Genomic DNA, 59,742 nt, shown 5'->3' with positions numbered 1-59,742 from the left:
AATATTAATGAAGTATAATGCCTTTCTTTTGAGGTGCTGAGAAAAGTTAAGAACTTTGAACGGGAGTAAATGCCAAGACTCATTCGAAAAACTCGAGAAATACCTAGCAAAACTCCCCTTGCTTGTCAAATCTTTCCAAGGAGATATCTATATCTATATATATATATATATATATATACAACTTCTCATGTAAATAGGAGTAGGACGCGTAAATATATATATGAGTAGGAGCGGCGGACGTGTAAATATTATGTCAGTAAAGTATTCAATGGAGCAGTAGGACCATACACCACTATCGAGAAATTGGCGTTCACCCTAGTTGCCGCAACGTGAAGGTTGGCCATACTTTCTCCTACCCCGTGGGGTTAAGGATCAATCATCTGTTAAAACAAACTCACGGCAACCCTAGCACTTTTGGACCATTGAATTAAGCGGATATGACATGTTCTATCTACCCAAAACGGCTATTAAAGCCCAAGTTTTGGGCAATTTTGTTTCAGAAATGACCACCCATCCTAAGAGGGAAGTGTGGCTGCTAACATAGATGGATCAACACTCTCAAGGGGGATTGGGTTGGGACAATAATCACTTTCCTTGAGGATTCGCTATAAAATTCAACTTTAGAAGCTTTAAACAATGAAGTTGAATATAAAGCTTTAGTGCTAGGCATGGTGATGACCTGGGAAACAGGAGCTAGGCACCTTAAAACATACTCAGACTCTCAACTCATAGTGAAACAAATTGAAGAGACATAAGAGGTCAAGGAGGATAGCACGATTCAGTATTTACGACGAATTGAGTTAAAATCTGGATTGAGAGCTTTCAACTCATTCACATCCCACGAGAAGAAAACTCTAAGGCTGAATACGTGTCTAAGTTAGCTAGTGCAATGGAAGATTGCAAAACTAGGCAAATCACCAATACACCACCTCTCTAGCCCTAAAGCCCCATTAAAAGTCCAAGTTGGGGGGAATAGCGGTAAGCTATCCTGGAATGGTTGTGAGAGGGATTCTCTCAACTGATCGACAGGAGACCGCACCTTCTCCTGAGGTACCCGTCCCGAAAGGAAGGATTATATATCCTAAAGAGAATTCATTGTGGATGTTGTGGAGCTCATGTAGGGGCCTTAATATGGTAGGAAAAACTTTATGGTAGGATTGGTCTACTATGAAGTACGATGCAAGTAATTAATTCGTAGCTATGACTGATGCCAAAAGCACTCTTCCCTCTTTCATCAGCCAACAGAACCTCTGACCATTTTTTATCTCCCTATTCTTTCTCTCATTAGGGGATAAACATTGCAGGCCTTTTCACTTAGCCTCGTGTTAGAGAAAGTTCTTGTTGGTAGCAATTGACTGCTACACCAAGTGAGTGGAAGCAGAACCCTTCTATCGAATCATTGAGGGAGAAGTCATGAAATTCATATGGAGAAACATAATCGGTCATTTTGGCCTCCCTCGAGAAATTATCTCAAGCAATGACCGATAATACAAGACTGTTGTTAGGGTTTGCAAAACAAGCAAAGACTCAAGCTAAAAGCTAACCCCCAGGCTAATGACCAAGTGGAGGTCACTAATATAGGGGATCAAGAGAAGATTAGAACGAGTCGGAGGAAACTGGGTTAAGGAGCTGACCAGTGTCCTCTGGGCTTATCGGACTACTCCGTAAAACTATATGGGAAAAAGCCCTTGCACATTACTATATGGGACGGATGCTATCATCATGGTCAAAGTAGGAATTAACTCACATTCCGGGGAAGACTACACCCGTTTCCTCAAGGAGAGCTTAGATATCATTGAAAAACTTTGGGAGTAGGCCTTCCTCTGCATGCAGCATTACAAGGCATGATAAATAATGCCCATGATAAGCGGGTAAGACCACGGGACTGCCAAGTAATGGACCTTATTCTCTACTGATTAGATATTAACTAGCTGATAAACTAGACTCGAGTTGGGAATGACTTTACTAAAACATGAAGGCATGGAGCATACGAACTAAAAGACACCGAAGGTCGACCCCTATTGCGGTTGTGGAATGTCCATAATCTTAAAAGATTCTACTATTGAATTAGGTAGGTGTTATCTCAAAATAAGCCATGCTGCCAAGCAGACACCTTCAGAAAATAATCATGCTTCCAGGCATGCACCCTCTCAAAATAAGCACTGCTCTTAAACAAGCACCTTCTCAAAATAAGCTTGTTGCCAGATAAACACCCTCTTAAAAGAAGTCGTGCTTCCAAGCAGACACGTTTTTAAACAAGTCCTGCTCCCAAGCAGACACCCGTTCAAAACAAGCCCTACTCCTAAGGGAATGGGAGGCACAACATGCTTTGCTAGTGATTAGGGGAAAGGCTCCTTAGGGGCATCCACCTCCACAACAATAGGCTCACTAGCAGCTGGGGAAGGGGGGGGGGGGGGGCTGCACCTCCAACATTACTGTCCCCAAGATATTTTTTAAGTTCTCATTTGGAAAGAACTTCTCAGCTATATCATTAAGCAACTTGAAAATTCAGTAACATCGATAAGAGGCGGGTAGCTTTCAAAGGCAGGTTGAGGAAGGGCTACCATAAAAAAATTACGAACATCCTCCAAGACTGCCTCAGGGTCAAGGAAGGAGATCTCATCCCAGCCAAGGGATACCCCTGCATGCAAAACTACTTCTAGCAAACAACAAAGGCATGCATAAAGAATGGCCCCCACTTTGATAGCCACCTCGCTCTGGAAGTTTGACTTTCTATATTAGGGTAGTCAGCTTTGACAGTAGGACTCCTGGACGCGCTAACTCTCCTCAAAATAAAGGAACCCCAAGTGAGCAGCCGGTCGCCTTTTGCAGAGCCCTAGCCTGGTTCTTGGTAGATCCAATAACTATTCATTCAGCTTCATAGTCTCCTTTGCCTATTAGCATTTCCCATAACCTCTTTTTTTGCCTCCTTAAGCTTGGCCACCTCAGCAAACAACTGTTGACTTTCTAAGTAATGAGGAGGTGGAGTCGGGGCGTGATAAGATCTCTCCCATCGCTATGCCTGGAAAACACAAAATCCTTAAATTAATTAATTGGGGACCGTAAATCAAGCATGGTGCAATACTAAAAGTTTAATTACTTTACAAAAATGACTGGACAAAGCGCTAACCAACTCTTCTTTGGAGGAAGAAAATATGAGTTGCTTGCCCCCAGTATTAGCATCCCTTGAAAAAGTTTGGAGGACAAGTAAAAATCCCCATCCCTCTCCGTTAGGAGAGAGTGATGCGTATATAGCCCCCACTCGGGGACGGAACGTTGGCTCTAGGTAGACTACCCCCTGCTTCCATAGGAAGAGACAGGGAGGAGAGAGGATGTGTGGCTGTCAAACAAGTAACCACTTGCAGGGGCACCATTACTTTAGGATGGTTAGAGGAGCTTCCCTTAGCCCTCCTTGGAGGCCCCTCGGGAGGCACTAGCTAACCTCTTCCTTCTGGAGTCATTGGAGGCAGGTGTCCTGTTGGATGCGCTCATAGAGGGGGGTGGAGTCGGCTGATAATCCCTAGTGTTGCCTTGAAACACTCGCCTTGAGATACTTAACATGATTTGACGTATGCAAAAATACATCAAAATCAGACATGATAGTCAAGAAAGAAATCTATTTTACTAATTTCATCCGACCAGGGGGATGTGTGGATTTCGACCCCGATCTTATTTATTATAATTATTAATTAATAATTATAATTTAAATATTTTACTAATTATCATCGATAATAAATTTATTATTCTATTAATTAAAAAAGTATAATCAATTATTATAAATATTACGAAAATTGCAAATGATCAAAATCACAGTCCTCCCACATTTGTGTTGGTGGCCATGGCCCCAAGGTCTTCATATTTTCTCACCCACATTCAGCGTTGGTTCGTTTCATTCATTATCGTCATCATCGACATTAATATACAATCGGCTTGATGATTTTGCAAAAAAAAAAAAAAAAAGAAGGATAAGGAGACCCACTGCTGAAAACCAAATTTTTTCGTCATTAATTACAACGGAGGAAAGTAAAATTTATGGTAGAAGTAATTATCCACCACTACACAACAGATATTAATCGTTCTTTTAGCAGGCGATAGTCAAATATTAATCATAACTAAATCAAAATTATTATAGTTTTTATTAATAATTGTCACAAATATTTTCATCAGAGTTGAGATTTAAAAGAATGTTAATTAATCAAGATAAAATTTCAATTTTCATATTAACTTTTTTTTAATTATAATTTATAGTATTAATTTATTAATATTAAGTCGTACTTATTTGTAAGGATAAATTACAACGACCTCCCCTGAGGTTTGGTATAATTACGAATACCTCCTCATTGTCTGAAAAATTACAAATACCCCCCTCATGTTTGATGAAATTCTGTAATTCTTGGATGGATGTATGAAATTGTTAATTTTTCCCTATCTTTTTTTTTTAAATTTAAAACTTATTAAAAAGATCGAACGGGATGGATGGGACAATTCTAAAAATTATGAAAAAATTATCCACTTAGTCCATAAAAAAATAAATAAAATTATAATTTTTAATCCACAAAATATTTTAGTCAGTTTACCATAAAAAATTGATGAAAATCCAACGGATTGAGCTAATTGTTAGATGATCATTAAATTTAAGAGATATTAGTAATTTTTAGATAACGAAAAAGTATTCGTAATTATGTCAAACCTAAATAAAGATAGTTGTAATTTACCCTATTTGTAATTCAGGGAAAAGTCAATCTTTTTGGCACTCCCTTTAACTTTAGGCTAGAGATGGGACATCTTCTTTCTTATTTTTTTTAATTTTATTTAATTTTTTCAATAATTAAAACTACATTCTACTTAATTTCTTAATTGATCTAATTCGCTCTTAAATATTATAATGGCTCCAATTTACTTGGTTCCAAATTCAATCTATAATTTATTTATAATTAAATTTAATTTTTTTTAATAATTATCAATTATTTGACCAATTGTATATAAAATTCTATTGACACCACAAAAAATATAATATTTATTTTCATATTTTTAATTGGTTCATTGACTTGTATAAATTGTTTCAGTCTTTATTTATTTATATTTTTTGTGAATCAATTGTAATAGAGTCAGACATAACCAAAAGTCTATATATAAAAGAAAACTTGAAATTATGAAACTAATAATTTGCTTAAATTGAAAGAATTATATATATATATATATGTAGTTGGGGGTGCATTTATTTTGCAAGCATGCATGATATTGGGCAAAAAACTTGAAAATCTTATACTGTGTTTGTTTTCATTTTCAAGTTATTTTCGGGACAAGTCAAAATATACCCAATGTTTGCCATCATTCAAAAACACCTTATCTAGGTGTTTTAAACTGTTTTAGCATAAATACATACATATATATATACACAAACATGTACATAAATATATATAAAAAAGGCATGATTTGACAATAAATAGTAATTTTTGTCTCCCAAATAACAATATTAAACATACAATAATTATTTTAAACTATCTCCAAAAATAAATCCAAACATACATACTATCTCGAACACACACTTATTTATCTTTGTTTTTCTCTCTCTATCTCCATAAATCACAACAAAACACTTAGAAAACAAATCCAAATATTATGTTAGGGATTGATGGTTCTTTATTATTTGTTGCAATTTGTAATAAACTAAGTGCAATTTTATTATTTATTATTTTCAAGAATTAGTGATTTTTGTTTTATATAAAATTCTTTAAACATTGAAATTCCCAATAAAAAGTGTAAGATGTGGTGCTAAGTGTCTTCTGAATTAAGGAAAGAAGAAACTGCGTTTGCCGGGAGTCGAACCCGGGTCTATTGCTTGGAAGGCAATTATCCTAACCGTTGGACTACAAACGCTTTGTTGTACGTTGTTTCTAACTTCAAAAGAACAAAGGACTACTAAGTTAATATATATAATTTAGATACACAACAAATATAATACCCCAACAACTCATATATACTTTTGAAAAGAAATTTATAATATATGCTTAACCAAAAATTTAGAAACTTTTAGGGGAAAAAATAAAAATATATTTGTTCATAATTTTTAAAAAAATATATTTGAAAAATACTATTCATTTTTATCTAAAAAAATAAATCATTAATAACTTAATTTTATTACCAAATTAATAAATGTTTTTATATGAAGGTTTTTGTGTGTTTATTGTGCTAAAGGATTAATTAATTTTGAGTATGTAAAATAGTTCAAATTAAAAAATAAACGAGTATATAAATACACAAAAAATTTCATGTAAAAGATTTTTTTGTTGGGATTTATATTTACTGTATATATTAACTTATTACTCTACTTTTAATTTAAATTCTTCACTTATTAAAAATTTTTTATAGTTAGAAAATATATTGATGATGATTTAATACGCAAAATACTAAAATATATACTAAAAATAGTATACTTGTTTACGGTATGTGGAGCAATTTTGTTCAATCAGCAGAATAAGTATTATATTTATTAGTTTAGGAGTAAAAATTACATCAATAGTAGTTTAAAGGGCAAAGTGTATTTAGCCCTTAATATAAACGTACCGACCAATATCACAAAACACAAACTTTACACGAAAACTTAGTAATTTAGCTAATAGGTAAATTACAATAGACTACCCTGAAGTTTTGCAAAATTATAAATATTTTTTTATTATTTCAAAAAACTAATATCGCTTGATGTCTGATGAAAGTATGAAATCCTTGGAAAATGCCTAAAATTGTCAATTTTGCCCTTGCAATATCTTTTTCTTAAAAAAAATAAAAAATTATAACAACATCAGACGAAAACGGATAGAAAAATTTTAAAAATTATAAGAAAAAATTATCCACTTAGTCTATAAGAAAAATTATTTTTTTAAAAAAGTAGTAAATTATAATTCATAATTCACAAGGGTATTTTGGTTAATTCACTACAAAATGTATGAAAATCTAATGAAAATTAATGGATCGACTAGTATTAGATGGATGTTAAAATAAAAAGATATTAGTAATTTTTCAAAAAAACAAAATTTTTGTTATAATTTTATCAAATCTCATAGTAGCTGGTTGTGCTTAATTATTTAAAAAGATTGGCAAACATAAACTCAAGCTGGTAGAACACATTAATTGAGAGAGAGGAAGGGAAACATATAGCTTAATTACAGAGCTCTCGAGCAATTCCCAAACGAGAGTTCACAGTGTCGAACAGTATCCTGAGATTCTGCTGCTGCAAATTGGCTATCACATTCAGCATTGAGTTCACGTTGTTCGGGGCAGCTGCCATTGCCAGGCAGGCCAACGACCCCGAGCTGCTGTGAATCAAGCTGTTCTCCATCGGCAACTTCAAATCCAATCCTGTAAAGTGGAATGTGATGGCTGGCGCCACTGCTTCGTTTGTGGCTGCAAAGCAAGTATCAAATGCCCCCAAGGAGCTAAACGGGCCGGCAACTTGTTTCCTGAATTCGTCCCTGATTGCGGTGTAAACAGGTTGGATGAACCGGGTTATGACCGTGCCCGAGTCGATGATGGTACCTGCTCCGGTGTTGGGGTCGAATGCTAGGAGCTCCGGGGCTATTGGGACATTGACCCGGCCTACGCTTACGCCGGTGAGGTTTACGTAGTATAGTGATGGGCGGTGGGGGTTCTTGAGGAGTGGTGTGGTTTTGATGTTCTTGGGTTGGCCTAAGGGCCCGAGTTTGAGTGAGCCAGAGAAGTAGTATGATTTGAAGCTGGGTAAACAGTATGAGAATACACCCGAGTAGAGCGACCCGGATTGTGAGAGCAGTGACATGGAGCCCCGACCCAAGCCTAGTAACCCTTGGGGTGGGATTGACCCTCCGGACACGGCGTTGATGCATCCGAATGCGTAGTTGGGGATGGCGTCATTGCCTAGCGTGAGGGTGTCACGTGACAGTGTGGCGGAAAATGAGGAGTCCCCACCGTAGGATCGGTTAAAGAGGCAAGAACTGGATCCGACCGTCGGGCACGAGAGTCCACTGACTTGAGTGCATTCAGGTACAGAGCAATCCAACGACCCGTAAGTGGAGGATGTGTTTGGCGCAAAAGCGTTGGACGAGCAGCCAATGCACCCACTGCATGGGACCCATGCAGCATCATTGCTAGTGTCGAGGACCATAAACATGAGTTGGCCCGGAGTCCCGATCTTGGCTCGCAGTACATAGTTGCCAACGTTGATTACTTGACCTGGGGCAATCGGGACTGAGGTGGGCTTCCGTGCCACCAGACTTGACAAGTATGTGACACGTTTCGGGTCACCAGAGGCCATGTCGAGAACCGTGTTAACCCACGAAGAGGCGGGCTCAGGCGAGTTGAACGGCGAGCATTTGCCATAAATGGGGATTACGGATAGATCCGAACCCGATTTGGCGGAACATGGGTCAAAAGCAGCATTGCATGCTGTGGAGAGGCAAATGAAGAGGAATATGACAAGAATGAGTGAGTGCTCCATAGGGCTTGTTTGGATAAGTAATGATGGCTGTCTGAAGATAGGGTGAGAGGGTATTTATAGGTGGGGAGGAAGGCAATCAATTCAGCTTGTGAAGGTTAATTATAGTGATTTTAGAACTACAGCTGGTTTTCATACGACAAGAGTTGGCATTTGGCAATGCATGTGAAGGACCTAAGTCCTATTCATGACAAGGAAATGTGCATGGCCCAAAGCATCAATATATAATTTTTTTTTGTTTTATTTAATTTGTACATTGGAAGTTTTAATTGAATGTTTACAAGTAGTACCACTGCAGAACAATGAATTATTCCATTCACGATAATTAACGATTACGGCTAAAAATCATGGTGAAATAAAATTATTTACCACGGTCAAACAAAACAAAATATGATAATTCATTACCATGGTTAATCACTTGTGACCAAAAGATTTGCTGCAGTTTTAGTTAGATCTAATGTTTTTACCTCTCCGACGTAAACAACACCGAATAGTCGTCGAGCAACTGTAGTTAATTAGTATTAATCTCGATTTTAAATCTTTTGATTGAGGTAATTCTTCTAGTGACTGACAAAGTATTTAATTGATAAATTGAATTATTATAAATCGGTGTTATTTTTCGTATTTTATTTTACATATATATACATATATGTGTGCAAGTTTTTCAAAAAGTATACGACGAATCATGATGTGAATTTTAATTATATCTATAATTAATTAAAATACATAAATAAATGGAATTCATAATATATACTAATTAAATATTCAAGGAAAGATTTATGTTATATATAGTCTCCATTTGAATTAATTATGTGACTATGCATGGAATTTTGTGTAATATGAAATATTGGAAGTTTCCAAATTAATAATCAAATGGTTAATTAATTATGACCTCTCTTCCTCTACTATTTTGTTTGGTACGTATTGGTTAAAAAAGAAACGGTATATTATTTTATTTGTATTAAATTTGATCAATTTTTTGCATATTTTACTAGTATGTGGACCATTTTTTACTATTATTGATATTGATTTAATATAATTAATTCTTGTTCTTTCTCTTCAATTATTGATAATTTTATTTTAAATTTTGGCTCATTGATTTGCTACCATGCATCTCCCTCTCATCATTCACTTGGATAAAATGACATTATTTCAAAGAAGTAAATTTTAGTTGGAATAGGGTTCGGCCACATTTAATTATATTACGGGTTAATTATATTATTAATGTATAAATTAAAAAATAAAAAATTATATGATAAATATAATACTTTTTTGTTGTATTTTAATGGTCAAAAGTTTATTTAAATAAAAATTCACGAGGAAATAGACATGCAATGTACATAAATCCCTAGTTAAAAATTATGACAACGCACCTTGGTAATTTGTGTTAAATTCGATAATCAGTAAAAATTTATTTTTTACGCTAAATTAAAGAGGTGTTTGCAGTAGCGTTTACTTTTACGGTGGAAATAAATCATACCAAAAATTGTAAGTTTTTAACTCTAATAAAAATTGAAAGTATTAAAAATTGAAGTTGGAGCGTATGTAGAAAAAGCTAACTTTTAATGATTTTATATAAGCCGCAAAAGTAGGTGGGAAGAAATCTGTAACTTTTGACTTAAATTAGCTTAATTTAAGATGTTTAAGAAAAATTGAAATAAAAAACTCTACTTCCAACTTCATTATTTTCAACCAAGAAGAAAACAATTGATAAGCACTTACGTTGAGTTTAGACTGACGAATTTAGATATATGATTTTAGATTCATGATAACAGATCCATCGAACTTGTCTGGGTAAGTTCATGCCATAAAAAGTTTCGCATTCTTGAACTTTTATTTTGAATTATATTTTGTGGCATTGTAGAATTTTAAAATCCACCCCTAAAATCCAAATTTTTTTAGCCAAATGCAACCTTAAATTAAATTATCACAGATATCCTTTATGAAAAAGGTAGGATCAATAAACTATATGTGTATGGCAAATGAAGAGAAGAAGAAAGCTGAACAAATAATAATAATAATAATAATAATAATGATAAATTATAACGAGCTCTTTATTTGAAAAATTACTAATACTCTCTTATTTTAATGTTCGTCTAACAATTAGTCAATTTTTTATTTTCATTACGTTTTCATCTATTTTTTTGTCATAATTGGCCAAAATGACCTTATGAATTATGAATTATAATTTTATTATTACTAAAAACTTAATGAAATATTTTTATGGATTAAGTGGATAGTTTATTTTATAATATTTTAAAAATATTTCATTCACCTCGTCCAAGTTTTTCTAATTTTTTAGATCTCCATTTTAGAATTATATAATTTTATCAAATATTAAAAAAAATATTTATATTTTTTTATATAACAAAAAATATTTATAATTATATCAAATTTGAGAAAAACAACTCATTTTAATTCACCTTCCTCCTCCTCTCCTACTAATAATAATAATAGGATGAGGAATTGTTGGCGGAGAATTTGGGAAGCAGGTCTAGTTTTGTCGTGTGGGGAAGGCGGCACGAGATGCGGTCGGTCACGGGCTTCCGTTACTCGCTTTCCAAACTTCACGTGCAGCACTCCTTTTTCCAACTTGGGTCCGCACTCATATACAACAAATGTAAGTGTATGATATTTTTGCCAATTTCATCACACACAAACCCAATCATTGTAATAAATGTTTCACATTCCTTACAAGACAAAAGAGGAGGGAGAGAGAGAGAGATGTTTGTCAGCAAACAACAACTCTGGGCATTGCTGTGCATGACAATTAGAGGGTCTGAGACAAAGTTAGTTATCCTATGAAGCTGCTACAGCCAAATTCCAAAAGGGTTTTTGTAATAATCATCATGACTTTCTACCCTTCTTGCATATTGATGCAGGTAGCATAATTTGGGATTGGGTCGTTAAACCTGGTACTCTGAGATCGGATCACTGAATCCCTCTTTGAACTTTCTACGAGTGAATTCTGAGAACAAAACACACGTTAGGCTTACTGAATAGTCCTCAGCTAATTAAGGCCCTCCCATACTTAAGTAGAAAGTGGGCTCGAAAGCGATTAGTAGTGGGCGAATGAGATCTAGAAATGTGATAATAGCACTTGCATAAATATTCACAAATGCGAGTATTTTTAGTGTACGGTATCGCATAGCATAGTGCCACATTGCATCATCAGGACGTCCTGGTATCAGATGATCCAACGACTATTTCATCGGGCGGGTCAATCGGTCTGGGTCGGACCGGTTTGGTCGTCCTACCCGACCCGCGTCTTTATGCACGGATCCTGACATTTATTGTAAATTCCTTTAAAAAGCAGGGGCCTTTTGAAAATTACCCTCATCACATATATAGGGCTTAGTCTTAGATCAATATACAAATGTAGTTGGTTTGTGGGATTTATTATTTTTTATGTAGGTTTTGATGTTGGAAATTAGTTAAATAAGAAAATTACAAGGTCAGGTTTAGGTGTTGGATGATGAGTTCTAGTTCGAGTTTGTTGTACGTGGCGTATATATATTAAATCGAATATACTATACGAAATGTAACTCTTTTTAATCATATCAAACACTAACTAACTTGCATAAGGGCTATTAGTCGTTTTCTTATACAGGTAAGATCAAAATATCAATTATATCTAGAAATCATGATAAATGTTCTAATTATAATTAAAAACTATAGTAAATTGTAATCAGCCGTCATCAAAACTTAAGTTGTTACGGTACATAACATTAAGTTATCATAATTTTGCATCGTAGGTAATCGTAGTATAAGAGATAATGCCTACTTAAATTGGTAAGTGCATCGGGTCATATACTTGATTACACCGTTAATTTTAACCACACACTTGAAGGACCTGGTTGAAATTCTCCTGGTTGCTTTCCTTAATTGTCGTTTTGTAATCTCGTCCCTCGATCTAAATTTGATCAATTTTGTGTTAGATTGATTAGTGGGACGTTGTTCATACGAATCTAGTGTAAAAATCATATTTGTGAATATTTTTTTGATGTAAGAGCGATGAATTATTATTAATTGAAATAAATCGATTACAATCATTCATGTTGTATATCAGTGTCTAACAAAGACCGTTACAACACTTATACCACACACCTACTATTACAATAGAAGCAACACCTGTTATGTAGTGGAAACAACATCCTACTCATAATGCAGGGTTCGAACCTGCAACATTTAATTAAAGGTTATGGGGTTTCAGCTCCAGACTGTGATTATATTAGCTTAATATCATTCAGTTTCTCCCGTGACATAATTTATTCTAGTCGGAAAAAATGCAAGCAACTCCCTTGTGATATCGCAAATGAGCAAATTACCCACTTATGAAAAAATAAATAGCGATTACCTCCTTATATTTTTTCAAATGCAACAATTTACCCCCCTATGATTTTTAAAATGAAGCAATTTACTTCCCTGTATAAGGAGGTAAATTGCTTCATTTTAAAAAATATAGGGAGATAAATTGCTAAATTATTTTTCATAAAAAGATAATATACTTATTTTTAATATCACAGAAGGTTAAATTGCTATTCACCCTAATTTAACGAATATTTCCACATACAATGTGTGAATCATATCACATCGTTACATTTTAATTTCAACTACCAACATGACATAATATATTACTATATTTCAGGCTCGATTCGAACAAGTTGAACACCAACATGTGGAATCCGAATCAGAATACGTCCACGAAATCGTACGATCCAAGTGAAAGATGAAGGGAATCCTGGAGATCGATCTCGTAGATTATGCAGAGCCAACGATGATCCCCATGTGATCCAACTCTTTGAATGTCTCTCAAAGTACAAATTCAAGTGCTCCCTAAACCTTACAAAGACAAAAGGTTGTAAGATCTGTAACTTATGGATGGTCACATGTATACAGTTTCAAGTGTTTCAAGACTTCAAACCATAGTGCTTGCTGCTATATACACATCTTTAAATCTTAGACATAATCACTCCCCACTCCTCAGGTTTGATGTAATTATCCCTTATATGTTTTTTTTGTGGTAAAATTTAGAAATAGCTACACTCCCTAGATCTTTTGTGGTTTGAAAAATTACATCGAGCACCCTTAAGGTTTGCTTCTATCTAATAAATAAGTTCCTTCGTCAGTTAAAATTCACCAAATTTGCTGATATTAACAAAAAAAAATTAATAAAAATTGATACTTACCCTCAATTGACTTATTATTGACTTATTGTACGTCAAATGATTTTTTCCAACTGAACTACCCTTATAACAGTGAAGATATACTTTCTCACATGCATTAACGCGTATAAAATGTATGGGTGTAATTTGGTCATAAAAATATTTATTTGACCTGTAATAAATCAGTAATAAGTCAATCAGAGGTAAACATAATTTTGTTTTTTTTAAATTTTTTATTCATATCAACAAATTCAGTGAATTTTGACTAATTGAGGGGCTTATTTGTTAGACGAAAACAAACCTAAAGAGTGCTAAATGTAATTTTCTAAACTACAAGCATAATCGATTTTCTGGTTAAATACATTACGAGATGTTTTTCCATACTTTCCGCATTCAGTTCTAGCTATTTCTGCACCTTCTGATCGACCTGAACAACATATACGGATCCCCGTAATCCCCTTTTTCATTACTAATGGAATATTCTTCACTATTTTACTAAAAATAATTTACGTGTAATTATATCAAATCACAAAAAAAGAGAGTATCGTTATCCCAATATATAAAGAATAAATATACCTAAACAAGAAACATGCATATATCTATTCTTACGAGTCTGGTAAATGAAATTTTTGTTTCCATGAGTTATATGAACAAAAAGCAGTAATGAGTTTCGACCGAATTGTATAATTATCAACAGTAACATGTGATCCAGTGCGAGAGCATATAATATTCACACAACATAATTACAATTGAACAAATGACAAGAGAACCAAACAAGACTTACACGGATTGGATCTTCGATTCCCTGATTTTCGTAGTGCTTTTTTTTTTTGTCTTCGCCGTGTGATGAAGCAACAATCTCAAGCACAAGAGTCTTTGGGTTTAATGCAATTTAACTCCTTATAATATTGTAAATGGATAAAATATCTCTTATGTAAAAATAAAAAAAATAGTAATTTGTCCTCTCGTATTTTTTAAATTAAAGTAATTTACCCCCTTGTCTAAAGAGGTAAATTACTGCATTTTAAAAAGTATTAGGGGGTAAATTGCTGAATTTTAAAAAAATAGCTAGAGGTAAATTGCTCAATTTTAAAAAACATGTGGGATAAATTACTGCATTTTAAAAAATAGGGAGAAGTAAATTGCTATTTTTTTTTATGAATGGATAATTTGCTTATTCGCAATATCATAGAGGGTTGCTTGCAATTTTTACGGTTTTACCAGAGTAAGAAAAGGTTTTTGGTAAACTTAGACCTATGTAAAAGATTGAAACTCGAACAAACATATAGAGTTGTCACTAAACTAGAAAACGGGCAAAGCCTAATTCGCATAAGCGACACAAAGAACTTTTCAGACAACCACAGATGACAAGCTCTTCAGCTTTCAAAATTTCATGTGTAGTTTTTCAGGGGTTATGTCAATACAATTATTGAACGGCATGACACCCACAGACTACACGCCATTTTCGGCTTTCTGTCGTATGAACGCTTCTTATATGAATCAGTCGATGCTCACGAGCTTGTACTACAAACTGTTCCATCATAGCTTGATTTTGACAATCCATACCGTTTTGATGATTTTTATTACCACTGGCAGAGTAAAAGAGAGAATCCAAGGATCCGTTACGATAACGTAGGCAAGTGTCCCACATTGACTGCAAACAAGAAGCTTGAGTACCTTATAAGTTGCAAGACCTCCTCTTCTCAATTAGATGTCATTTTACGACGAATGCAAAATACAGAACTCTATCCAGCTGGGCTTGAGATGCCTTCAATCCAGACTAAAAATGGCAAGCCAGAAGCAGATTGGCTGAGTACTCAGTTTTATAGGGTTTATGAAATACCAAGAATCTAATCCATGTTATCATCGTCAGGTAAGCCCAAGGAATGTTTCCAACAGATATTAAAATATTAAATTAAAGCATGCTTTTCAATATGAGCCAACATCTCTTCTTTCATGCCCACTACAAGTTAGGGTAAAAATGTGGATGCTTAAAATATAGTTTAGAAGTTGTGTTTATGTCCAGACCACCACTGTTCTTGGCTCATGTACACAAAAGATTTGGATTTAGATGAGATCTGAATCACCTCAATTTGCAAGGAAAATTCGTTTGATGTATATGCTCCGGCTGAATAGCAATTTACCCCGTGTGATATTGAAAATTAGCAAATTATGTCCTTATAGAAAAAAAATGTAACAATTTTATCCTCTCGTACTTTTTAAAATGAAGCAATTTACCTCCCTATTTAAAGAGGTAAATTACTTCATTTTAAATAATATATGGATGTAATTACTGTATTTTAAAAACATAAGAAGGTAAACTGCTATTTATTTTTCATAGGAGGATAATTGCTAAAATAATTGGATGATCATCTTTCTCTGCATCATTGTCATCATCGCTTTGAACTGGCAAACTTAACTCGCTTAGAGCATCATCATCATCATCATCACTTTTGTAGCACCTCCTACTCACTATACTTAAGTATCACGATTTTATCCATTCTTTAATTACAACTCATCCTATAAGCAATTTCTTCTCTACCCGCAAAATAAATTCTATTTTATCAATATAATATATAAATATCACAAGAGATGATAGATGTCGTCAAAAGTTCGTACTTACTCCCACCAGATGTCCTCATATACATAATCTTAAAGAAAATAACATAACAACTAGCTGTACAAAAATTTTAACACAAACCCGGCAAAACACTAGTATAGTTTATAAACATACAGCTAAAAGTCTTGGCTTTAGATGCCACAACTGACCCACCTAATAGGAATAACGGCATGGCTCAAAGTCCAATGTGGCTAGTCAGTGTGACCTATATCTCCTGAAAAGTACGTGCCAAGGAATGAGCTGCCTACTCAGTAAGTATAGTTAACCAGTCTATATATATACACACAACCAGCAAGTCACATACAATGCAATCACATCAACTAATAAATATTCACAAATAGCAACAATAGATGTAAGGAGTAATATATGCCCACACCTATAAATTAGTATCCGACATAGTATTTGACGTTATCGTTTATTTTCTAAGGGACCTACTTACTCTAATTAGAGTACATCAGTCAATGATTTTGTCGACGATCATCATCTCAATCAATGTCATATCATATACACACAGGACACTCGTTGTGTGATATTCCCGCACTATCTATCCCAGTTTATAGCAATATCAGCACAGGACATCACAACAAACATAACATCCCTACACCACCCAGTGTGTAGCTAATAGCACAGAATATTCCCCGCTACTCGAAATACCCCGATACTCTACGCGCCATAGTACCTAGCTTAACTCATTTATTTTTCATATCACATCATCAATCACATAATTGTAAACAATTGACTATGTTCCCAACTAGGCAAGCACCATCTTTTATTTCAATTCACAACAGCAATATCACTAATTTTATCATTCAAATCTTTATAGTAATTATTTTCTCATTAATAACTTTTTCATTATACTTCATCAACAATCAAGTATACAACCATAACCATTTATCTCATATCCGTACAATACAACTTTATATAACACGTAATAATAATTTCATTGATATTAAGATAACCCAATAGATAGTCCACGATCATATATATATATATATATATAAACAATAAAGATACTATATCTACATATATAAATATAAATCCAAATTCACGGTCAATTACATAAGCAACCTATAAATGTAATACTACACATTTAAATATATATATATATATATAAATCAATTAGTTATATTTACCTCAAATTTTCCAAATAACTCTGTTAATACAAAGAGCTGCTCATCCTTCTATCTTGTCGTTACGTCCTATAATAAAGTGTCATACGTATAATCAATTATTGAGAATATAAATTTTAAATAAAATATTAAATAATATTCGTATGTTTTCCACCAATCTTTTAACATTTCATTTATATTGAAGTTCAACACTCTGTTTCGTTTTCTTTTAAATAACTACACTTTCTTAACCTCTCAAGTATATATTTAATTTATCAACTAACTCATAAGAATTCATTTAATCAAACCCCTTATATATTTATAACTATCGTTTTTAATAACATCCCTAAATTAGATTATCGTTAATACTCTTATTTTCCCTCTTCAATAACATAATATTTTTTAAAAATAATTTTCGAAATATTTCTATTAATTTTCTATCAATTCCTCTCTACTATATATATAATTTAATGAAACACTAATATATAGAATTACATATTTGGTTAATAATTTCGATAGTATTGCTTAAATTAACTATAATAATATTTAAATCTAACAGATCTAATAATTTAATTAACCAACTATATTATTTTTATATTAAATGTGACATTTAATTTGACACTAATTTAAATAGCCAAACTCGTAAAATATTTCGATCAAATAATACATAGGTCAATATAAATAATATTTAATAAACGGACTAATTAAATAATATAATAATATAAATTGATATAAATTAAAATCAGATTTCTTACCTCTACTTTTTTCGCTTAGAGAAAAATTGCAATTTACGAAATGTGTGTATTTGTATACTCAAATACACACACACACACATATATATATATATATATATATATATATATTATAAGAAGAGGAGTGGTGGGTTCGCATGTGGCTGCCCACCCCCTTTTCATGTTTTGTATTTTATTTTTTTTAATTTAATCTTTTTGATAATTGCCATTATGTTCTTCCTAATTTTCTTAATTAATATAATTTCCTTGATGAATGTCGAAGTCACTAAAAATAATTCCTACTACACTTGTGAAAGTGGGAGTAGGGTCGATCCATGGGATTGGTTTTAAGTTAATTTCTTTTATAAAAATGGAAAATAATGGGGGAAGGATGTTGATAAAAAGATGTGATCAAAAACTAAATAATTAAAAATACCTGATAGAGATATGAGAGAGAGATTTTCCGGTTAAGGCTAGGATTATGTTTGATTCTTGTGAGTTGATCATTGATGCAAGAATAACACATGTATGGACAAATAAACCAGTTATGGTCGTTGGTACGACCTAACAACCTCACCTTTCCTTACCTTTTCGTTAGCCAAGGTACGACCGTTGGCTAGATCTCTAATTAACAGACAACCTTGGAAACGTCCACAAGATTTAATCTATTAATAACATTAAGAATTAGAAAGGCCTGATTCTAATCAACACACTCCTACGAGGACAATTCGTTTAAACTAGATCATGCATTCCCCATAACATAATTAAATACTGTGACATAACTAATCATGCTATGTTGCCACTAAGTATTGAATTAAATAAACAATTACACGGATTTATAAAGTTCAATTAGCTAAGCAAACCTTCTTGATAATGAACAATCGGCCGAATCATTCATAAATCAGACGTTTGTAATTAAAGCACAGAGAATAACATGAATATTTGTTTGACAAGTGTAGAACGCAGATTAGATCTCACAACATAACGGGAATCAAGCAATCACCATACCTTAACCAGAAAATAGGGAATTTAGTCGGACATATTAATGGAAGAACACACTATAAAGTGGAATTCCATTAATTCCGGTAGTAAAATAAAATAAAAGAGAAAGGATGAATCGAGAATTCTATAGAGTTCTAAGATAAAAACTGAAATGACTTCTAATGAAGAGATCCCCCTTATTTATAATAAAAGTCCCCTACGAATCTAGACATAGTGGGGGAATAGATACGTGATAAACTCTAAAAAGGTAAATAAATTACAAGAGATAAGCTTTAAAGAATCCTTTCTAAATTTAAACACTTGATTCCTTTATCTTTTGGGGAAATCGCTCGTGCTTATCCTTATCCCGAGTTGACTACTCCATTAAGCGTGGGCACGCTTTGTCAATTCTGCAGAAACGTCCTTGTAATCTTCCTTTTTGCTGAATATGAAATAAAATCACATAATTAGGAATATTTTGGCTTAAAAATGAAGATTAAATTGCTATAAAATCATTATAATTGCAGAGTTATCAAATACCCCCACACTTAACCATTTGCTTGTCCTCAAGCGAACTCAAGATGCATTCAAAAATTCCTCCAAATTTTAAACTAATCAAGGCAATTTATAATCATGTGCAAAGTAAATGACATATTTTATGAAGGAGATAATTCAACATGTATCAAACAAGTTTTCACGTGATGACCATTATCAAAATCAATCGCATAAAACTAGTGGACTATTTTCTCTCGACTTTCCATTCTCTCAAGTGTATGTATGGCTCAAGTGTATCTCTCGACACTTACTATGACAATGCTTCACCATAGACTTGCCTATGCACCACATCTCCACCACTTTTGAAATATGCACATATAAGGGTCAAAAGGTCTTTTATTTTGGTTGTAATGGGCCTTTGGTTTGGGGTAGGATAAAAGGGTAATGAGGTTAAATTCCAAGAAACTAATTAGAGCACCAAAAGAATTTGAGTCAATAATTCGAAGCTCTCAAAGTTTACTTGTCTCCCTTCAAGATCTTTCGACAATTCCTTGAACTATGCCTTTCTTATTCCTTTTGGAGAGTGCATATATTTTTCTTGATTTTTCTTCTTTTTTTTTTTGTTTTTGTTTTCTTTTTCTCCTCTCCATTTTTGTGATAGGCATAGACCAAGAAAATTGATGTCGGTTCCCACAAAGTAAAGAAGAACATAATTTTGGAACCCCCACACTCATTTTGAGGTACATTTTTTTTAAGCATGTAAATCACAAAGATTTTGAAGATCTCCTATTTTGAGAACTCGTTCTTTTGAACCTAAACCCATTTCCCTTGATGCTCTAGTAGTTTTTAGAGGGATCAAAATCAAGATTTTAAACAAGCGACGGGATAGGTTTGTATATGACAGGTTATTCAACAAAATAGGTCAAAAGGCTCAAAGGGGTTCTCTAAAGTTAAAATGTGTTGGGTGGTTAAAGAAGGCTGAAAGTGATTTCTAGTGCCTTTATCATATCCAAATAAATGCACATTTGTGTGGCCTCAATGTGGTTCAAGGCAAGTTCTAGGAAGACAAAGCCATAGAAGTGTTATTCTCTCAAGAAAGAATGATTTTTTTATGGATATATCAAGCTCAAAATCTCACGAGGTATGTTTTAGTCCACTAATCTATATCAAAAGATTTTAACTCAAGTCATTTTGGTGAAGACAAGTTTTCAACTTATGAACTATCCTCAAACATAAAACATGTATTTTTTTTTGCACATAGCACTATCAAGCCAAGAGTCGTCTAAAATTGAAAAGGTTTTATCATGCCAAAGTTTTTCCACCAAAATTTGCCAAAAAGTTTCTCTTTTCAAGTCAACTTGAAAAAGAAAAAACAAAAATTTTCGCTAGGCACAAAGAAAATCTACCACCAAGCACATCAACCAAAATTATCATGTATAAGCTCAAGAACCACACCCCCACACTTAAAATTCACATTGTCCTCAATGTGGACCTTGACATGCAACTCAAGGATTAAAAACTAAATTGAGAGAGTTTAAGGAAGCGTCCCTGAGTGCATGCCGCGAAGAGTTCATGGCGTGGTTAGGCTGGTGGCAGATGATGGCGGCAACTTCCGGTGGATATGAGGGAGAGAGATCTTGGTGGTAGGTGAAGTTGCTGTGAGAGAAAGTGAGAGAGAGAGAGTTAATGAAGATAAAGATGAAGTCAAAGAAAATCTTGGTAAAATATATGAATAAAAGTGGAAAGATTTTCTTTTGATTTTTTTCGATTTTCTAATTTTTTTTTTAAAAAAAAATGAAGAAATAAAAATAAATAAATAGATGAAGATAGATGAACGTAAATAACAGCCTACGAAGTGCGACTAAGCGTGGGCACGCTTAGTGGCATCTCCAAATCTGTTTTTGTGAGGTGAGTTAAACAATTTTGAAAGATCGACTGAGCGTGGGCACGCTTAGTGGGATCTCCAAATCTGTCCAATTTGAGCGTCCAAATAGATTTGGATGTTTCATTAACCGTGGCACGCATCTCAAAGCTTGAATAAAAACACTAAAACTAAAATAAAATGAAACGAAAAAGAGAAGGGATAGAAATTCATGGGTTGCCTCCCATGCAGCGCTTTTCTTTAATGTCTTTGGCTAGACATTGTTGTGCCTCAACTTGAATAAGTTGGACACTCTAAATCCAATTCTTCTATGTAATGCACCCGGTGATGGTGTGGATTTAGGGGAATTTGACAGTCCATGGATGACTTCTTCCTTGAACTTATTTTGTCATGAAAGACTTTTTTCTTGTAAGTTCTTCGACTCTTTATTTTGGCAATTGTTGTCTTGAATGCTCCTCTACCATTGAACATAGCATTTTTTGGCAATAAAGGATCAATAGGATCAATGAGAAAAATAGAATGCACATCTTTAGAATATTTCATGGCACCATCAATTTTAAAACTCATAACCTCATTATCAAATTGCATAGAAAGAATTCCGGCATCAACATCAATTTTGGTTTTTGAGGTTTTAAGGAATGGTCTTCCTAGTAAGATGGATGTAGAATTGGGAGAAATATCCCCCCTCATATCAAGCACATAAAAATCAGCAGGAAAAACCAATTCATTAACTTGCACAAGTACATCCTCAAGAACTCCTTCGGGGTAAACTACGGAACGATCGGCAAGTTGAAAAATGACCCCCGTTTCTTTCAATGGGCCAACATTCAAAGATTCATATATAGTAAGAGGCATAATATTGATAGAGGCACCTAAATCACACATCGCTTTTTCTATTCTAATATTTCCAATTTTGCAAGGGATAGAAAACGTACCTGGATCATTGCATTTTGGGGGTAATTTTCGTTGGAGAATTGCGGAGACGTTCTCCCCCATACTTACCCGTTCGTTTCCCTTGAGTTTACCCTTGCTAGTGCACAATTCTTTGAAAAATTTCGCGTATCGGGGTATTTGCTTGATGGCATCGAGCAGCGGGATGTTTACCTCCACTTTGCGGAACGTTTCAAGGATCTCTTTTTCCTCCTCTTCCTTCTTCGCTTTGGTGAATCTCTCTGGGAATGGTGGTTTAGTTACCAAAGGCTGCGGATGGTCCACTTCGTGTTTGGTTTGTTCTTGTTGGACCTCAATTTCTTTTTCCGGCTTTCTTTTCACACCGAGCCCACGTTTGGTGTCATCTTCGTTCACATGTTCCTGCAATTCTTTTCCACTATGAAGCGTAATAACACTAACATTTTGTCTAGGGTTAATGACAGATTGAGAAGGTAGCTTACCTTGAGACTCTAGCTTACCAATAGACGACGCTTGCTGACTGATTTGAGATTCTAGATTTTGAATGCTCGCCTGAGTCTGTTGCTGGAACTGCTGGGTCTGTTGTTGGAATTGTTGTGTCTGTTGTTGGAATTGTTGGAAGTTCGCCTGGGTCTGTTGCTGGAATTGTTGTGTGTTGGTCACTAGCGCTTTCATCATGTCTTCGAGGGATGTGTTGGTCGGTATTGAGGTTTTTGAAAGTGTTGGTTGCCGTAACTCAGATTCGGGTGGTCCCTCCATCCGGGGTTGTATGTTTTGGAGAAAGGATCATATCTTCTCAGTTGTTGTCCGGCGAATCCTCCTACGGCGTTGGCATGTTCGGTAGTTGATTCTTGAATAGTTGGGCACATGTCGGTTGCGTGCCCCGTTAAGGTGCAAATACCACACGCTTTGACTTGTTGGTAAGTATCTGCAACAACTTTTTCAACAACAGTTGTTAGTTGATTTAAACGTTCTTCAAGATTACTTACCTCGTTGCTCTTCCTAGGTGGATCATCGTGTCTAACCTCAAATTGTTGCGTGTTGGACGCCATAGTCGAGATTAGTTTACGCGCCTCGGTGGGGGTTTTGTCGAACAATGCTCCGCCACTTGCCGCATCTATCAGTTTTCTATCCATATTTGATAGACCTTCATAGAAATACTGGATCAACAGGTGGTTCGGGATTTGATGATGGGGGAAACTCTCCACTAGTCGATTGAATCTTTCCCAATATTCGAAAAGACTTTCTCCCGCGAATTGTCGAATTCCGCTGATCTCCTTCCGGATTGTTATGGCTCTTGAGGCAGGGAAGTATTTCTCAAGAAACTGCTTTTTGAGATCGTTCCATCTTGTAATGGATCCTGAAGGTAGGAGATACAACCAATCTTTCGCTTGATCGGCGAGAGAGAAGGGGAATGCTCTCAATTTGACTTGTTCCTCGCTTATGCCTTGTGGTCGCATCCCGGAACACACCACATGGAATTCCTTCAGATGCTTATGTGGATCTTCACCTGTGAGACCACGGAAGGTAGGAAGTAAATGAATTAATCCAGATTTCAGTTCAAAATCTACCTCTAAATCGGGGTATTCAATGCACAATGGCTGCTGGTTTAGATCGGGCGACGTCATGTAATTGATCGATCTTTCAGGGATCAAAGCCATTGTCTCTTCTTCAGATTCGCTTAGGGTTTCCTCAAACTCCAAAGTTATGTCTTCTTCGTCTTCGTATGGAGCGGGTGCTCCTTCCAATTGTTGCTTAGTTTCCCGACGAAGTCTTCGTGCGGTCTTTTCGATTTCAGGGTCGTATACCAATTTACCTGTACGAGAAGACCTTGGCATCAATGGTGATAAAAATCAAGTAACTGAAAATAAAGAAATATACTTAAAACGCCAATCCCGAGCAACGGCGCCAAAATTTGATGAATGTCGAAGTCACCAAAAATAATTCCTACTACACTTGTGAAAGTGGGAGTAGGGTCGATTCACAGGGATTGGTTTTAAGTTAATTTCTTTTAGAAAAATGGAAAATAATGGGGGAAGGATGTTGATAAAAAGATGTGATCAAAAACTAAATAATTAAAAATACCTGATAGAGATATGAGAGAGAGATTTTCCGGTTAAGGCTAGGATTATGCTTGATTCTTGTGAGTTGATCATTGATGCAAGAATAACACATGTATGGACAAATAAACCAGTTATGGTCGTTGGTACGACCTAACAACCTCACCTTTCCTTACCTTTTCGTTAGCCAAGGTACGACCGTTGGCTAGATCTCTAATTAACAGACAACCTTGGAAACGTCCACAAGATTTAATCTATTAACAGCATTAAGAATTAGAAAGGCCTGATTCTAATCAACAAACTCCTACGAGGACAATTCGTTTAAACTAGATCATGCATTCCCCATAACATAATTAAATACTGTGACATAACTAATCATGCTACGTTGCCACTAAGTATTAAATTAAATAAACAATTACACGGATTTATAAAGTTCAATTAGCTAAGCAAACCTTCTTGATAATGAACAACCGGCCGAATCATTCATAAATCAGACGTTTGTAATTAAAGCACAGAGAATAACATGAATATTTGTTTGACAAGTGTAGAACGCAGATTAGATCTCACAACATAACGGGAATCAAGCAATCACCATACCTTAACCAGAAAATAGGGAATTTAGTCGGACATATTAATGGAAGAACACACTATAAAGTGGAATTCCATTAATTCCGGTAGTAAAATAAAATAAAAGAGAAAGGATGAATCGAGAATTCTATAGAGTTCTAAGATAAAAACTGAAATGACTTCTAATGAAGAGATCCCCCTTATTTATAATAAAAGTCCCCTACGAATCTAGACGTAGTGGGGGAATAGATACGTGATAAACTCTAAAAAGGTAAATAAATTACAAGAGATAAGCTTTAAAGAATCCTTTCTAAATCTAAACACTTGATTCCTTTATCTTTTGGGGAAATCGCTCGTGCTTATCCTTATCCCGAGTTGACTACTCCATTAAGCGTGGGCACGCTTTGTCAATTCTGCAGAAACGTCCTTGTAATCTTCCTTTTTGCTGAATATGCAATAAAATCACATAATTAGGAATATTTTGGCTTAGAAAGGAAGATTAAATTGTTATAAAATCATTATAATTGCAGAGTTATCATTCCTCTTAAATATTATAACGAACTTCAATTTACTCCGTTCAAATTTATTATATTTCAATTGTGATCTATAATTTCTTTATAATTAATGTCTTAATACTTACCAATTAGTCTCTCGATTATGTGTAAGATCCTACAAACATCACAATTCTCCCCTCCTAATAAAAATTTCGTCCCCAAAATTTAACTACTTACCATTTAATGGAATAAAAAGGGATACTTCCCTCTCATATCCTCCTCAACCTCCCAAGTCACCTCTCTCGGAGAATGGTGACTCCATCTCACTTTTACCATTGGTATCTCCTTATTAATTTCTCAATTTTCTTACGCTTCTATCCAAATCTCTGTTGGTTCTTCCACGTATGTCAACTCTTTAGAAATCTCTATCTTCGATTGATGAATAACGTGGCTAGGATCAGATCTATATCGTCGTAGCATCGAAACATGAAAAATATTATGTATTTATGACAACTTTGCTAGTAATGCTAGTCGATACCTAGTGGTCTGATTCTTTTAATAATTTGATACAGCCCAAAATATCTTGAAGTCAGCTTTCGTTGCCTGCAAAATCTCAAGATTCCCCTCCATGGAGATACCTTGAGGAAGACCTTGTCACCTATTTCATACTCCATATCCCTTTAATGATTATCCACGTAACTCTTCTGTCGATATTGTGCTGTTTTCAAACACTTCTTAACTACTTGTATCTCCTCCATTGTTTCCTGCAGCAATTTAGGACCTTCTAGTTGTCGTAATCCTTCAATATCCCAACAGATTAGACCACGGCATCTCCTTCTGTATAAAGCTTCATATGGGGCATACCGATACTAGAATGAAAACTGTTATTATACGCAAACTCCATTGAAGGTTCTGGTTGTCCGTCTGTCTGAGGATGAAATGCAGTACTGAAATGCAATTTTGCGCCTAATGCCATTTGTAAACTTTTCCAAAAACGTGAGGTGAATCGAGGATCTCCATCTGACACAACAGATACAAGCACTCCATGTAATCTCACTATTTCGAGAACGTACAACCCAACTAACTGATCCAAAGAATCACCTATTCGTACTGGCAAGAAATGAGCCGTTTTCGTCAGTTTATTTACAATTACCCAAATAACATCATAATTCCTGAGAGTACGCAGCAACCCTATGACAAAATCTATAGTGATCCTTTCCCACTTCCACTCTGGTATTGATAAAGGTCGAAGTTTACCTATTGGTGCCTGATGTTATGCCTTTACTGATTGACATGTCATACATTTAGCCACAAATTTTGCCACATCCTTCTTCATTATCTGGCACCAGTAGTAAGGTCTTAAATTTCGATACATCTCTGTAGTACCAAGGTGCATTGCATGTGGTGCATTATGTGCTTTTCGTAAAATCTCCTATCGTAATCCATTTACTTCAGGCACACAAACTCGTTCCCCATTCACTATCACTCCATCAGCTCTTAGCAAAAAATTTGGTTTCTTATCTTATTTCATCCTCTCCAGCATCCGTAATAAGAAAGGATCTCGAGTAGCAAGGCTGCCATCAAACCCGTTATTTTATCAACCTCTAATTTCGTATTCATAGATCTCATCTCCAATAACATTGTTATTTCACGTTGATAGGAATAGGGGTTATCCCCGTATATTCTATTTCTCCTGTCTTATTGATCAATGGTTTGCCATGAGATGCTTCGCTTATTATCTGATTGTGACTCCCCAAATTGACTAATATACTTGAACTCTTCCTACTCAAGGCATCCGCTACCACATTTGCCTTCCCTAGATGGAAGTTAATAGTGCAATCATAATCCTTCAGCAGTTCTATCCATCTTCTTTGTCTCAAATTCAATTCCTTCTACGTCAAGATATATTTCAAACTTTTATGGTTAGTGAAGATCTGAAATTTTTCCATACAAATAATGTATCCAAATCTTTAATGCATGCACAATCACGACCAACTCCATATCATGTCTGGGATTATTTAACTCGTGAGATCCCAGCTAGCGAGATGCATAAGTAATTATCTTTCTGTTCTGCATTAACACACATCCCAAATCCTGTTTAGAAACATCAGTATACACTACATATCCACCGCTACCAGACGACAGAACTAAAATCGGAGTAGAGGTCAATCTTTTTCTTCAACTCATGAAAGCTTAGTTGGCACTGTTTCCATCCACTAAAACGCAACCCCTTTCTCAGCAACTTAGTCGGAGGATCGACAATTTGAGAAGTTCTCAACAAATATCCTGTAATATCCAACCAAACCTGCTTTTACTTTTGAAGGGTCAAGCATAACCCCATCACAGATATCATATATCCAAGGACAACCACCTGATTTACCCAACATGCACTTTGCTTAACTTGGCATACAACTCTTTTTCTTTTAAAATTTGTAGCACTATTCTCAGATGTTGCTCATGCTCTCCCCTATCCTTTGAGTACATCAAGATGTCATATATAAAAACAATAACAAATTGATCCAGATATTCCTAAAATATACAATTCATCAATGCCATGAATGCTGCTGGTGCATTTGTTAACCTATCACAAAAAACTCATAGTGACCATAACGGGTAAAAAAAGTTGTTTTTGGTATGTGTTTCTCTGCTACCCTTAACTGCCAATACCTTGACCTCAAATCGATTTTTAAAAATATTATATCCCCCTTTAATTGGCCTTGCAAGTCATCAATCCTTGACAATGAATATTTATTCTTCACTATTACCTCATTCAATTGGCAATACGACACACAATCTCATATTACCATCTTTCTTGTTCACAAATATCACTGGTGCTCCCCATGATGAAGTACTTGGCCTGATAAACCCTTTCCCCAACAATTCTTCTATTTGCTTTTTAAGCACTTGTAATTCCACTCAGGCCATTCTGTACGTGCAATAGAAATTGGGACAACTCTTGGGAAAGTTCCTATGGCAAAATCTACTTCTCTATGCGGTGGTAAACCTGGTAAGTCATCAGGGAATGCTTCAGGGAAGTCTTTCATTATCGAGATTTCTTCCAATGTAGGACTAACCCCCTTAGTATCTATCACATGGGTTAGATACGCCTCACATCCTTCTAGCATCAATCCACTTACCTCTATGACTGATATTACACAAGCTGGCACTAGTTGAAGATCGCACACAAATACTTTCAATTCGTCGAAAGATTCAATCATCACTTTCTTTTTGTAACAATTAACCAGTGGTTTATGTTGTGCTAGCCAATCCATCTCCAAAATTACATCAAACTCCTTTAGATCCATCACTAAAAGATCCACAAGTATATTTACATCTCCAGTTCTCACTAAGCTCTCCTTCCTAATACTATTCACACCACACCTCCTCCCACGGCTAAATAAACCTTTAAATTATATCGCAAGGGTTATTCTCCCCAGGTATTTTAGATGTAAGTTTGATAGGATCGCATTTTGTGCTTATTTCATGTGATATTTTGACCTATTTTGTGGCCAAAATGCTCCTAATTAAATATTATTTTGCAGCATTAGGAATAATGGAATTGAAAATGAAGAAAAGAACCACATGAAAATTCGGACAAGACTCAAACTCGATTTCTGGCAAGAATTTGAAGCTGCTTCGACAACCTTTTGGTGAATGGAGTTTAACTAGGATAATAATTTTATTTTCATTAATCTTTTAGTTCAATTAGGAATCTACCTGTTAATCCTATTAGAATTAGGTATCTAGTTATTATATATATGTGATGTAATTTACTTTAAGAGTAACTTTTGAACTCTTGAGAATTTCAGACCTTGAGCTCTCGTTTCTCTATTTCTCTACGTTTTTATGATATTTATTACTTTGCTTTTCATGCGTTCTTCCATGAGCATGTCTAGCTAGTTCTCTCATTTCGGTTGAAGACTTGGTGAATGCTTAATTCCAACAAGTTGTGGTATCTAATTTATGCTTTTTACTTTTATTCATATTGGTATTTGTATTGTTCTCTGTGCTTTTATTACAAATAACATGATTTATGAATGATAGGTACCGTTATTCATTGTCAAGAATATTTGCCTAGCTAATTGAACTTGAAAATTCATAATTGTTTGTTTAGTTCAATAACTAGTGGTAACATAGCATAATTGATTATGTAGAAGTTTTCGATTTTGTTATGGGGAATATACAATCTAACTTAAATAAATCCTCTTAGGAATTTTTTTATTAGAATTTGGCCTTTTTCTAGTTCTTAATGTTGTCGGTAAATTAAATCTTGAGGATTTTTCCAAAGTTGTTTACTGAATAGGGACATAGTCAACGAACGTTCCTTGACTATCCACAAGGTAAGGAAATGTGAGATCGTTAGGTCGTACCAATGACCATAACCAATTTATCTATCATGAATAATTGTTATATTTGCATCTATGATCGACCGTAGAATTAAGCATGATCCTGTCTTTAAATGGAATACTTTTATCTTATATTTACCTCTTCTAATTTTATTAGCTCTTTTAGTTTGATTTAGTTTTTATTTTTTATTCTTCTTCACAATTAAAAAACCACCTAATTATTTTTATTTTTGAAGGAATTAATTTAAAACCAATCCTATGGATTCGACCCTACTCACACTTCTACAAAAGTGTTCGTAGGAATTATTTTTGGTGGATTCGGCACCCATCAAAGTTCTGATGAAATGTATGAATGCATAGAGCCAGGGTCAATCAAAACATAAGCCTCCAAATAATAAAATCGTACCTGATATCACATCATTTGATGTTGGACTTCCTCCCTAATCTTATTATATATTCATGCTTGAGTCTGTCCTTAAGTAACTTGTGCTCTTAAACCCCTCATACTGCTACCAATAGTGTGGTCACTATCTCTGTTGCTAGTACCTCTACCTCTGCCTCTGCCTCTGCCTCTTCCTCTCTCATCTATGCCACCACTTCCAACATTGCTTTGGTTTGGGTCCACTGAATGCACTTCCACCTAAATTCACAGTCTGATTAGGACAATTTCTGGCTATATACCCCCTACCTCCACAATGATAACAGGTTCTAGCTATATCGTCTCGTCTCCAACATGCTCTCATATGTTATCTTCCACAAGTAGAACAACTTGGACTGAAAATTGGTCCCGACCATAACTCTGTCCAACTCCCCTACCCGATCCAATAAAATGCGTAGTAAATGAGCTGCATTTGAACGAACCTCTATTAAAGCCCATGGATCCACCAAACCTTAGTCCACTACTTCCTCAAAAAACATGATCACCAAGTGAAAAATTCCCACTTCCCTTAGAAAATGAACAATTGGTTCCCTCTTGGTCAACCTACTTGATCCCCCTACTGTGTACGTTGATTTTTTCTTCTCTTCTCCCTTCTTCTTGTCTTCAATTACTGCTTCTTCCATCTGGATTGCTGATTCAACAAGAGTTTTAAAATTCGTAATTCTGATTGCAAGGCCTTTTTTCTTATCTTTGGTCATAGCCCCTGCTCAAAATGGTAACAACGGTCCTCCTAGGTCGCTACTGCTTCTGGTGCATACTTGACTAATCAACAAAATGAAGCAATTTACCTCCTTAGATAGGGAGGTAAATTGCTTGGTTTTAAAAAACATAACAGGGTAAATTACTGCATTTTTAAAAACACAGAGAGGTAATTTGTTATTTTTTTTTTTTTGTTTTTCATAAGGTGATAATTTGCTCATTTGCAATATTATAAAGAATAGCTTGAATCACTTCAAATAAAAAAAAAATTAGAATACCGAATCTATAATTGTTTGATTATTTTGATACCGGAGGCGGCTAACAACTTTGTTATGAGTCAAATTTTTTGCTTTTTGTCAAGGGAATATGTAATCTGATTCAAATGGACCAAGCTTGTAATTTTGTTTATCAGAATTGAAGTTTCTTAGAGTTTAATGCAATTATAAATCAATTCCTAAGAGTTTAAATCAATTTTCAAGTTACATTTTCACCCCCTCTTTGTTTACGATTGTACCTCTTTCAATAGTATTTGAACAAAAAAATGCTGACTCCAACAAAAAAACACATAAACTTCTAATATTACGGGTCAAATCTCTCTATTAGTCCATCATCTCTTATTTTTATTCAACTTTAATCCCACATCTTTAAAATATGTTGTAATAGTCCCTTATCTCCTAAATATGTCTCATTAAAGTCCCTGAGAGTTAAATACTCCACTGAAATGGATAAAATTGAAAAAATACCATATTCTTATATTAGTTTTGCATAGAAAACCACTATATCACATATCATAGTCTTATTTGCATGAAGAAAAATATAGAAAATTTATATAAAATAAAAAAAAACGACGAAACTGTGAATAGAAAAATTAACAAAATGTAATATAAAACCTGATATAAAAAACTAAAAACAAAATCAAGTTTTAAATGTCATTATAATAACATCACATCATATACTAAAATTTGCTTTATTTGTACAAAAAAAAAAAATCGTAACAAGCCTGTTATATTATTTTTAGAAATAAAGTGGACTTTTAATTAGTGTAAGCTTCGTTAACCAGAGTAAACGATGCGGTGTATTTAGATTATAGTACAAGATATAATGTCATTATAATGACATTTAAAAAACTTACCTTTTTACATTTGGTTCCATATTTCATTTTATGGAGAATTGCAATGATATATTTTTTATAGGGGTCCTTGTGATTTTTGAAAATTTCTATAGTTTTTTATGAAACTAAAACTATAATAGGTGATTTAATGACATTTTACCAAAGACTAATATAGGAATTGACATTTTCTCAATTTACCCACTTTAAATGGAATATTACATCCATCATAATTTGGACCCATTATATATATTTGAGGGCGATAGCAATTTATCCCTTATCATATTGAAAACGAGTAAATTATTATTTTATAAAAAAAATATAATAATTTATCCTCTTATACTTTATAAAATTAAACAATTTACCTCCCTGTCTAAGAAGATAGGTAACTTGTACTACAAGAAAACAGGGTATCAGAGACGAAAATTTCTGTCTCTGAAAGTAGGATTTCCGTCTCTAAAACAAATTAGAGACGGAAGAATCCATTGCCGAAGTCCGTGGCGGAAAGCCCCGTCGCTAATAATTTAGCGACGGGATGTTCCATCGCTAATTTTGTCGACAAAAAAGAAGAAATTTAACTGTAATCCGTCTCTGATTTCCATAGGTAATCCGTCTCTGATTCTGTCGATAAAAGAAGAATTTTCCGTCTCTAATCCGTCTCTAAATGTAAAAAATTTGTTTGTTAATTTCCGTCTCTAATTCCATCTCTGAAACGCAGAAAATATTCAGTCTCTAATCCGTCTCTAAAACCTTACAATTTCCGTCTCTGATTCAGCCACTATATTTTCAAAATTTTTCGTCTCTATCCGTCTCTAATCTTTTTGGTTTTTTTGGGTAGAGTTTTTAATTTCTGTACCCAAATTAATATCCTGGTCATTATACCATCAAATACATTCCATCAATACCAAAATCTGAATTTTCCAAACAAGAACAACAAATATTAACAAAAAAGATACTCATAATACAACAACACTAATATAATTGATGTCATCATCCAAATACTACTAAATAATATCAATGTCTACTCCCAAGTCAACAAACATAAGTCAAAGTACAACTCAAATCAACATACACTAAGTCGTAAACAACCCAAATCAACATACACTAAGTCATAAACAACCAACAGAAAAACAAACTAATTATCTTTCCTGAAATGCTGTTGCTCTTGTTGTCCCGGCCCACCAGCAAATTGATGGTTTGTGTATCCCACATCTTGAAGTAATTTTCGAACTAATTCTTGTAGGTCTGCCTCCCTCTTTCGAGCCTCTTCGTCCCTCTTCCGAGCCTCTTCCTCCCTCTTTCGAACTTCTTTAAGAGCAATTTCAAGCAATTTTCTACTTTCTTCTTCTCGTTTTGAAAATTCCTCCACAACTTTTGTTAACTCATTAATCTTCTGGTCAGATGATTTAAGAGTAGAACTGACTGAACTTGAACTTGTAGATGAGGAGCTACATCCAAATCTATATAAGCATCCTTTAGAAGGACCTCCAGTGATATCATACCAAGTTGAGATATCGAATGAAGACTGTGAAGAAACATCAGTACAACACGTTTTTGCAAGGTATTCTTCCTGCGCAAGTACATTAGATACAAAGGAACATTTATGTAATAAAAGTCTAACAAAATTTCTCAACATATATACTAACCAATATTTAAATCCAATGACAAATTATACTTACACTAATTCTTTTGGATTTGTTGTCGATGAACTCCTCAATTCCTTTGTTCTTTCTATGGCATCTTTGAAATAGCTCAAGATCAGTCACTTCTCTACCAAGTTCTTTTTCCTATAGTGTACAAAACAATATTAATTCACATGTACAAACAGTCTTTCCCAATACTTCTAAACTAGATCATTCCATAATTGATTATTCAACCAATAAGGACCTCTATCAATCATATCACTCATGTCTGGTTCTCTATTTAACTGTTTGTGAGCATCATTCAGTACCTTTTGTTTAGCTTTGTACATCATTTCTTTGAATCGATCACTCGCATTTTTATTCCACACCTTCCTCCTCGTCGGTTAGATTATCCCACCAATATAGGGAGGTAAATTGTTGTATTTTAAAAAACATAGAGAGATAAATTTGCTATTTATTTTTTTCATAAGAAAGTAATTTACTCGTTTATAATATTAGAGGAGGATTGCTTGCATTTTTTCTTATATTTAATTGTCAAGAACTTATATGAGAAGCCAATTCCAAATTGCTCATTATCTTCTTATACCATGAAATTCATTCCAAAATACAACTATTTTCGAATAGAAAAGCATCTATTAAAAACTCGCGATTTGATAGTTTAATTATTTCTTTCCAATTTTAAGAAATAAAAAAAAAAGAAAAACCTGGAATTAAATTTAATTTATCGGTATATTTAAATAATTTTTATGAACAAATATATATTTAAATAATTTAAATTAAATTTAATTTTCCAATCTTAGAGTTTCGTTTTTCAGAATTTATTGACTGATAGGTTGGATTTAAATATAATTGAGTCCGATACTAACACTCGTTGTAACACGACACTCTCCACTCCGTTTCCTCGGTTTAACGGTGTTAATTCTTCAGGTTAATGGACCGTTATGCCTTTATTGCTATTATGGCAGAGTCTACTATGTAGTATATGAGTTGTTCGAGTGATACGATAAATTGATACTAAATGAATGGCCAAAAAAAAAATAAATCGGAATTATAGGTTGTTTACTTGTCTTGATTGTGTACTTGGAATTGAACAAAATCTCATATTTACTTTCACTTTATTAAAGGGTTAATATGCGATTAACTTTCCTATATTTTTTAAAATAAAGTAATTTACCTCCCTATTTAAAAAAGTAAATTGACTTATTTTGAAAAATACAAGGTGTTAATTGCTACATTTTTTAAATACAGAGGGATAAATTATTATTCTTTTTATAGAAGAATAATTTGCTCATTTGCAATATTACGAATGAATTGTTTACATTTTTTTTTCCTTTTATTAAATGGATGATAAGGTGCATTTTCAACTTATCTACTTTGTTAAATTTCGAGTTCTCATATGTAAGTCTCAACCTGTTTTGAAAATTCACCAATGTCAAATATAAATTTTACTCCATTCTAATACTGCTCCCACATAACATAACCACTTGGATTCATATTTTTGTATTTTTCGATATAAGATAAAATACATCCAATATTTATTTTTATGTTTTTATATTTTATTTGTATTTTTTTTTCAACTTTCTATATATATATATATAATATATATACACTTATATATATAATATAAAAGTGACATGATTTGACAATAAACAGTTATTTTTGTCTCCCAAAAGTACAATATTAAACATATAATATTTATATATATACATATTTATATATAAAAATATATATAAGAGATATGATTTGACAATGAACAGTGATTTTTGTTTCACAAATCCCAACATCAAACTTGATCGAGCTTGAGATATGTGACCACGATGGTTGATCGTACTCGGCCACGTATCCTCACCAGATCTAGTGTTTGGGTCCTGAGAATGAAAACATGAACGTGAGGCTCGTCGGGTGTGCTCCCGACAACAACCCTCCGATGCTCACGTTAGATTTGATCGAGGTAAAAATGTGCGAGCTAAAACGGGAGATCGAAAATAATAGACAATAGTTACCTCAATAAATGAAACGTCGAGGTATTTATAACTCCAAAAGTGCACAGTGGTTGCGTCCACGTGTCTTCATCAGGAGGCCTGCGTCTCTAATCGGACGGCTCTCGTTAAATCGGGTCTTCAGTTTGTGGGGAGGGTTTTGCACAAATAAATTACGAAAATGCCCTCATTAAGGGTATTTTTGATAAATTGGGGTTTTCCACATCATTACTCCCCACTTCTTTAAAAGTGGAATTTATTGCCTTATGAAGAAGTTGATCACGTGTCGGTATCCTACATCACCCTTTCAGGCGCATCTTTCCATGGTGGGCTCCTATATATAGTACTTGCGTTCAAACACTATTCAATCTGCTCGCACTCAGCGCTTCCGATCTCAACCTCCTCGCTTCTCAAGGTTGCTTCTCCTCCTTAAGGTACGATGTCTTCCTCTAGCTTTAGCACTAACTCTACTTTGAGAGTAGTTCTGGGTCTGGGTCGTCCGTGACCTCTCCTAGGTCTGATCTTGCACCTTCATTGACTCCCCCTAATAGTCCGCCAACTAAGAAAGCCCCTAAATCCAAGCGTCCCCTAGATTTACCTATAGGTAATCCTGAAAATCTCACTACCCTTTAAAAATACGAAGCCATGATGGAAAGAAAACCTTGGGTTGTCGTGGTTAGTCAAGTTAAAACCCCCATAAAAAAGAAACGCGAGCGTTTCTACATACCTCTAGAATTTGAGATTAGGATCCCCAAGTCCTTCGAACGTATACACCGTCCTCCTCTAGGGTTTCGTGCTTTTTATATTTCCCATTTTACGGCTGGGTTGAGGTTTCCATTAGCCCTCCCGATCGCTAATATCCTCCAGCGATTAAGGCTTTGTCCAATGCAGTTATCACCCAATTCTATTAGGCATATAGTTCTTTTTATCATAATAATGAAGGCCCTTCGTATAGAGTCCAATTTTGATAACTTTGGTCGCTGTACTCATTCACGACCTCGAAGAGGTCCGTGGATAGGGGGTTCTTTTTCCTGTCCGCCAAAAAGGAGTGTAGATACCTAGAATCTTTGAAATCTAATGTTGGCCGTTGGCTTAAGAAGTTCATTTTTGTGCAACCTCCCTCCGGTGAAGTGTTGCCTTTCCGTTGCAATTGGAATAAACACAAACCCCACCGTAAGACTGAAGGAGGGTTATGAAGCAAGGCACTTGGATGGCGTTGTGGAGGGTAAATTTGATCGAATACACGTGGAAGAGCACAAGAGGCTACTCACTGAGGCGCGACTACAAGCTGCTCGCAATTTTCTAATGTTTGCTGCTTTCCAAACTGCCATGGAGATGAAGGCTGCCAATTTCTTCAACGATGGCTTCAACACTTGCAAAGCCCAATCGAACACCCTAGGTGCTTTTTTTGAAGACTTTGACCAAGGTCGTTTAAATCCTGCTTTGGATAAGGATCTCCAACCATATAAGGACGCTGCAGGCCTCCCTGACGAAGGCGGCGAGTTCGATGTTCTGCTAGATGAGATAGAAATCCCAAGATAACCTCGAGCTTAGCTTCCCCTTGTTCTTGAAATCAGTTTTGTGCAACACAATTCTTTCAGATCACTATAGGATTTCTTTTTTATGTAGGTCTTGTATATGCAACTTGATTGACTTCAACTTTTGACAATGATGTAATCTTTTGGATGGAATGAAGTTCTCTTTTTACGATTTTTTTTTGTCGCATTCGATAGTTTGCGAACCCCCATTTTAGTGCTTTTTCTATGGTCCCCAACCACAAGCTCAACTGCCTTGTACTCCTCGCTTGGTTTCATACGCTCTGCCTTATAGGGTCTCAGTTTTGGGCTTTCCTCGATCTTTCGTTTCTTCCCCTCAGTGCCTTTAAGGAATAGGTTGTAGCATCTTCTAGCCTCCTTATGATCACACGCGATCTCACCCACACCATTCCTTGTTGGAAACTTCATTTCATATGGTACGATGAGACGACTGCCCAGAATAGATTCAAACCTGGTCTCCCTAGTATCACGTTGTAGGCGAACGCTGTATCTACCACTAGGAATTTTACCATTACTGTCTGGCGTTTTGGCTCAACTCCCAAGGAAACTAGCAGATCTTAGGTGCCCAACGACGTGATCTCGCTGCCTCTGAAACCAACCAACGACGTCCGTACAGGCTCCAATTATCGTTTAGGTGGCACCAGCGAGATCCAGCTAAGGTAAGGTCGTGTCGTGGCTGCTCCACTCCGCTGCGGTCTGATGAACTGAACTTCGTTGCCTTCCCGCCCGCGAAGCGAATGGGCCCTGTGCCGTGGGTCAGTTTTGGGACGGAGAGTTTAACATTCTAACCCCATCTTCTACACAACATCATTTAAAATGATGTCCACTGAGCTCCCGTTATCTACCAACACCTTATGTACTGTGAAATTTGCGATATTCATTTTTATGACCATGGGGTCATTCTGCTGATCAACTTCGTGGAGCTTGTCCTTACTACTAAATGAGATCTCCTCTTCCTCGCACACTTTCATCATAAAATCGCGACCTCGAACTGAGAAACTTGCTCTCTCGTACTGCTTTCTCCTCCTCTTAGAATCTCCCGCATTTGGCCCCCCGGTTATTGTGTGAATTACTCGTTTTACCATGGCATTATCTCTGTTAGTGGGTGCATCTATCCGGGGATTATTTGGATAGCGACCTCTGCTCCTCGACCGACTCCTTTGTTCATCATCTTTGGCCTTGCTCTTATTTGGAATATGATCCATGAAGTATCCCTGCCTGACCAGCCTTTATCCTTTGGTTGGAAACATTCCTCTGTGTCGTGTCCCTTCTCTCGATGGAACCTGCAATACTTGTTAGAGAATATTTTGGAAGGTGTATATCTGGTATGTCTGGGCCATTTTAGCACATCCGCGTTCTCCACCAACATTAATGCTTTCGACCGAGTCATTCCTAGCGGGGTGTAGTTGTGGAATTTTGGCTTATAAAGAGGTTCCTTTCATTTATCCAGCTTGTTACTACCTCCTTCTTTAGCTTCTCTCAATCTCAGAAAATTTCGATCCTGAAGCCTGGCTCTCCACTCTCCGTCCTTCATAGCATTCATTTCCTCATCATCTATGTGTTTTATCGTCATAGCCATCAATTACTCCACGTCCGCCGGTGGGTCGCGCGCTAATGCCGAGGCTAAACGGACCTTTCTTCAATCCATGAATCAGTACGCTTAACATCATATCTATCCTTAGGTCTTGTACCTCCAAAGTCTCATTGTTAAATATACCCATGAACTTCTTGAGTGGCTCGTTCTCTCCTTGTCGGATGGTAAACAAGTGAGTAGCTGACCTCTTTTGCTTCCTCTTGCTTACAAAATGAAAGCTGAATTTCTGCGTCAACTGGTCGTAAGTCTCTATGCTTCCACTTGGCAGACTGGTGAACCATTCCTGTGCCTTACCTGCAAGTGTAGTCACGAAAAGTTTAGCCATAATTGGTCCAAACTGTCTATATAGATTCATCACTAGTTCAAACGCTGCCACATGCTCCAACGGGTCCTTCGTTCCATCATACTTCTGAAGGTCCGGCATCCTGAAACCAAGTTTGACCACTTGAGTGAGTATCTTGTTGCTGAAGGGCGAGCTCCGGTTACGTGCAACTATCTCTCCTCGCATTTTTAGCTCCTCAATCTGCTTCCCTAGAAGTCATATTTGCTTGCTCACATTATCCACCTCGACTCTTGATATGGCTGGCTCTCACGCTTTACTCTTTCCTCGGTTGCTAGACCCCGCTTTTGAGGTCCCAGGCCCTCGGGTCTGTTCCTGATCCCTCCGGCTCGCCACCTCCATCGTTCTTTCGACCTCTTCATGAAACAACTGCCTTCTAGCTGCTTCTTTTATCACTGGTGTTGCAGTTCGCCTTTCGTATGCGACAATCGCATTCCTACCTACTTCATCCATCATTCTCTGTAATTCCCTTTTTGTTATTTGTATCGTAGGACTTCCTTGTTCCACAGCTTCCTCTCTGGTGTACACATTCCTCCTCGAAGATCCTTCTATCTCAAAACTGGCGATCCTCAGGTTCCCACAGACGGCGCTAACTGATCGAGCTCGAAATATGCGATCATGATGGTTGATCGTAATCGGCCACGTATCCTCACCAGATCTAGTGTTTGGATCCTGAGAATGAAAACACGAACGTGAGGCTCGTCGGGTGTGCCCCCGACAAAAACCCTCCGATACTCAAGTTAGATTTGATTGAGGTAAAAATGTGCGAGCTAGAATGGTAGATCGAAAATAGTTGACAACAGTTACCTCAATAAATGTAACGTCAGGGTATTTATAGCTCCAAAAGTGCACAGTGGTTAGGTCCACGTGTCTTCATCTGGAGGCCTGCGTCTCTAATCGGACGGCTCTCATTAAATCGGGTTTTCAGTTTGTGGGCCGGGTTTCGTACAGATAAATTATGAAAATGCCCCTCATTAAGGGTATTTTTGGTAAATTGGGGTATTAAAACCTACACCACATATTTTAAAATATTTTAAATTACCTCAAAACACAAATTTAAAACATACAATTTATCTTCAACACACACTTACTTATCTCTATTTTTCTCTCTCTATCTCCAAAACACAAAACAATCAAAATACAAATTCAAACATTACGAATGAGACTGCAACTCTCAACCTAAATCCAGCATTCACATGAAAGAATTCAAAGTAATACTACCCACCCACCCACCCCCCAAAATAATAATGCAAGTATTCAAATCCAAATACTACATACAAGTCTCGATTTATATACGATACTGCATAGCCCAAATTATATTAACTAGTTGTTGGAAATAAACTTTAAAATTATCTATATTGTCAAATTATTTTTAATATTTTATTTTAATTTAATATGTCAGTTTAATTTGGTGTTTATTTAAAGTTTATGGTCTCATTATTATGATAATTTAATTATAATTTTATGAGGTTTAATAAATATTTGGTTGTCGCATTTTATATGTTTATGTGGCTTATTTATAATTATATTTATTATAATATTATGAGTTTTAATTAGGACGCTTAATATGTTATAACGGTCAGATTTTTTAAAACTATGTTAAGGTTATTAACCTTTTCCATTTGGCACATTGAGAGAGATATCTTTTGTATTGCTTATGAGTTTGACAAACACGCGTGTACTCCCAAAAGTTATTTAGTGTTTTGCCAACATGACGAAGGATTGGTTCCTAATCTCCTTGTGGTCGTGCATATGGGATGAGACGCTGCTGATAGCTAATGGAGTTTCATCTTGGAGTCACGATCGATCAGCTGTTAAAACCATATTATGTATACCGCAGTCTGGAGAGGGTCAATCGAGTTTGCATCGACTGCATCCCAACAAATTTACGAGTAGTTGATTCTTCATATTCTAAGCCAAAACGCTTTGACAACTCACCTAGATGAGTGTCCCTAGTGTTTACAAATGTGTCCAATTTCTCATCAAATCATATCTGATCGAAATAAATGTATAGAGAATTCACAACAACAAAATAATACTGTTGTAACAAAATATAAGGATTACGCACAAACAACAACAATAATAATATTTGATACACATAACCCAATCTTGTACAGAGGGCTAATTAGCGTCAACTGACAAATCCACCAATGCACCACCCTAGGTAGGTTTGTAAATTGAGGGCGAATAATGAATAATGTCGGACTTGGGCCACAAACCCCGCCCCAACATTCCAAGTGAATAAGGCACAAGCTTATATTGGTTAGGTAATTAATCCTAACCCCAAGTGAACGCCCCCTTAATTTATATGATTTTAGTGATCCTTAGATTATTTGTTCGATTCGATTAGCTAACAATATGATTCACTATTGACAATCATTGGATTTTAAATTGAGAAATGGGTGGTCTGAATTTTAAGAACTCTTAATTTTTATTTTATTATATTTATATATAATGTGCAAAAAAATAAGCTGGCCCAAATAGGTCTAAGTGATCCAAAAAGAAAAAAAAACAAGAGACCCGTAACATCCTAGGAGGCCCAAAAGGCCCGCGTGGCAGCTCACACTTTACCGTGGCATCCAGTTGACTCAAGTATCAGCAGCCACCTTGGAATCACATCAGCCCTAGTAAGAAAGAACTTCCTGGCAACTAGGACTCTCTGACGGCTGGAATTCCTAGTAGACGAGGAAGGTCCTCCCAAAGCCGTAGACTCCTTGGCAGCTATCTATCCCTAACGGTTAGAAGTCCTCGCTGATGAAGGGTCCCCCAACTCGGAAATAAGCATTCAACAGCAAGATTAACAGAAGGAGACCTCCCACACTCTCTAACGTCTCTCACACCTTCCTTAAACTTTTCTGAAATTTTTCTCACTCTTTGAACGTCATCCTTACGTTCCTCACACTTCTTTTACTCTTTAAATCATCTCTCTCACTCTCTAAATATACTCTAAGCACTCTACAAGCACATGATCATGTGTTTTTATACTTTTCACTGACTTTATTCACCACATCTCGATTTTATTACATTTATTTACATTTTGAATTTATTCAATTTCAAATTCAATACTAACTTGAGTGTCGAAGTGCGAACGCCTTTTTCTGCAGGTCCCCCCCTTCATAATTTGCATTCACTTCCACCCATGCTTTGAACAACAGGTCATATCCATTGAACACATGCGTTTTTTAAATGCATCAATATATATAACAAATTTTATATTTATATAATATAACAAATATATAATAGATAACATCAACCATTGAACTATGTTTGTATATATATAATATATAATAACAAATAAATTCAAATTTTTTAATTCATATTTTTTGTTTATTTATAACTTTAATATTATATATAATAAAATAGAATAATTTATATATAACAACTAATGGATAAAAAATTTCTAAAAATCACAGATACACATTAAATTCTTATTTTTGTATTTATATAACATGTAAAAAATAAATATGATATAATGAATATATACATACATAATTATACATCATAACATATAAAATAAATAATAAAATAAGATTATATGTGTATATATAGAAGGAGTGCACGAGGGAGATCGACCACTGGTGACGACAGTTGGCCAGCAGATCTAGGGAGATGCACGACGCCCGCTACTTCTAGGGCGGCGATAGTTGCCCAGGAAAATGCAGTGCACGGTTGACGCCCTTTTTTTTTGGCAATCATCGAGCTCCCCTTTTCCTAGGTGGCGCCATCACCCAAACGCAAGGTAATAGCCATCGTCTTGCCAGAAAGGGTGGTTGTCATCAACCTGCAAGAGAGGGTAGCAACGGCCCTATTTTTGGAGTTGTCGTCGCTTTGACTCGCTGCTTGTCCGCTCCAGTCGCCTCGCCTCGCCTTGCCTCTCCTCACCTTATCGTTCGTCCTTCACTGTCGTTGCCTTTCTCTTTTTTCTTTCTTTATTTTTTTAAATAGAAACCCAAGTTTATCGAGTCAGACTCGTCCGGATGGGCTTTTTAGTGGATGAGCCGAATGAAAGTTCGGGGCGAGGCCCGAATCCATTTTAGAGTTGGTGGGGCAGGTCCTGGGTTCATCCAAACATACTCCATACCCGCTTCGTTGCCACCCATATGTTTTATGCATCCTTATAAAATGTCTGATCACCCAAAGGTGTATGAGTTACTATAAAGTCTACTCACTATTAAGTAATATTAAAAAATTATTGTTCCCACGAAGATCTAATAAAATAATTATCAAAACTACAAGTAATCTTTCATTTATTTGGACGACCAGAAATTCTGATGAATTACTATGTACTAATAGAAATTAATAAGAATAGTAGAACGATTGAGTTGGAGAAAAGTCAAGAATGGATGAGATACTAAGGTTATAAGCCCACTGAATTTATCCAAAGAGTATCATATTAACGAATTTATCTAACAAGCATTTATTTTAGTAAACTAAGGTTCTTCCTGAATTAATTGATATACTTTCTCAAGTTGAACCAAATCTATTATCAAGGAATCAGTGGATCACTCTATTAAGATACTCGAGATAAAAATGCATTAAGATCTAGGAAAAACCATTAGAACTAAGTGAATCACGCCTATATAACTTCACAATGTAATTTGCACTATAAATTACCCTATCCACTATGCAGAATTGCTTTTCAGTTCATCAATACAATTTAATTAATCTAAGAGGTATTCAAACTCTCAAATTATAATAGTAAGCACAATAATTCATAGACACATGAAAAATAAAATTGTGGATTACTGAAAAAAATATTTAACTTATTATCTCAATTAGGCTTTGAAAAAGTATTGGCGAAAAGAAAATTAGCTCATCCTATAAAAGTCTAAAATAAAGAATCTCTGATAACCTGTGAGCACGGGCCATTAGGGCTGCGATCAAGAGTAAACATCATATCTTTGAAAATTTTGAAAATTAATATAAAAAAAACCATGCATTTTTATGTCATTAAATTCCCCCACGCCTAAATCATGCTTGTCTCAAGCATATAAAAGATCAAATTCATCACCCGCCCTCCCTAACACCTACCCTTTTTCATTGCAATCCACCCGATTTTAACTCCAATCAACATTTCGTAATGGATTCACTATCAAAATGCAAGTAGAAACGGGCTTCATAGTATGAATTTGCACAAACCACTCAATAATGCAATTATCTCAATAACCTTTTCAAAATCAAAATGCAACCTGATTTTATCACCCCTATCGTTGGATTTACTCAATGCCCTCAAAGTTATGGGTGAAGAAGAACTCTCAAATCATAACATAATTAAATTTTACCATAAGCTTGCTCTTATATCATATCCCCACTGCTAAATAGTGAATTTGGTGCAAGAATTGAAAGGGCCCTTTTGGGATCATAATGGGGCTTTTGGTAAGGATGGGAAGAAATAAAACCAAAATGATTCTTTGGGTTAAAGGAATTATAGGACATCACTTGTGTAAATTTTCATTCAATGAATTTTTTTCTCGATTCAAGTACTTTGTTGAGTGCGTAGTCCCTTTTTTTTTTTTTTTGCTCTGTTATGTCTTCTCTTCTTATTCTTCTTCTTTTTGATAATTTTTCCTCTTCCACATTTTTTTCAGTATTTTTTCATATTGGCAAATTGCAATGTACCTACCTGTGAGATAAGAAATAGGCAAATAAGCCCCTTGTAAAAAATAAAACACTAATTTATATTCCTCAAAGTTCAAAAAAAGAGTAAAAAATACCCCTCTCACGAGTGGTGTAACCCACACACTCATTTCTTTTTCTTTTAATTTTTATTTTCTATTTGTGTTGTTATGTTACAACTATTGGATCTTATATTTACAGATCAATGCTTTAGATTCAATTATTCATATAATTATATATTCTTTACAAATATATGATCTATAATTCTAAATATATTTATAATATATATATAGCCAGGAACCACCACTATTGGTGTCCCTCCACTGCCCCATGGATCGTCTGCCTTCCACCACCAACATTAGCCTCCCCTAAGCTCCCCATTGTCAATCGCCCCTCCCTCCTCTCTCCACGCCATCATCCTCCTCTCATCCTGCCTTTGCGCCTTTCCTCCCTACCTCTCGTCATCGTTGCCCCCCCCCCCCTTTCCCACCGCCACTTACACCTTCTTACCCCTATAGTTGGTGCTAGCCCTCTTACTCTTCGTTGTCGAAGCCAAAATCCTTTCTGGCCTTGCCCTTCCTCCCTTATCACGACCACTTCCTTTTTCTTCTTTTCCTCTCATTTCTTTTCTTCTTCTTCTTCCCCTTCTTTTTTTTTTTTTGATATTTTTCTTTTTCTCTTCCACACTTTTTCTAATATTTTTCTCCATCGCATCTTTTTCATCAATTTTCTCGGCAAATTGCAATATACCCACCAGTGATATGAGAAATAGGCAAATAGCTCCCTTGTGAAAAATAAAGCACTAATTTACCTCCCTCAAAGTTCAAGGAGTAAAATACCCCCTCATGCGAGTGGTGTAACACACGCGTTTATTTCTTTTCTTATTTTTAATTTTTTTTGTGTTGTTATCTTAAAATCATTGAGTCTTATATTTATAGATCAATGCTCCAGATTCAATTTTTTTTATATATAATTATATTTTTACAAACATATATAATATATAATTATAAAATTTATATATAATATATATATGTATAAAATATATATAGCCAAGAACCACCACCATTGGTTCCTCCTCCACAACCCTATAGGTCGCCTTCCTCCCCGTTAATGACGTCAGCACCCCCTTAGCCCAGTGCTCACTCAGAACCCCCTTCGTCGACCTCTCCGTTGTCCTCACCCTCCTCCTCCAATGCCCTTGCACCTTTCCTTCCTACTGCTTACGCCCTGTGTTGTCACCCCCTCCTCCTACCGTTGCTTGTGTTTTTTTATCCCCATCACCGGAGTTGGGCCCCCTTCCCCCTCGTCACCGGAGCCCAAACTCTTTCCCTCCCATTCCCCTTCCCCCTTTTCACGACTTCTTCTGCATCCCTCATCTTCTTTTCCCCTCTGCCTCCCTTTGCCTCCAAATTTTGTCCTGCCTCCCCTACCCTTCCCCTATTCAAATCAATAGCCTGTTGCTTCCCTGATTCTTATAATTTTTTTTGGTATTTTGTTTTTTGTTTACTGCATTGATATTGTATATATATGTAAAATTCATATATTTATTTATTACAAAAATTTATTTTTATATTTTATAAATATTCTTTCTACAAATTGTAAAATCTAAGGCATTGTTCTAATTCAAATAGATATGAACCATTGTTTTCCATCAATATCGATGAATCGGGCTAAGGCTCAACGTGGCTTTAAGATGGAAATTTGTGCAGATTTAGAAAGATCATAATTGGGTTAATCCTAATGTCCCTATTATTTTCACCACACCCAACTCAACATTAATTTTGTGACATATATACCAAAACAAATTCTAAAATTCAAGCCAATTACGACAACCATATAGTAAAAAGAAATCACAAATCATAATGTGGTGGGTACTCATAGGCTCAGAAGTACACATAAATTGGTGAATGTGCATTATTCACAGACATCTTTCATTTAAATCAATCATCAAACAATTGAAGCACTTGTGACAAGTGAGAATTCTTCCTATTCATGTCATTTTTTCTTGCAATTTTGATATTGCATTTATCATTCATACTAATGCAATTCAAAAAAGGGCGGAAAGCATTAGAAATCATACTTGCAACATAGATAGATAGCCAAACATAATTGGGGCAATATCTTCTTATGCATCAAAGATCATAAAGAAATGAATCCCTACTCATGAAACTCCCCCACAGCTAAGATCTACATCGTCCTTATTATAAGATAATTTAAGGTAACAATCATATAAGAAAATAGGAGACTTCCCTAAGTATGTGGGGGCACCAACTAATCAATCTTTGTAGTGTTGGGAGCGCGGTTGAGGTTCTCAAATAGATTGGATTCAGAGTTCCGTTGCCTTTTTTGAATCTTTGGCGGGAAAAAGATGGTCCTCAGAAAGTATAATATGATGTTCGGTACATGCTGGCTAACAAAAGAATTGATTACATATAAGAAAAAGAGAAAATATACAGTTAATTAGATGCCAGAAAATGTTCAAGAAGAAGGGACAAAAATAATTAAAATGCTAAATATGAGTGAGAGAGAGAGAGAGAGAGTGAGTGATGGTCTATAGTAGCAGGGGATGATGACAATTGTTGGGGTTGATGACTGAGGCGACGGACAATGAAATCAGGTGGAGTTAGGGTTGTGGATATAGGTGGACAAAAGACAACCTTGAGCTGGATGGTTCCCTTATTAGAGTGTCGATTGGTGTGCTGCGGTTTTGGGGGAAGACAATAGTAGCAAGACTAAGCAAGGTGGCTATGAGATTGACAATTGACGATAAAACAAACTACTAAGGCGATGACATGAGTAGATTTGGATAGGCAAATAACCAAACAGATTTAGGTCGACCACCTTGCTAGTAAACATAGAACAAGTCCAGATATCAAGGGATATTTGGCCTAATCCCTAGAAGTAAACATGGCCTAGCTGTATAAGGCACATTTGACGCACACGAATTTAGAATTTGTAAATAATTAAATATTTTTATCAGAATTTCTATGACATGTATTTATTTGACTTTTGTATAACTAAAGAAAAGTACATTTCATAAATGAAAATACAATCTTCGCACAACAATAATCTACATTTGCAAGGTTGCTGAAGGCAAGATACTTTCCTATAGATCCTTTGCTTGAAGTGAAAATAGGATCCAACACGTCTACAACTTGGACAAGCACTATTAAAGAAGGTGATGCAGGTTGGATTGAGGTGGTGAGTTGGAACTAACAATGGGGTCAAATCAAATACTCTGATTAATACGTTAGGGGCTAACATAGCGGTGGCAAGTCTCATTGACCCTAATTTAGGTGAATGGCCCATAGACCAAGTGGAAAACATCTTTTGGCCATTAGATGCTACTATTATTCTTACCATTCCCCTGAGTTGGGTGTGATGAGCTAATTCGATAATCTAGCACCATGAAACTATAGCCAATTCTGAATACGTAGTGCGTACCACGTTACAACAATTCTTTGCAGCGACATCTCTTCATCTTCCCCCAATTCCTTAAGTAAGTTGTGGGACACAATCCGGCATGTAAACATCCCTAACAAGATCAAAGTTTTTTGGTTGGAGACTGGTGATTAATTCCTTGTCGTCTGCTTGCAACCTGCGGAAACATTTACCGGACGAGAATCTATAATGACCGTTGTGCTTAGAACCAACTGAGGATATATGCCATGCTTTCATTAGTTGTCCTTGTGTGAGGCAAGTATGGTTCATTAACCTCAGCTCATTACTTTGGACATTCTTGAGCTTAATAAATGGATGTCCGGACTAGCTAGAAGTCTCTCCAAAGATGAATTGGTAGATTCCCAATGACTTGTTAGGCAATTGGGTGAATCGTAACAATACCTTAACATGGAACACTGTGCTTAATGTGTACCAAGTGGCAAAGAAGGCCTTATGCTACTTTAATGCCTTCTTTGAGCTCAAGACCAAATACCCTATCCCAATTAATTAGGAAGCACCTACTAGCAGGACCCCACCACTAAATGACGATCTTAACATTAAGTATATGGAGCCATATTTTAGGATGACATGATATGCAGATTAGGGTGTTGGCATCGACTTTCTGATCGAGTAACAAAGCATGTGATTGAGGATTGACGAAGGCGTGGGTGACACGGGAGGCACTCCTTCTCGCTTAACACAACGACTAGATTTCTATAGTCCTTGAAGGTGGCTTTGTAAACTTGGTGACTAAGTTAAGGGACATGATGGACGATGAGTCAAGTGTGGGGAATATGGTTCATGACATTAGATTGTTGAGCCTTTCATTTTCTAGCTATAATTTTAATTTTATTCATAGAACTAGTGATTAGGTAGCTCATCATTTGGCTAGAATGGCCTTCAGTTGCCTGGAGGGATTGGATATTCTTCCCCATACGGGATGGACTTTGCTTTGTATCTTTCTTATCAGGGATAATTACACCCTCCTTCCTTGAGATTTAGTGTAATTACACCTTGACCTCATGTGTTTGAAAAATTATATCTAGCACCCCTAAAGTTTGCTTCAATCTAACAAATAAATACCTCTTTAGTCAAAATTCACAAAATTTGTTGATATTAACAAAAGAATTGAAAAAAAATCAATATTTATTTTCAATTGACTTATTACTAATTTATTGTAGGTCAGATAGATCTTTTTGTGATCAAATTACCATCCTACATCTTCACTCGTTAATGCATGTGAGGAGGTATATCCTCACCATTATAAGGGTAGTCTAGCTGAAAAAATATTATTTGACCTGCAATAAGTTAATAATAAGTCAATTGAAAGTAAATATAAATTTTTATTCTATTTTTTTTTGTTAATATCAACAAATTGAATTAATTTTGACTAATGGAGGGACTTATTTGTTAGACAGAAGCAAAATCTCAGGGGTGCTAGATGTTCCAAACTATAGGGGTCTAAGTGTAATTACACTAAATCTCAGGGGAAGAGGGTATACTTTACTCCTTTGAGGTTTGGTGTAATTACACAAATCTCTTGTAGCTTGAGAAATTATGTCTAACATCCCTGAGGTTTGCCTCCATCTAACAAATAAGTCGCTCCGTTGGTCAAAATTCATTAAATTTGCTTATATAAATAGAAAATTGAATGAAAATTAATATTTAACGTGAATTGACTTATTACTAATTTATTGTATGTCAAATAGATCTTTTTGTGATCAAATTACCTTCCTACATCTTCACTCGTTAATGCATGTGAGGAGGTATATCCTCACCATTATAAGGGTAGTTTAGTTGAAAAAATATTATTTGACCTGCAATAAGTTAATAATAAGACAATTGAAAGTAAATATAAATTTTTATTCTATTTTTTTATTAATATCAACAAATTGAATTAATTTTGACTAACGGATGGACTTATTTGTTAGACAGAAGCAAATTCAGGGGTACTAAATGTTTCAAACTATAGGGGGTCTAAGTGTAATTACACTAAACCTCAGGGGAGGAGGGTATACTTTACTCCTCTGAGGTTTGGTGTAATTACACAAATCTCTTGTGGCTTGAAAAATTACATCTAACATCCCTGATGTTTGCCTCCATCTAACAAATAAGTCGCTCCGGTGGTCAAAATTCATTGAATTTGCTTATATAAATAGGAATCTGAATGAAAATTGATATTTAACGTGAATTAACTTATTACTGATTATTGCAGGTTAAAACTTCGAACTAAATTACCCTTATAAAGGTGAAGATTTTTTCCTCACATGCATAAATGCGTGAAGACATATGAGGGTTATTTGGTTATAAAAAAATTTATTCAATTTGTAATAAGTCAGTAGTAAGTCAATCTAAGGTAATATATATTTTTTTATTGATATCAGCAAATAGGTGAATTTTAACTAAAGAAATGACCATTTTATTAGACGAAAGTAAAATTTAAAAAATACGATATGTAATTTTTTAAATTATAAAAATATTAAATGTAATCGCAGTAAATATGAGGACAAAAACTGTAATTATTAAAAAAAAAAAAATGGGAAAGTCAAGTTTGGGTTTATAGACAAGTGGGACCACCGTTTTGAATCTCTTCTTTTTGTATCTATCTGTATATCTGAATATTAAATAAATACATGCTATCTACCCACACGCCAGACGCTCCCCCTCTTCTCTCACTCAACGGCTTTAATTTGAATTGAAATTTCTATCTGCTCTCTCTCTCTCTTCTTTCTTTTTTCCCTTATTTTTTGGTGGAAATTTTTCTACTTGTTTGTCGATTCTCCATCTGTTGCTTAACTATCCTTAATGTACCAGACCAAGACAAAAACCGCAAGACTGACTTCTCCTGCACTCCTCTCTTGATATATTCACGAATTTTGTCAAATTTTCTCAAATTCGTCGGTTGACTTTGCCGGATTACTGGTTAACCCGAATAGAGCAGACCCTTGTTAGGGTTTTCGGTTCTCTTTTATCTTATGGGTTTTTGATTAACGAAACAATTGTTTGTTCTAGGTAATCTCTATGGGCATATGGATTTTTAGTTTTCTGTTTCATTTTCTTGCTTCTTCTCATGTTGTTTTTATGTTTAATTTTTCTGGGGTTAGATGTTTGCTTTTTAGGGTGGATGGTGGGGGATGGGTTTTGATGAAAAATTTTGGGATCTACGATAGGGTTTCTTCTGTAATCTGTGTGCATTTCTCATTTCAGACTTTGTTTTTTCTGGAAATTCCCTGTAATACTTTTGTTTATGGAGATATGGTGAAGGGTTTCTATATAGTTTTCATCTGCATGATTTAGTTGATATTATCTATTATTGCATGCCTGGTGTTTGTGGATTGTAATATATTAAGATTGTTTCTGTTGAAAAAGGAAATGGAAATACTAATACCCTTGGGTTGTGAAAGCCGAGGCTGATGAAGTTTGGCCTTAACATATTTCTTGTTTGTTTGAAAAGTGTCACAGCTGCATTTTAATTGACACACAAAGGGGAGAAATAGATGTCATTTTGGGTTTCTTCTTTGGGTTTCCCACAATCTTAAAGTTTGCCAAAGAGTTTAATTTTTTAGACTCTTCTGGTTCGAAATGCCGACTGATAGTATCAAGTTGCCATGTGAAATAGTTGTATATTGAAGCTGTTGGGGTTTATGCGGTTGGCAGGTGCAGGGTTTTAGAGAACATAGGATATTTAATACTTTTGTGTGCTCAGGTAGCATGTGTACTTCAGTTTTTAAGGAATGTAAACTTTGTGAGGAATCAGATATTGGCTTTTAGAGATTTCACAGCAATCTTTGAATGTCCTTCTGCAGTTCTATAGTTGTATCTTGAATTATTTGTATATATCATTTCGATTTTTTGAGAGAGTTTGTGTTTGTTATTTTCGTTGTGTGCATGGTGTATTAACTTTATGTGCTTTTGCAATGGCTGTGACGAAGTCTCAATCCAAGTCCTCTGTCCTTGTTTTTCTTTTTTCAAGAAAGTGCAAGTTTATTGTTACACTTTTTGGAAATAGTCTGGTTATGGCCAATCTGGGGTTCACAATTGTGGTGAGGGATTGTTGATGGAGGAATTTTGTGGACACAATTTTGTGATAAACACTATTCTTCCTGTTGCAAAAGGGGCTTGTTGTAGTCTCAAACATATCAACTGTGTGCTTTTTATGTCTTGGTTTGTTTAATGCCATTCTGTTGCTATGTCTTGATTTTGGTTTTTGCTAACACTAAAATTGGCATGATAGGTACTTTTGTGCATGTTTCCAATGTCAACCGGAAATTCCTACTTTGATGATTTGAGGAATAAACCTGAGGTAATTGATCCACCTCAAATGGAAGATTTGTTGGAAGTTGGTGAACATGTTAATGACACTTCTGAAAGTGCCTTGAAACCTAATGTGACCATCTCAACTAATGTCCGTGAGCTGCTGGAGTGTCCAGTGTGCTTGAATGCTATGTACCCTCCAATTCATCAGGTACTGATACTTTGTACCCCAAATTATACGTATGAGCCGTGATCAATTGGCGATTTGAATATTTGGCACACCTCAAGTACCTTGTTACTATTATCTGCATAATATCTCTTGTTTTACCACAGATTTCAACTTTACTTAAGACACAACTACAAGTATCTATACCTGAATATGCAAAGACGGAACTTTTTCAGAACATTAGTTGGTAGTTTGTACTTTTGATGCAGGAAAGCATGAAATAATGTGTTTATTATTCCATTTTTTGAAGGATAAAGTTACTCGATATCATGCCTCTATTCTTTGGGTTACCTTGGTGTGGCTGTTGGGGTTGGGGCTGGGTTGAGGGTGGATTTTTGGAATTAAGAAAACTGAATTAAGAAGTTTGTGTATTGAAGCTGAACCTCTATTTGATTTGCTTTGAAGCTTTTTGATATTCCTTTAAGGTACCAAAGTCAGATTTGCTTAATGAAAAGAGCCTCCAGATCTTAGATAATTAATTACTTGTAATTTTTCTAGTTGTTGTTGGCATTTGATGTTTGCATGATCATGTCCTTGCCTGACAGTAATTATGGTGCCAATATAGTGAACCTATGTATTCTTTTGCTTCGAAAATATGAAGTGGACTTTTTTACATGTCCTGAATCTTCTGTCTGAATACCTGAGTGGATGAATTCAAATGGATTATTTGTTCAGTTCCTGCTGATGGTCATGTTTTTGCCCTGTTAACCTTTATCTGAAATTTACTTCCTAGAGAAGAATTTCTTGAAGCATATTTTATCATGCATTATTGGTTGACAATACAAATATATTCTGGCCTCGTCTAAAACTGTATGAGTTTGCAGTCTCTTATTCATCTGAGATGGGGTTGTAGGTGTGATTATTGTAGGTTACTGTTGTAAATTTTGCATTTTGCTTTGCCTTGGTTACATGTTATGCAATTAATTACCCTCAGTTTTGTCCATGCAGTGTTCCAATGGTCACACATTGTGTTCTGGTTGCAAACCAAGGGTGCACAATCGCTGCCCAACTTGCAGGCACGAACTTGGTAATATCCGATGTCTTGCACTGGAGAAAGTAGCTGCATCCCTTGAGCTTCCTTGCAAATACCAGAATTTTGGGTGTATAGGCATTTATCCTTACTACAGCAAGCTTAAACATGAATCACAGTGCACTTTTAGACCTTATAATTGTCCTTATGCGGGATCAGAATGCTCAGTTATTGGTGACATTCCTTTTCTTGTGAGCCACTTGAAAGATGACCACAAAGTTGACATGCATAGTGGTAGTACTTTCAACCATCGCTATGTCAAATCAAACCCCCATGAGGTCGAGAATGCAACATGGATGCTTACGGTAAAGAATTTGACCCTTGATTACTTCACTTGTGATAATTCTTTGCCAGGTGCACTGTCGGGCAACTCCAGATGATTCTTTACCTTGCTTTTGTTAGCATTGCAGTTCAAGCTTTTATTTTTCTTTCCTTCTAGGTCTTCAGTTGCTTCGGGCAGTATTTCTGTCTGCATTTTGAAGCTTTTCAGCTTGGAATGGCGCCAGTTTACATCGCATTTCTGCGGTTCATGGGTGATGATAATGAGGCCAAAAACTATAGCTATAGCCTTGAGGTTGGAGGTAATGGGAGGAAGATGATATGGCAAGGAGTCCCTAGAAGCATTCGAGATAGCCACCGAAAAGTTCGTGACAGTTTTGATGGGCTCATCATTCAACGTAACATGGCACTATTTTTCTCGGGCGGAGACAGGAAAGAGTTGAAGCTCAGGGTTACCGGTCGGATTTGGAAGGAGAATTAGATGTCATCTCTGCAATTGTTTTAATCGTACTATAATAGGGTATGTTCTTTGAGCACGATGGATTCTTCCGGTCATGTGATTTTGAACTCTAGGAGGCAAACTCTCTTTGCTTGTCTGTCTGTCAAATACATGAGTGAGGGGTCCTGATCTGTTCCATGTTAGTTTCTCCACTACATGCATTAGGATGTTTATTAGTGATATGAATCTTGTAGTTCATCTTGTATCTTTGTGCTTGGATAAACAACTGTAACCAGCAAGGAAGCATGGGCTATAAGTATTTTATTTATTTCTATGGCTTTGTTAATTGATCACTGCCCCCATTTCTGTTTGTGTATCATCCAGCTTTGACCTTTCTCCTGTAGACAAATTCTCACAACAATGGCTAATCCCAAAATACGTATAGGTTACTAGTAAGTGTACTAGTTATCAAGTAGTATCATAAATATTGATTTTATGAGGATTTAATGAAATAATTACTAGAATTATGATTAGCTTTCAATCATCTGGATGATCGAGAGTCTAGTGATAAATACTGCCATTGAGAGGAATTACTAAAAAGAGTATACCAAACGAACAGGTTGGAGAAGATTCAAGAATGGACGAGATGTTAAGCTATAGATCTATTTAATTGATTCAAAGAATGTAACTTTAATAGATTAATCTAGCAATCAAATACATAGCTGAGCTTCTTCATTTAATCTAGCAAGCAAAAATTTTCATAACTAACCAAGAATTACCCTATCCAGTATACAAAATTTCGTTTTAATTTATCAACATAATTAATTAAGGATAAATTATAACTATTTCCCTTGAGGTTTGGCATAATTACCACCTTCTCGTTGTTTGAAAAATCATAAATACTCCTTTGATTTTAACATTCGTCTAACAACAAACCCATTCTCGTTAGGTTTTTATCCAATTTTTGTGGTGAACTGACCAAAATCCCCTTTTGGATTACATATTACAATTTTTATATATATTTTATAATTTTTTAAAATATTTTTATGAAATAATATTCCCTCTAGATTATTTATTTTGTCCACCCTTTGATCTTTTTATATTTTTTAAAAAAATTCAACAAGGGTAAAATAATTATGTCAACTTCACCTTCTAGAAGTTGCATAATTATTTTTCATTTGAAAAAGATATTTGTAATTTTTCAAATAATAAAGGACTATTCATAACCATGCTAAACCTCCAGGGGAGGTAGTTGTAATTTACCCTTAATTTAATCTAACAGATGATCAACCTCCTAAATTATAATAACAAGCATATAATTCATGGACATGAAAATGAAGTCATAGATTAATTGAAAAAAGTATTCAAAGCGCTGTCTCAATTAGATTTCCCAAAAGTTCTAGCAAAAAATAAATTATTTCATAACTACTAAATCTAAAACAAAGAAAAAAAATTTAGAAAAATTAATGGAGTAGAAATCAGGCTAGAACAATTGTCACTCTGGTTTCGGGTCGACTTCTCCATGTGTCGCCTCCTTTTTCTCCCTTCTTGAACGTGTATTTGCAGAGAAAATTAGCTAATTCTTGCTTGCTTTGGACTTCCTCTTTTTATTCTAGTCTTTAATTATTGTAAAAAATTAAAAGACTCCTTTGTATATCAAACTTTCTTTTTTCAATCATTTTCCTATCATAATTAGAATTAATTCCAAAATAATTTAGTGGTCCCATACATAATTTTATAACAACAAATAAGTTGAGACCTTCCTAATTTGCATGCCTAGTAACTTGTGGTCACTGGTTAGACTTAATGCACTTTTATAAACCGAATTTTTGATAACCCATGGACACGGATTATCTTGATTGTGCTTCAGTTGGATTTCTTCACTTTTTCTCCCATGAGTTCTTTTCGTGCACTCTTCTTTTTCCTTTATGAAAGCACCTATAATGCCACAAATATTGTTAAGAACAAGCATCATATCTATGAAGATATGGGAAATAGGAAGTAAATCATACAATTTTCCCTAATCAAATTCCTCCAAATTTAAACCATGTTTGCCCTCAAAACATATAAATATACAATTCCATCACTCCCCTTTTCAACATCTATCTCCTTATTTCATTCACCCCACTTCAATTCAAGTGAACATTGCAAAACAAACTCAAGGTGCAAATAAAAATAGACTTCACAGTATAAATTCACACAAGCCACACAATGGATCAATTATCACAACAATATTTTTGAAATCAAAATGTAAACTGAGTTAACATCCTTGCTTAAGTTTCACTCATTACCCTAAAAGTGTGTATGGGTGAACAAGAAAACTCGCGTCATGTCACGGCAAGATTTTACCATATGCTTGCTCTTATATCATATCTCCTTTGCTCAATAGTGAATTAGGTGTAAGAATCAAATAATTTTTTTTGGATTGTAATGGGGCTTTAGGTAAGGGTCCGACGAAATAGAAATAAAAGGGGGTTTTAGGGTTAAAAGAATTTAGAGGATATCACTTGCACAGTCTCATATTGCTCCTGGTTCTAGTATTTTCTTTTTTATTTGAGTGTGCACTCGCGCTTTTTTCTTCTCTTCCTCCACCCCTCCCCCCAGTTTTTTTCTCTTTTCTTGCATTCTTTCCCCCTTTTTTTGTTCCCTTCATTTGAATTTTTTTATTTTACTTTTCTTTTGTTTTCTTCATTAGCTTTCCCTTACAATCTTCCTCTTCTTTCTTTTTTTTTTCTTTCTTTGTTTTCGAGGGATTTAAGATTGTTCACTTGAATCATTTATTGATAGAAAAGACATGTCACAAGTGGTCTTTCTAATCCTTTAAAGATAAGGTTCAAAGATCTAGTGAAAAAAATATAGGTATTAAGGCTTGTATCGTGGCTATAATGATAACTAAATCAGGCTAAGGCTCAATTTGGCCACTAAGGGTGAAACATATGTGCACGCTTAGCAACAGAAAATTCTGGGTTAGTCTTAACGCCCTTATCGCTTTCACCACACCCCAACATGTATAACTGAGCAAGTTTTAGAAAATCAAACCAAAGATGACAATTACACATCCAAACAATAATGACACAGCAAAGTATAAGTGTGTGCTCATAGGCTCAAAAGCTCACAAAAAATTGATTCTTGTGTATTACTAACAAGTATTTGTCATTCAAATCGATTATCAAAACAATCAAAACATATGTTGCAAGTGTGAATTCTTTTCTATTCATGTCAATTATTCCTTGCCCCTAACAGTGGATTCATTGATCATGTCAACAATGGTCAAAATCAGGGTACAAAATTTTCGAGACTCAACTTGTAGAAAAAAACAGAATAAAACCACATCATGTTGACCAAAATTATTATGAAGGCACAAAAACCCCCCACACTTAAGATTGACATTATCCTCAAAATCCGATACCATAAGGAAAACAATGAGGACAAAAACTGGAGTATTTTCTTGAGTGTACGAGATTGTCGGTTAACTAGGTATCAGATGGGGAAAGTGGGACTTTTGCTTTGCCATGTTGGTGGGAGCGAGTTGGTCCTTCCAAATCCATTTGATACTTGTGGAAAACAAGTGACATTATTAGATATAAGACGAGCATATAACACAGCCCAAAAATAGGGAAGCGAATTGAGATAGAGAAAAACAAAAACAAAATAAGATAAAATAAAAAAAAATAGTAGCAGGAGGTGGAATTGAGCCGGCGATCAGAGGATTAACGACGAACAATGATGGTAACATTGAGCAGGGGCGACAAGGATCTAGACAGCAGGTAGACGGGACATGGCGTCGCCAGGCGGAGGCGGACAATGCTCAAATCTGGTGAAAGGAGGTGGATCAACCTCGGGTTGCAGCAACGACGGTGAGGGCATGATGGTTGCGATGGTTGTCGACGGGGGGCAATGTTGTGGAGGAAAATTGGTGGTAGAAGAAAGATCTGAGTGGTGGTGGGTAGAGGATGGGTCTGAGCCCGACTGTGCAATGTGATGGAGGCGGTGGTCTAATGGCCCTGAGATGGGTTAGGAACCCCTAACTGAAAAACTTGATGTGTGAATTTTTATTTTTTAATTCTTTTTTTCACTGTAAATAAGAAAATAAAAATAAAAGAAAAATAGTAAGAGAGTGTGACATTAGACAGAAGAGATCCTGCGATAACCCATGGGCATAGGTTATCAGAAGTTCCTCTTTTGAACCGTTCTCTACAAAAGTGCTCTTTTAACGTCACTAGCTTAACTTTAGAGGTTTTGAAGTAGTGGAAAGTTGGAGAGGAGGCTAGGGATGAGTGTTTTACGCCTCTTGAACATAGCATTGTAGTCTTTGTAAATCCACTTTAACATGACTCTTGTCTTTATGATGCCACTGGTCACTTTCCTTTATATATCTTTTTCTTTTCCCTCACATGAGATTCATCCTATGCCTTTGTCCATTCTTTGTACATTTGGGCATTTTCGTAGACCTTGTTCATCCATTCTTCTTCTTTTTTGGTTGAAGCCTATTAGTCTCATTTGCATTTTTTTTTGTTCTGACATTGCATTAACTAGTGATTTTACTTTTTGATTGAAAGTAGATCCATTTAAAAGTAAAGCCTTCTATGTTTTAACTTTAATTCTTGACCAGTATTTATAAAATTTGCAACCCCTTCTTGCTCTTCTTTCATGTCCTGCAAATTATTCCCATTGAAATTGTTTATGTAATTTTTTTTGGGATCATCACATTTGAGTAAACACAAGTCATCAATTTTAAGGGTATTAATGCTATCAATTGCAAATATGTCATACTTATTACTATGTAGATATTTCATAGGTATAAATGCATCAAAGACTCTATGTTCTTCATTAACTCTAAGAGTGGGTTGACCTTTTTGCACATCAAGCAAGGCTCTACACTACACGTGACAAGAAAGATCTTCCTAGAATTAATGGCATAGGTCTTATATTTTTTTGTATCTAGCACAATGAAATCAAAAGGGAAGATAGATTTGCCTATTTTGACCAACACATCCTCCACTATCACCCTAGGATATTTAATGTTTCTATCAGCTAGTTGTAAATTGATTATAGTAGGAATGAGCTCATGCATTCCAAATTTTATTAAAAATAGAATATGGCATCAAATTAATGCTAGCACCTAGATCACATAAAACTTTATCAAAATCCATATTTCCTATAGTGCAATGGACAGAGAAACTTCATAGGTTCTTGAGCTTGGGTGGTAGCTTATTCTTGGTCCTATAGTGCATTCTTCATTAAACTTCACCATTTCACCTCCTTTTGAC

At 35.3% G+C, this 59,742-nt stretch overlaps 3 protein-coding genes, 1 long non-coding RNA gene and 1 other non-coding gene across 5 annotated transcripts; 1 reads left to right on the top strand and 4 right to left on the bottom strand.

The window, feature by feature from the left end:
* Positions 1-2,488: 2,488 nt before the first annotated feature.
* LOC148786703 (uncharacterized) lies at positions 2,489-3,617 on the bottom strand. Its single transcript, XR_016067949.1, has 2 exons — positions 3,131-3,617; positions 2,489-3,022 (listed from the first exon to the last, which is right to left on the bottom strand). It is a non-coding gene; the product is annotated as an uncharacterized LOC148786703 (long non-coding RNA).
* A 2,191-nt stretch (positions 3,618-5,808) lies between these two features.
* Positions 5,809-5,880, bottom strand: TRNAG-UCC (transfer RNA glycine (anticodon UCC)). The gene has a single exon. It is a non-coding gene; the product is annotated as a tRNA-Gly (tRNA).
* Positions 5,881-7,104: 1,224 nt separating this feature from the next.
* On the bottom strand, positions 7,105-8,520 carry LOC105172170 (Eukaryotic aspartyl protease family protein). The gene has a single exon (XM_011093527.3). The coding sequence runs from the start codon at positions 8,471-8,473 to the stop codon at positions 7,160-7,162; it is 1,314 nt and encodes a 437-aa protein (XP_011091829.1). The 5' UTR covers positions 8,474-8,520; the 3' UTR covers positions 7,105-7,159.
* Positions 8,521-21,723: 13,203 nt separating this feature from the next.
* On the bottom strand, positions 21,724-26,459 carry LOC105157079 (uncharacterized). The gene is made up of 3 exons (XM_088886238.1): positions 26,348-26,459; positions 23,352-24,178; positions 21,724-23,001 (listed from the first exon to the last, which is right to left on the bottom strand). The coding sequence occupies exons 1-3, from the start codon at positions 26,457-26,459 to the stop codon at positions 21,724-21,726; spliced, it is 2,217 nt and encodes a 738-aa protein (XP_088742364.1).
* A 24,427-nt stretch (positions 26,460-50,886) lies between these two features.
* Positions 50,887-54,804, top strand: LOC105172171 (E3 ubiquitin-protein ligase DIS1). Its single transcript, XM_011093528.3, has 4 exons — positions 50,887-51,256; positions 52,479-52,709; positions 53,673-54,059; positions 54,194-54,804. The coding sequence occupies exons 2-4, from the start codon at positions 52,491-52,493 to the stop codon at positions 54,512-54,514; spliced, it is 927 nt and encodes a 308-aa protein (XP_011091830.1). The 5' UTR covers positions 50,887-51,256; positions 52,479-52,490; the 3' UTR covers positions 54,515-54,804.
* The last annotated feature ends 4,938 nt before the right edge of the window (positions 54,805-59,742 follow it).

The sequence above is a fragment of the Sesamum indicum genome, linkage group LG10, assembly GCF_026168435.1.
Source record: "Sesamum indicum cultivar Baizhima isolate 11 linkage group LG10, ASM2616843v1, whole genome shotgun sequence".
Taxonomy (NCBI): Eukaryota; Viridiplantae; Streptophyta; class Magnoliopsida; order Lamiales; family Pedaliaceae; genus Sesamum; species Sesamum indicum.
This window is presented reverse-complemented; position numbering and strand designations above follow the sequence as displayed.

Excerpts from the sequence above, each read along its gene's own strand:
- LOC105172170 (XM_011093527.3), bottom strand. The coding sequence starts at position 8,473 with ATGGAGCACTCACTCATTCTTGTCATATTCCTCTTCATTTGCCTCTCC.
- LOC105157079 (XM_088886238.1), bottom strand. The coding sequence starts at position 26,459 with ATGGCATTAGGCGCAAAATTGCATTTCAGTACTGCATTTCATCCTCAG. Across the intron at positions 24,179-26,347 it reads CAGTTTTCATTCTAGTATCG|GTAAATTGGTATACGACCCT; the intron begins GTATGCCCCATA and ends CTTCTCGTACAG. Across the intron at positions 23,002-23,351 it reads CACCTAGGAAGAGCAACGAG|CAACAGACCCAGGCGAACTT; the intron begins GTAAGTAATCTT and ends CAACAATTCCAG.
- LOC105172171 (XM_011093528.3), top strand. The coding sequence starts at position 52,491 with ATGTTTCCAATGTCAACCGGAAATTCCTACTTTGATGATTTGAGGAAT. Across the intron at positions 52,710-53,672 it reads TGTACCCTCCAATTCATCAG|TGTTCCAATGGTCACACATT; the intron begins GTACTGATACTT and ends TTGTCCATGCAG. Across the intron at positions 54,060-54,193 it reads ATGCAACATGGATGCTTACG|GTCTTCAGTTGCTTCGGGCA; the intron begins GTAAAGAATTTG and ends CTTTCCTTCTAG.